Below are 72,089 nucleotides of genomic sequence, written 5' to 3' on the forward strand. Positions count from 1 at the left end.
ACTAATTTATTGTACATTGATACGCCGAGTTTAATAAAAATCGTAACAGCTGTTATCGAAAAAATGGAAAAAAAAATATTAAAAATCGATTCCATAAAGTGGCACTTCGATCTATCGATTTTTCAAAAAAGCTGTCACATCCCAGGTATACTCGTCTTAAATATTTCGGTTGGTACCGTAGACCATGAAGATTAGACCACAGGATGTGGCTATGTGGTCTTCTTACAGATATTTATTACTTGCTGGGTGCACAGAAATCTTACAGTGGCTCGACTAACAAATGTACATACAAACCCCAGTTTTTGAAGCATTCAAAACCAAATAAATCTTATTGAATAATTATTTAATCAATAACAGACTCGATATTATTCTAAATTAAATCAATAATAAAAATTGTACTAGCAAAAACAACTTAAGTTAAAACTCAAAAGTTTGGTTATTGAAAATTAATTAAGAAATATCCTGAGATAATTAAATAAAAAAAAGTGAAAGTAGTAAAACTGCTGCAGTATTACCTAATATTACATATTTAATGACCCATTAACGGTTATGTAATATGTTTTAATTTATACGATAAAGATACTCACTTATCAAAATCTTTTGTCTGGGAGAAAAAAATGGCTCATAACAATGGGGATGACTAAACATTCGCTGTGACGTCAGTTACGGAAATCCGTAAATAGAGAAATGATAACTGCTTTCTACACCTTGAATTACGTAGTGTATTATTATATATTTGTATACATAAGGTCATTGAAATAGTATTGTACAGTAAGGCGAATACTGGGTCACCGTAAAACAAGATACACCGAGAAAATCTGGTAATTTAAAAACAGAAACAGAAGTTAAAATATACAAATATACAACTTGTTATCCCTTCTTCTGTTCTTAGGAAGAAAAACCTCCAAAAGTTTATGAAAATAAAATATTTCGGAAGATTTTAAGGAGACAGTCAAGTCTGTGGTCATGAGAAAATAAGAAAAAGGTCTCCATTATTTATTCATTTTCAACGTATCGACCCACTATGTTGGTCTTCAACAGGGCTGATACGATGAGTGGATCTGTAGCTAACTAAACTAGGGGTGAATTGGTCAGTTCGTTGTTTATATCTCCACTCATCGTGACAGCCCAGATGAGGAACTACATTATAAATTAAAATTTTCATAAATCAATAATACATATAATATTATATCAAGATGTATATAAGTTAACCAAACTTGAGTAAAGTGGATATTAGGAGCAAGTACATGGAGGTTTATCTTAAATTTATTTTGTTGGTAGGGCAGCCATTTATAGTAATTTAAACTAAATTTATATTACCAACCTCAAATTATCAGAGATGGTACCTTCCCAAAAAAAATAAATATGAGAAAAATCCACATTTATTTATTTGTCCCGAATAATAAACTTTATCTGAATTTCCCTTATAAGAATATAAAAAAAATTTATTAACATTATTTTTTTTGGTTCTAATGATTATACTAAACCGCATTACCTAAGAATAAGATGAGAATGATTCCCTGCAAAGAGACAGATAGTTCTTTATAATGAATCAATGTCATCATTAGTGGAGGGGGAAGAGGGAGGATGAAAATCATGATGTAGTAAAAAAAGATATACCTGGATCACTTACTAAAAATGTAATGACAACCATTTTACGATAGAGGTCGTTAGTCACTGAAAAGAACTAGGTCTCTCCCCTCCCCCTCCCCCCCCAAATCACTGAACATCCTCTCAGTAAAACAAATAAATCAGATTAATTAATTAATAGGTTCATAAGCAGATCGCTTATTTTTAGTTAACTTTCCGCCGAGTTAAAAAAAAAAAAATTAAATTCATCAAAGATTTTCAAAGATTACAGAGCAATTAGAAAAAATAATTTCGATGTTTAGGTAATTATTTTTAAAAAACCTTTTTTTAAATATTTTTATTGAATTTACAACAGTATATTTATAGACATACATCCAGGTGAATTTGACTTTAGTTTATAATGGAGTGATAAAGGCGTGTAGAGAAACTACCCATTGGTAGCACTCTAATGACATTTTTACATAAGCAGGTCTCGTGGCCATCTTCTTCTCAGGCGCCTCGGAGCATTGTTAGGAATGGAAGAGAAAGCAAGGTTAGAAACTAGTGGCTTTGGGTTATTGTCGAACATTAAAGTCTTTATGGATGATTTTATTTATGACAAAGTAAGGAGCATAGAGGATTTCACGAAGGATTTTGGATTGTAAGGATTGGGTACGAGAGGAATTCGAAGATTTAATGAAGTCCCAATGCTCAACTCCGTATGTCCAGATTGGCTTACAGTCATGTAGATTAGAATTTTGTAATAGATTGGAAGTTTAGACAGTTTATCTAGTAAGTGCTGTAATAGTCGGAATCGACGTGCAGTTTCCTGTCTTTTCAGTTTTGTATGAGGATTCCAGGTTAGTCGTTAGTCCAGTTGAACATCTGTTCGACAGTGTTTAAAAAAAAAAGTGAAATCAATTTTTGGTGTGATTTTAAAATCTATAATAAGGAAAAGCCTAATAAGCCTATAAAAAATAATTTAAATTTCAAATAAACAGTCTTGCAGTGTATATTAGAGTAGAGGAAACCAACCGCTTGGGGCCCTTGTATATTTTCTAGGCCTGCCAGATTCGAAACAATTTAACAATATATATTCAATAGCCAAAGTAGGTAAAAATCAATGTATCAAAAAATATATTATTTGTGCATCCATATACTAGAAAAATAACCTTCGATATTATGAAAAAAAAATTAGATTTTGAAATACATATTCTAGAGAACGTATGACACATATTTTTTATTCACCTTTTTTATTCATGAGTTTAGATTATAAATTAATTATTTTTTCAATTTTCACTCCAAAAATGGGTCTATACATACATATGGTATACATATACATATGGAAGTATATAATTTTAATTAAAGGCCCTTGGAGTCATGTTGCATTTTTGAAGTGACTCGCAGTTTCATTGGGGTTGGACATCTCAGTATTGAGCTGTACTGTAGATTTTAGTAGTATTAAGACATTGAAAAAGTTTTAGCTTGAAATAAGCATCTTTTTGCAAGTGACCTATTACTTTTGGTCAATACAAGAGAACTATTGAAAAAAAGAGTAATTAAATTGAACAGTCATTGATTTTATGAATAAAAAAAAGCAGCAAGGTAAATCTTAAATCCTTTTTTAATTTTTTTTCTTGTTGAAATAACCTATATGTATCATTTAATACGCGGTCAACATAGAGAATTATCAAAATGTAAACAAACAGATCATCGAACAGTCGTCCTTAGGAAAGGAGTGGGAGTTACAAATTATTCCTTAAAAAGAAAAAGAAAGGCCAATGGTATCTATTGTGAGTAGGTGGACAAAGGAAATGTAGAAGCTGCGATAGGAGGGGAAGGGGAAGACAATGCCCCCTCTTTGGACTTTTTAAAACAGATAATTCAGGCGACTGCAGCTCTTAGGGCTGATTGGTCACATCGGCTGTGTAAAAACCAGGCGCGTGTCCCGTCTACACACTTCTACCTCCTCCTCTAAAGAAAACTACCTGATCCTTCCTTTTTTTTTTTTCTTTTCTTCTTTTTCCTTTCTTCTCTCTCGCTCTTTCCCCTTCCCCTCACGTCCAGACTCCCACTTACTACGCAGGCTCCACTGCCTAGGACCACTTTATTATTCCGTACGATGAGTGGGGAGACCATTGCGTGTTGTTTTACAGTTTTGTTCTGTTTCTTAATGCAATCTATTCCACTTAAGGAACATCTGGTTTCACGGCAGTAGTGAAAAAAACATTACTGCAAACTATGTAATAAAACAGCTATCAAAGATGAAATCATGACAGTACCAACATTAAATCTAAAAAAAAACCTAATTGCCAAAACGTGAGAAAAAATGAAATGTAAACACATTTGAGTTTTTTATCACAGTTAATAGATCCACTTCTGGAAAACTAAGATTTTTTTTGACAAATTAAAATTCTACACCAAAGACTAATTCAGTTTAATTCATCCACATAAGATATTACAATATTAATTCAAATATTTTTTTCTTTTTCTACATCTGAAAAAAAAATACTATTGTCTTAATTAATTTGAAAGGGATATGTTCAGGTAAATTTCACTGATGTACCAATGGGGGATGAGAGTTTACAGAAGGACGATACACACAAGACGGAAGACGAAGGCTTCTGTTGTCAGCACCCTCATGCAAGTGCCTGTCGAGGTACCAAGATAGAAAAGCTTTTTTTTACGTTTTCTTCTTCAATCAATGATAACTTTATTATTTTAGAAATGAGATTAACATCCTTGGTCCCATCCTCTACACCGTCTCACATCACATCACAGCTCCCAACCAATCCTAATATTATCCTCACCACATATGCCGATGACACATACAGTTAATAATAACTCTTTAATTGGATCCTAAACTCTCCAATCCCATATCACAGCCCTCGAAGAATGGTATCGTAATGGTATAAATGGTATAGATTAAAATAAATCTCATCAAATCACATCTATCCTTTGTCGTAAACCTACCCCCTGCCCTACAGTATCCTTTAATGTTACTCTTATTCCTGTCGAAGAGATCCGCTACCTTCGACTACATCCGGAGAAACGACTAACCTGGAATCCTCACACAAGACTGAAGCGACAGGAAACTGCACGTCGATTCCGACTACTATATTACTTACTAGCCAAACGGTCTAAACTTCCAATTCATTACAAAAGACCGATCTACATGACAATAATAAGGCCTATCTGGACATACAGAGTTCAGCTTTGGGGCTCCATTAACCCTTCGAATTTCTCTCGTATCCAATCCAAAATCTTTCATAAAATCCTCAATGCTCCTTGATCAGTCAGTCACAGATAAAGTCATATATAAAGACCTTAATGTTCCCTATGTAACCGATCAAGCCCGAACCAGATATCATTCCTTCCATTATAAACTCCCTAACCACCTAAACCCACTAGTTTCTAACCTTGCTTCCTCTTCTAATGAAACGTCATTAGAGTTCTACCAAAGGGGTAGTTTCTCAACACGTTTGAATCACTCCGTTATAAACAAACATCAAATATACTGAACGTAAATTTCAATAAAGATATATATTGAAAGTAAGACTTATAAGAAATTACATAGATCTGAATAGCTTCTTGGCCAGTTATACTGTTATAGCTAGGTAATAGAATTACGTATATTTCGAGGTTTATAATTAAATTTTATTATTTTCGTTTTTAATAAATTTAAAAGAATAAAATCTAGTCGTTGTTAAAAGATATGTTGTTCACATGTATGAGCAAAATTAGTTGATGAAATTTGGTGACATTTAATACAGACCATGGCAACACAAATCCCAACATCCCTTCAAATTTGGGCCAAATTGGGTAACCCATTTTTTAAATATATTATGCAGAGACAAATTCGTTTACGCATGAATAATGAGGAAGAAAAAATTATACATGAAAATGACATTATTTTTAGGAAATATAAGAAAAATTTATAACGAATTCAAAAATAAACAAATCAAAAATTAAAATGATTTTTTTTTTTATACACACAAGTTTACAAGTTTTTTATACGAAAGTAGTGCGTTAAAAATAAATTGTCAGAATATTGTCGAAATAGGATATGAATTTTGAACACTGTAGGGCAATTTCAAATTGACATCGTTCTTCTAAAAAAAAATTAAAAAAAGTTTTTTCAGAGCAGATCAAAGAAGATACCCAAGGAAAATGGTAAAAGTTTTATCTCATGTAATAGATTATTATTTCACTTCTTAAATTTCAACAATCATTGCTTAGGTTAGTCAAAGTTCTATCATAATTTATCTCTTTTATTTAATTAATGAAAGAGGAATTATTACAAAAGATAGAAAAACAGATATTTTAAAGATAATATCAAAAGTAAAAGTAAAATTACTAATTAATGAATAATTAGAGATTAATTAAATTAAAAATAAAATTGTATTATATGATTATTTTTTTGGGTTTTAATGTAAGCTTAAAGTATCTCAAATTAAATTATAAATTTTCATATTATAATTTCACTTGTAGTAAGGAAATATATAGATTAAAATACTAAATGTTTTAAATGAAAATTTTGTGTTTAAAATTGCATTTAAGAAAAAAAAATTTTGACTAAAAGAGAAATAAATTTTTTCTACACCTAAGATTGAACTGTTGGTTATAAAATTCGTAAAAAAAAATTTCTCCTGTACATCTGATCGTTAAAAATAATATAATTTATTTTAGAACTCAGATTAAAATAAGGAGGATATATGATATAATATATAATCGCAAACCAAGCATCGAGTTAAATAGATGTAATAATATCGACAGGAAAATAAAAAATATAGTACATTATTTAATTTTAATGATAATACATAATTACATCAACGACTAAACAGCCCATAGAGACTAATTCGCTTTATAAATACTTATAAGATGCAGTTAATAAAAACAAATAGATAAATCTCACGATTTATTAATTTTTTGTAAATTTTACTATTTTAAATAATGAATGAAAGAAAATATTTTATGCTATTTAGACTTGTATGTTCTATTTTTGGAACGCTTACCCCCTGGACTAGTGCTATTTTCGTCCAATTCCATGTAATTGGCAACCCCCCATTACTAGGCGAAAGTAAGACAAGATATTAACTGTTTAGTATTATTCAAAAACAAAGGATGGAACATAAAAATACACCAAATACACACTATAAGAAATGGGAACGAAATAAATAATCTTAAAACGAAATCGTTGTATTCGTCCAAGGTTTATAAGACACTTTGTCCAGTTCTTACTTAGTTCTTCTAAACTATAGAACTGGTTTCGATGAAACTGTAGCGATTAGTGAAACATGCTAAGATAAATATTTTTCATAGATTTATTCGGAGTTAAGTACATTCGATCGTATGATCAAATAATTTGATTGTTCGACTTTAGCAAAATATTTACATTTTTCTAAGTAAAAACAATAATTATATAATTTGTATAAGACTCACTGTTAACTTTAATCAAATAATAAATTTTAAAACACGATGTATTTTTATATGTAGTTCACTTGCTGTTATACATAATCATGTTCTTTGTAGCCCTTGAAAAGACTACAAGACGTCCAAAACGTCGCCAATAACATGTTTTTTAATTTTAATTTTTGTAAATGTTAATCATACAAATACTATTAGTCCAGAACTGTACTTCCACATGAAGGTATTAACAACAATTGTAGCAGAAAAAAAATGACATTTTTATCAATTAACTTTTCCAATGCTATATATATTAAAATCAAAATGAGAAGCAGTCATACAAGTACATTAAATGTTTAAACGTAGAAACTGTTACCAGCGGTAAAGAAAAATGAAATGGATTAAAAAATAAATAAAGATGTATTCTACCAGTTTAACATACGCTCGTAATAGAACACAATAATAGAATATTATAAATGAGACATGATAGAAACAACGCTTTAGAATTTTCTGATAAGTCAAAAAACAAAAGAAGAAAAAGCCAAGAGCATGCAGTAATGGGGCTGAAGTTAAATCAGCCTTTACATTAGGGGTATTCATGATCATAAGTTTAACATTTAAAAGTGTGTTCAATGGAGAATTTCATGTTTTCATTTTGCATGTTAAAACTTAAAAACATTTAAGACGGTGAAGAGTCTGTTAACAGGTCTGCTAAATGGAGAATGACGCCATGCAACTGACCAGCTCAGCTCCAAACCATTTTGTCTGCTGATGTTTTGCTCGGTCAGTTGCTTGTTGGTCGTGTTTTGTCTGTTTGTTTTAGTTATGGGCCTTTTTAAAGTCTAATAAAGTAATAAAAAAAAAAAAAAAACAGGAGAGGAAACAAGAAACAAGAGAGGTGGAGAAAAGATAATATGAGAGATTTTATAATCTCAAAAAGATCATAAGGTTGCAAAACAAGTTGCCCAGAAAATCCACTATAGAACAAGAGCCAGGGAGAAAAAAAGGCAGTTATTTCACCTCCATTTTTGATTACTTTAATGAAAACTATGTAAAATACGAGTCAAAATTGATGAGTCTGCCAAGTATAGGTAGGGGAATAAAAAATAGCAGCTGTTTCAAAACGTTAAAAAATTTAATTTTTCATTCGAAGCTCTATTTCTTTGAAACTACCAACAACACTAGAAAACCTAAGAGAATATCATTTAAAGCAGAGTAAATTTGCTAAAATGTGAGCCCTAATAGAGCTATTTACGTTCAATATTTCTCGTGATATAGCTTTTTTAATAAGCAACATTTCATTAAAAAAAAAAAATAAATAAATGCACAGAAAAATCAGAAGCCAGTGAATTTATTTCGAGAAATAAATATCTCAAAAATCATTCGACGAACAGATGCTTATTAGAATTCTAATTAAAGCTAGTTTAATGTACTATAAAGTAATTTATGACATTTATCTTCGTAGGAATAGTAATTTTTCATGATATTTGACAAAATAAATTCACAAAATGTTAATTTCTAGTTGTTGTTTTGATTTAAGAAAAAATATATTTCTGGAAGCATAAGACATACGTATGTCTGCCAGCACTCAAAATAAATGTAATTTTACTTACTATATAGTAGTTTGTGTCACGTATTTTCATGGATATAAGTTTGCACAAAATATTTTGCCCAAAATACTTTAAATCAATTTATTTTGTCAAATATCATGAAAAATTACTATTCCTACGAAGATAATGTCATAAATTACCTTATAGTACATTAAACTATCTTTAATTAGAGTTCTAATAGGCATCAGTTCGTCGAATGATTTTTGAGATATTTATTTCTCAAAATAAATTCACTAACTTCTGATTTTTCTGTGTATTTTTTTTTTTTTTTTTTTATGAAATATTGCTTTTTAAAAAGCTATATCACGAGAACTATTGAACGTAAATAGCTCTATTAGAACTCATATTTGAGTAAATGTACTCTACTTTAATTTATGTCTTAGGGTTTCTAGTGTTGTAGGTAGTTTTAAAGATATAGAGTTCCAAAAGAAAAATTAATTTTTTTCACGTTTTGAAAGAGCCGCCATTTTTTATTCCCCCTTTCTATACTTGGCAGACTCATCAATTTTGACAAGTAATTACTATGTGGTATAGTATTATACGTATAATACTACAACTATTCATAGTTTTCATTAATGTTATTGAAAATTGGGGTGAAATAACTGTCTTTTTTGTTCTTTTACATAAATACCCCTAATATATAGTTAAACCCACGTATATGGAACTTGCAAAGATCCAAAATCGCACTTAGAGACATTTATTCTTTCTTTTAGAAACTTGTAATTTTAATTATTTTTAATATCGAATACAATTTCTATAAATCCAAGAAAACTAGCTTTAATTTGAGTACCAATGGACAACTGTACGTTCTATGATTCCTGAGACAGTTTTCCCAAAATAAATTCACCAACTATTGATTTTTCGTTATTTTGTCTTGAAATGGTATTTATTAAAAAAGTACATCTCGGGAACTATTCTACGTAAATGGCTCTTTTAGGGCTCATATTTTAGTAAATCAAATCTTTTTTAAATGATGGCTTGTTGGTTTTTTTTTTTTTTTTTTAGTGTTTTCGATAGTTTTAAAGATATGGAGCTTCGATGAAAAATTAATTTTTTTAAAAATGTTTTACGACAGCCACTATTTTGTATTCCTTCTAACCATGGTTGGCAAACTTATCAATTTTGACTAGTATAACTATATATGATTTTCGCTAAAGTAACCGAAAATTGGGAAGAAAGAGCTGACTTTTTTTCACCTCTTGGGCTCTTGGGCTAGAGCTATTGAGCAGGTGGACTACTGAGGAGAAAATAACAGCCTACGATACTGTCTTTGAAATACGTACAGTTCAAAAGTTTTTCTTTTTTTAATCAAATGTGACACTTTTAAAGCAAAGCGGCGATAATGTACACAATTGGGATGATAACAATTTTTAATGCAATGGTTAAAATCTTTAACAAAATTATTTTTCCTTTAAATATTATAGTATAATACATTTTCCAAATTAACGACGAGCGAATTCCAATGTTACCATAAATCAATTTGACTTACTTTTAGGCATGTTGAAATTCGAATTAATTATTTTTAATTAATTCGGTAAAATTATATACTAATAACTAAATACCATCCTCATTCTACAATATCTATAAAACGTTAAACATTGAAAATAGATAAATCATTTTAAAAATGATTAATAAATTGTCAGCTGAAGTAAATAAAAATAACACATTCTAAAATTGAATGTAATGATAAATAAACAGATGTCCCGTGTGCAGTCAAAACACTCAAACAGTAATTAAACTATTAATTGTGAGCCAAAGTTTCGTCCCACATTGCAGGGCTTCGTCACAGCTAAAAAAGACAACTAACATAATGTTACTTTGTACAAACAAAGTTGTTTGTTATAAGTTCTAAAATAGTTTGTATATTTTATAACCCGGACGAAGCTCTGAAAAGTGGGACGAAACGTTGGGCCACAATAAATAGTTTAATTATTATTTGAGTTCTTTTGACCGCACCATGACCATCTTTCTACATGGTCAATTAATGATCTTCCATTAGTGATAAATAATTTTTGTCATATATCTTTTAATTTCATAATCACGTATACTAAAACAAACTTTTAAAGGAAAATTTCACTAAAACTTGATATATAACAAAGGGCAGTTTTATTGCTTCTAAAAAGTTGTATACAATAATATAAATAAAAAATGTGTCTCAAGACAAAATAAAAAAAAAAAAATCAAAACCATTTTTCAGGATCAAAGAAGATAAATCCAGCGAAAAAAATTGAATTAAAATTAAAAATACTTATTCAAAAAACACTAAATATATTTGAAGTCGGTCCTTATTTATAAATGAATCAATAATAATAAATTTAAATTTTAAAAATCGAACAAACTATTCAGTACAGTCGTTTAAATTTTTTTTTTTAATATAATTATTTTGAACAAGAAGTTAGGTTACTTAAACTATTACAAACTTGTTAAAAACTAATTTCTGCATACATCTCGGAGAAATAATTTTGTCAGATAATCTCAAAAAACACATCACCCTCAATCTTCAAGTGTAAATTGTAAATAAAAATAATAATAATTATAAAATATATAAGTATGATTTGGGACGAGATTTAATTGAGCACGAACCAGGATTAAATAATAGACTTCAGGCAGGATGATTGTTTACTTCTAGCCACTATTCCTTTGTTCTGGAAACAGATGTTTCTCCTGATGAACTCTTCCAAAACAATAGGATTAAATAGAAACAATGTTTTGTTTTTTTCATTTTAAGACCAGAAGACAAGATGTGTTAATTATTTTGTTAATCATGGGTATCACAGAAAAGGAATATATCACTTCACAGTTGATATCGCGAAATAGTAAGTGCGGCTTTAAATTAATTAATCAATTCAAAATCTCCTTGAATACTGTGTCTCATTATAAACGAATAATTGCGACTATCAAATTTATAAAATTATCAATAGTCACTGAGATAAATAGTAAAATACATTATATTGGAGAACAGAGGTGTATGAAATTCTTAAGAGAATATGATTTAAAGTAACTAAAACTACGAATACTATGGGGGTAACAAAAATTTAAAATAATATATCTTCATACCGTTCAGCCTGCGTCAGAGTAAATTTATACAGATAGACGATACAAACAAAACTGTTGAAATAAATTTTTATATTTGAATAAATGATGTACTTAAAATTTAAAACATTTAAAATAAATAAACAATCTAAAGCCTGAGTGGCTATGTATAATTCTTTAAAATATCAGAACATTAAATTTGCATTCAAGGTATAAAAATGATTTTATTGCAACAACAAAATGATAACAGTTGACTTAACTAAGAAATAAATTTTTAAAAACTTACCTTTAGTACGATTCGATCATAGTCTGAACTAAAATGTAGATAAACGGCAATATACTAAATATTATTGCACACTATATGAGATCTCGAACAAAATAGTAGGCGACTACTCAAGATGTAAAAAATAATATAAACACGCTCGCGACTAAGTTTGTTATCATACCACAAGCGTTCCTAGCCACCTAATAGTTTACATTTGACTGTTGGGGTTGCCGAGAGCACCCTAGCGGCAGAGTTAAGTACTAAATGACACTAACCTACCGAAGGGGTTGTTTACTATTGTTGTTATTATTAATATTATTACATTTAAATCATTTCATTCATATTTTGTTTGCTAAAATGGTTTATAAATTTATTTAAAGTATCATTTTCAAACAGTTCTTGAATGGAAGGTGCAGACTAAAGAGAAATTATAAATTAATCCATTTTAATTAATTATTCATCGCGATCATTTGAAAGGGTAATTTTTCTCCTAAATAAACAATTTTTTAAACTATTTATTAATATCATTAATATATATAATATCGAATATTGATATACAATCCTGAGGCCTTACATCTATAATTCAGTCGTTTATATCATATTTAAACATTTTATTCAATCATATTCCATTATAAACAAGCCAGCTTTCATTGAAAGACAGCTCAATAGTTTTGATAAGATAGCTTCATTATTATTATAACCAATTATTGTCAGATTGGAGAAGGTTCGCCCACGATCAATGCCAACATGCGAATACAAAATTTCTTGCTACAATGTGCTTTCATTATTGCTATAATTTTATTAAATTTTGATAGCTTCAATGTAAAAAAAAGGTTATTGTTATAATAAACGAAGTAATCTTTATTAATTTTGATAATGCTGTATTCCATTTTATGTTTTAATCTAATAGATATTCTAGGTTGTATAAATTATACAACGCTATTTATACAATACAATTATAAATACTAGACAAGGTTTTAACAGTCAATTTATACATTATTTGCTTCATTATAAGTCTTAACAGGCTTTTATCAGTATGAATTACAATTATCTCGTATGTTTGAATATTTCATGAATTAAATCGAGATTTATAATTTTATTGAAATAGATAAAAGTATTTTAAGCTAAATGAATTCCCTTCAATTTCAAAATGTTGGTTATTTGAGTAGGGAAATTTACAGTGAAGAAACCACATCACTGCCTACGTGTTTTGTCTCAGTCCGGCTGGAGGTATCAAGTGATTTTGATAATCAAAGGACTTACAAAGAACAAATGGAGGAAAGGATACTGTATCTTTAAATTAAAAAAATAAGGCATTTCAACTTTTGCAATTATGAAACCTTTGTTTTTATGCAGCGTGCTCCTTCTGGTCCTGTATGGAGTCGGTGGTGATGAACATTCCCATCTAGTATGTAACTTGTTAAATATGTTATTGAATTATTTTGGACCGGTGCATTACGATATGTAATTCGTTATTATAAATTTATATTAAGCTTCCTATTATTGTGTTTTAACCGTGTTTGTTCTATCTTTAGTTTTATGTCCTTACTACTCATACTTTACTTTCACATTGTTTATTTTAGAATTATTAAGAAGTTATCTGTTATCAACCATATTTTCAAATTAGTTATATCCATCAACTTTGTTTAACATGAGGATAACATATATTAACTAATTTTTAAACTCATTATTTTAGTTTCAACTAAGATTCTTCTTATGGGACATTTGTTTGTATCAAGATAAGATCCTCATAATAAATATACAAATTTCAACAATTGTAATAGTGGATACTAAATATTTCACAACATTTTGGAATTATCTACTGTATACTGTAGTTATTTATTGTTATATACAGTAGGAATACTCTATTGTTAAGTGGTCTTTTTCTATTGTAGCAGCTTATTGTTCTGGTGTAGCAAGCTCGGTCAATTTGAAGCTTTATATTTGACAGGTTATGAACCTGTTCTAATAAGACATCAATCTTGAGTTCAAATATATCTCATGATGTTAAGTTGTAATCGAAAGTTTTAATGTTGTGAATGCTACTCTTTATTTGACGTGTTAATGATTTTACCCTTTTGAATTCTGAGCTCATCTGTTATGATTTGCTTTGTTGCAGTATGAACAAAATGAAGAAGTTGTTTTATGGATGAATACTGTTGGTCCATTCTATAACAGACAAGAAAGATATGCCTACTATTCTCTTCCTTTCTGTAAAGGTAACAAAGAAGTTATCGGACATTACCATGAGACACTGGGAGAGGCTTTACAAGGTGTTGAACTTGATTTCAGTGGGCTTGATATTGAATATAAAGGTGAGCTTATGTTTGGTTAATCGAAAATATTTTAGGTTGTATTTTGGCGTTATGAGCTATTTGGCTGAGAAAGACAGTTTTAATACTAGAAAAAAAGTTGTTTATTATTTATTAACTTCGATTTTCACACTTTGTGTCTTAACGATTGAGAAGATTAACTCCATTTTTTTAAGGCATATTTTGTTTCTCAGTTTTTAAATTTAATCTTTGACAATTGCTGTTGTTTTCTCTTTGATGAATTATTTTGACAGTCATTAGTTTGAGCTTGATAAATCGTCAGGAAAACATTAATGTATTAAGCTGTGTTTTTGTTTAATTATCTACATAGTAGCTTAATTAATATTACTAAAGAAAAGTGGAGTTCAGGAAAACATTGCTGCTGAGTGTTAAAGCTCATCACTGTAGTAAATATTTTTTATTATAATGATTATTTTGAATCTCCATTATTACTATTGATATAATGTATAATTTATATTTTAAAAAATTGTGTTCTTGTCAGTCATTTATTTTTTATGTCATTATTTTTTGTTTGATATTAATAAAGGCTCAGATTTTACTAGACCTTTGGTGGAGTGAATGGTTGTAATAAAAATGAATATCCCTATTATTTGAAATATGTGCTAACTATTGAGAATCTAGTCATAATTTACAGTAGCAACATATTGTGTTGTAATTAAGATTAAATTCTATCTGAAATTTTTGCTAAAGTTTTTTATTAAATTATTTTAATTTCCAAAGTATATTACTTTATAAAATCATTTATAATGTATTCAGATTCAGGTTTATAGAGTATTAACTGATTTTATAGTTAATTTTTATATAGAACATCTTCAAAGAATTTTACATAATCATTTTTTTTTTCTCTTTAGAGGTATAAAATTTATTGCTGAATTGATAATGTTATGTGGATTGGTCTATTAATACTGAAGTAGTTAGAATTATGTTTCTGTTATTTATTAATACCTATTATTCGTGACGTTCTTTTTCATATTTTAATTACCACGTTTTAACTTGCAGTATAAAATACTGCACTACGATTTAGCCTTCAGTACTAAATTCTATAATTGTTGAGTAATTTGTAATTTTGAGTTTGTATATGTATTTTGTAATTAGCGTTCTACTCCATGGATAACAATAAATGAAAATCCAATTTAATAAAACGAACCCAAAGGTTTAAAAATAACATATCATGAGGTGAATAAGAAAACTAGATGTCTGAACTTGCCTAGTTATAGAATGGAATTTTTTTGATGATCAGCTTATCTATTTTAGAAAAGGAGACATGTGTGAATCACCTGCAGCAGTTAGCTAGTATTTGTACATATATATTTTGGACTTAACTTACCTTATGGGAATTTCCTGTACAAAATTATATTTTGAAAAATTTTTAGTTACCTCTATACACGAATTGTTGTAGTACATATATCCTGTGCTATGTTAACAATAATAGAGCTTCTCGTGATAAAAAAATTTTTTTTGTCATTTTTTATCTATAAATATTATATTTACAAATTCTCAACTTATCTAGAATATATCGCTGCTTCAGAAGTATAATGACAATTGTAAATTTTGTGAAATTGACATTATTTTGTTGGTGGGCTCAAAAATGCTGTTACTAGATGTTTGTCAACAGATATAATTATGCTAAAAAATTTACCGTGGATGGAATTTTGTGAGTACAATTATGTCAATTTACAAGCATCTTGTATATGCATTTTTGAGCCCACTAACACAAACACTAACCTTGTCTAAGTAATTAGAGGTAAATTTAAATCCATCTCAATAGGATATCAAAGAGATTCTATTGAGAAAGGAGTAAGGGGGTTACAAACTAACCCTATCTGTACCTCGTCTCAATTGTGTTTGCAACTTAATATTTTCGAGGAAAAAAAAGGGTGCCTGTTTAAATCCATTGTGGGTATGTTAACATTTTTTCACTATGGTTAGAATATGTTAGTAACCTAGAGGATGACCCAACCCATCCTTTCTGCCATAGACAGAGCTCTTAAGGAGGTTAAACAACAAATGTTTAAAAGATCTGTACGACTAAAACCCATAAAGGTCCATAAAGTTGGAAATGGTACTTGATTAGGAATTACAAGTTCTTGAGAACCATTTTACTTACTTAACATGATCATCATTCAATCTAATCTATGGCTTTTGTTCAAGATGATAAATTCCTAAAGAGGTTTGTGTTTAAATAGGATATACGTCATATGATCATATATGATGCATCAATCCATCAATGAATCAAGGCCTTTTCCAAAAGTTTCTGTGATTTTCTAACTTGCAGCTGCCATCCAAATGTAATTTATTAATGGCCAATGATAAATTAAAGCTGCAGTTCGATTATGATAATGGAAAGTGGAAGATCTGTGTAGGGGATTTAATGTACCAAAGTGTACTCTTTATAGAATTATTAAAAACAAGAAGAAAATTTGTTCTTAGATGAATTTTACAGAAATTTTATTGATGTAAAATGAAAACTAAAAATAATGCGATCAGCAGAGTACTCTGTACTTGAAAAATGTCTGTCAACACGGATTAAGGGAAAGGGTGCAATGATTAAACAGAAAGCTCAAGAATTTGCGAGTGGGTTCAATATTGGCAACTGAAAAAGCAGTATATTATTACATAAATATTTTGAGATGTCAAATATCGATAATCTTGATATTTGATCAAATTTATACCATCAAGAAACACCTCAAAGCTAATAGTCCAATACAAACCAATATAAATGATTTTTTAAGCCATAATTTTTATAATGTTTTCAAAAATAAAAGTACATACATATACAAACATAAAACATGGATTTTATTAACATTTTTACCCATAAGGGAAAAATGACACGTTTTGATATCTCTTACCAGACTGGCTACAAAAAAGGTAACTCGTTTTAAACCTGCCATATTTGGAAATCTAGAGAATCCCTTGATCATAGTTATACAGGTTACACTGTAGTTTTATTTTTCAAAAAAAAAATTTAAGGTCAAAGTGGTTGTTCCTGGATCGATTCCTAAGAGACATTCCGGCATTTTTACTATGTGGAAGTTTTCTGATAAAGAGAGTGGAGTATTAGCCCACTGCCTCAAAATCTGCTAAATTGCTTCTCCATAGTTACACTATACTGTGAAGTAGACTGTGTGTGTGTGTTAGTGTAGATGTTCTTCCAACCTGGAGGTCCAGTGGCTGATGGTGGTACAATAACAACTGAGTGATGGTACCACCATTTCCCTACGTCAAAAAATAGAGCACACTTAAATATGCAATTGCTTTTTGAGACTTACAAAATTCTCTTCAAAAATATATTCATTGCTGAATAAAATTATTAGGAAAAATTTCTGTTTTTTTTTAAAAGGCAATAAGCACTGCGGCCAATAAGGCCTATTGTGTGCCAACGTTGTTGCAATTAGCGCCACAATAATGTAATGAGCTTATTAAACCTTAAGATGTATAGATTTAAGAAATCTGAGTAAACTTGAGGAATCGATTAGCTCACACCACTTAACACGATCCATCCCAAACTGTGTGAACCTCAAACCTGCAAATCACACTAGCATATAATGTGGTATGCTGTCTCATCCTCAGTGTTGCAGAATCTGCATAAGGGTGACTCTGTAAGCTTGAGGTTAAACATATATTTATTTAGTCTATAACCTGTATAGTAAATCCATGTAATTATTCTGAGAGAACTCCTCTCCAGCAGTTCATCCCTTTGGCCTCTATGGTGTTCATGTAAGAACAGCTTAGATTGTAGCTTGTAGCTTGTTGCTGTCTTTTGCTGAGCCAGTGATGCGTGGCTCTTAAGCCTTAAGCTGCCTTTGTGTTACTTTTAGTGTAGCTTAGGCTTATGCCATACACAGGCTTGGGAGTAATAGGAATTGTTTCAGAGCCATTCCTTACTAGTCTGTCAGCATGTTCGTTGCCAGGAATACCATATTGACCCGTCACCAGTTCAGTGCTGACAATATCGACTTATGAGTGTTTTTTGAGTGGTCCATAACAGAAATTTTTGTATAACAAAAATTTTCTTAGAGTGGCATAGATACAGTGAATATTGAAGAATTTAAAGTAATTTTTTTTTCAATAAATTAGTTAGAATTAAAAAAAAATATATATCTGTACCTCGGAGGGATACAACACTATGTCCATTTTTTTCCATATTGACTTTATTACAGAGTTAAAATCAGCTTTTCCTCATATTTCTTAGAGGAATAGAGCACTATGTCCAAAACCAGTTAGAACCGGATATAGCATGTTTTAAAACAACACCAAGTCCACTTTCATGTGAACACCTTGGTGTTTTATCCTTCTGAAGCATGTGAATTACTACTGGACATAGTGTTGTATCCCTCCGAGGTACAGAATATATATCCATTAAAGCTGTAATCTCTAGGAAGAATTAAGACACTGTTGTAAAACATGATATCTGAGATTTATTATGATTTTAAGTTTTTGGCTTCACAGAATTTTTAAGCTGATTTCATAGATTTTTTATGGGAATTTTTTGGAAATTTGTATTTTTAAAGGAATGATGTTAGTATGAAATTATGGTAAGTGACTCCAGCATTAAAGAAAACATTGTAATTAACAAACATTTTGAGATTGTCATTTTATTTTATCAGTTAACATGTTTTAAGTTTTACAACCGGGTGTCTAAATCGTTCAAGAATTAGCCACTTCAATTTTGATCACTAAGAATGTTTTTGTTAAACACTGTCTCTACAATCACAAATTTGGTTCTAAGTATTTAGTTTACTAAATTTTATCGAAATTAGCTAATGGTGGAATTCAACAAGTGCTGTTTTTAAAAATATCTTCATTTATTTATTTTTCAGCTAGCATCTCAGAAACTACATATTGTGAGATTCAACTGGATGAAGAAAAGCTTAAAGCCTTTGTATATGCCGTCAAAAATCATTATTGGTACCAGATGTACATTGATGACCTTCCAATATGGGGTAATGATTCTCAACATAATTTCAGATATTTAAACTTGACTTTGTTTATGTTTTACTATTTTTAATAACGAGTTTTAGTAATCAATATAGAAAATTTTTCACAAGATGGTCAGGGTTGCAGTCGAGAAAAACAAAATTATTTTTCAACTATTTATTTATTGCCAACGTTTCAAACCACAATGACAATGAAGGTCTTCTTAATAGCTGCTGTGATGAGTAGAGGTGTACAATATCACACAAAGTAATTTGAATTGATCACCTTTGTTTATTAGTTTACACTACACTTTTTTTTTTAAAAAAACAAAAAACTTTTTGATATTTGCTATTTGAAAAAAAAAACACGTTTTTTATAGACTGTAGCATCTATAGAAAACACCTTTAACGATTTTCATGAAACTTGCCTAGAGTCTTCTACTTCTTTCCTTAATTATTCGTGTTAAGAATAAATCCCCAAGAGAAAACAGGAATAAATTTATAAAGAAAAGACAACTTTCACACTATTTAAAAAGTGTACATTTTATTCCTAGTATAGATACTGGATATTAAGCTTTTTACCTGTTTATTTTTAAAAGTATTTTGGCAGGTCCCCGTGGACTTTTCTATTAGGTTTTTGATTAACTTGAAAACTGTACATCTTCAGGAACAGCCTAGGTGCTCATTTGCCATATAATTAAAATGCTTACTATAATTTTTACTTGACCAATAGTAACGAAAATACATCAAAGAATTTTATTATTGTATTTTGCACCCAAACCATTAAGGAAACTCATGTGGTCACATCAGATATTTTATAATCTCTTGTTTATTGATATAATAAATAATTAATTCAAATAATAAGCCATTGTGTTATAATTTGCGATGTTTCCTTTAGTCAGTATACCAGAAATAATTATTCAATTAAAAACCTGAAATCGTCTTACAGAAGTGTTTTACTTGAGAGAAAATTCAATATGTAAATTTGCATTCTATTATTAATAATTATATAAACAATAGCAAGGTAATTTTTTGATTTCACTAAAAAAACTGAAACTTTTCTTCAAACTATTTGTCCAACAAATTAAGTGGAGCAGGATGGGTTTTTAGCACTCTGAAGATGATGTCATAGCAAATTATAGTTGATTATTGGGATACATTTGAGCTGTCGTCTATTTATGTATAACTGTTATTATGAAGCTTTAAAAGTTTTATCTTTTATTATATTAAGTTGATTTTGCTCATTAACTTCTGAATTATTTAACATTTATTTATCTATTTTTTTTAATGCTTATTTTTGAGATTTATCTTATTTAATTTATTTTAATAATTTTTATTCAAAACATGAAATTTCTTAATTCCGTATGGAACCAATTTAAAAGTAGATATTACTTTAATTTATGTTTATTTTCGTTTTACATATCTAATAACTTCATTGCCCTTCTTAGTAAAATTGTGATACTTTTATGTATTCTATATCCTCTATGGTATTAAAATATGTAACATATGCAATATCTAGAGGAATAAAATAGAATTGTTCTTGGCAAGTTTTTGTGAATAAGTCCTTATAATTTCTTGATTACTTAATATTCCTTTATTAACATTTCGAGACACTTTTCCTATCTTCAGAATGGAACTATTTTCTAGTGATTGTATAGTCCTTTTATCCATTTTAAAATATTTTAGTCATAAATTAATTGTTTCATGTATACTACTTGTATATTTTTTGGATGTAATGAAAATGAGGGCAGAGTCCCAAAATGTCGATAAAGGAATAATAATAAAGAAATTATGAAAAGACTTTTTCAGAAAAACTTACCAAAAATAAAAAGAGAAATCTTCTAATTGAAAACCATTGTACAATCATTTTTTATATATTTTATTAGTAATAGCTAATTCTTATTACTCAATTGTTATTATGCTAAAATTAATTTCCTATGATCCATCATAGCTGTCCAGATTAGAGTTCACTCTAAATTCATTCCAGTGGCTGTTCATTGTAAAAGATGATTGTATGATGTAAGGAATACTATTAAATAATTGATATCATTAAAAAATTATATCGTCAATGTTCTAAAAAAAGTTTGAATTCAACAAAGTGAGTATTTTCGGATTTTCATTCTTTTATTGGAATAAATATTCATTAATATTAATTTGTTTAACTATGAGAACACAATAGGATATTTATCATATTCTCAAAAATATCACTGATTTTTCATTCAAAAAGACCAAGTAATGTTCAAAATATGGTCTTCTTTGTGTTGGACCCGGGCAATATAGTTATAATAAGAACAAATGTTTTGTCTGGGAAAGTTGGAAATTATAAATAATTCAAGTCTATTAGTTATAAAAATTTAAACTTTGAATTCAATTTTCAGGCGTCGTTGGTGACATGGAAGAAGGGATTAACAATCCAGTAACTTATTATATATGGACTCATAAAAAATTTGATATTGGTTATAATGGAAAGCATATTGTTGATGTTAACTTAACATCTGAAGTTAAAGTAAAGTTGGAAAATGGTGCTCGGATAAAGTTTACATATGAAGTCAATTGGGTACCCTCGAATGTTAAGTTTGAAGATCGTTTTGACAAGTATCTTGATCCAAATTTCTTTCAGCATCGGGTATGTTTATATGTATAATTTTATTGTCTTATAACATTTATTGACTAATCAATGATTCATAATCAAATTCTATTTGGTTACTAATATTTTTTTTCACTAATTAAAAAAGAAAGTAATGTTTATTCTTATAAAACTATAGTTATCTATAATTTTTGTTATTATCATATTTATTTCATCACTGGTAGTTTTACAAGGATTACATAATAATTAGAAATCAGGCAATTTAATTTTTTTTAAAAATGAGTTATGGTTTTTAATTCTCATGTTAAATACTGACGTTTCAGCCCACCCATGTGAATTCTGGTCATCTTCAGGAATGTATGAATGTCCTGCTCCTAATAGTGGCTATTTCTGTAATCGCTAACTATGTCTGCCTTTTTATTTTGTTCATATCTATATCTATATCGGAATTTGTGTGAATCTATTGTTAAATGGACTCGGTAGCATGGGGGCTCATTTCGTGGCCTCACAAATCTAGCAACTAAGACTTTACAAGGTGCGATATTGGGTGTCCTGATATATGCATCCCATGCCTGGTGCTGGAACCTCTCACACTGACAAAAGAACAGGCAGATGACGTTTCACTAGTTATCTCTGTTGCAAGTCACTAGAGCGTTAGATCTGTCCATGAGGCAGTACAAGTCTTGTCCAAGAAGTACCTCTTGATGTACTCCTATATGATTATAATATGAAATTTGATATGAACAGCGAAAGCTTGACGGGTCTACCAGCTTATATCCATATGAGGATCAATGAGAACTATAGAAATACGAAAAACATAATCCAAAAGGATACAGTAGATGAATGGAACCGGTATTGGTTCATAATCCCAAAAAGATCTATCCTACAGTAATACTTCCTCACCATCAGGTGACACTTATAAGCAAAATAGGTTCTCCCGGCTTTCTGGATCTCTCAGGGCATAGGGGTTCTATGCCAATCTTCAAGAACATGGCTAAGATATTGATCCCCTTTCTCCCACTTATGTCTCCTTATATATAGTTTCATAAAAAAATTGATATTGGTTATAAAGGAAATCATATCATTGATGTTAACTTAACATCTGAAGTTAAAGTTGGGAAATGGTGCTTGGATAAAGTTTACTTACAAAATCAACTGGCTGCCGTTTAATGTTAAATTTGATAATCTTTTCGACACTCATTGTTTGCGTGATATGCCAAAACACATGTAACCAATATGCAAGATAGGGTGTAATGAATTAATATCTATATCTCTTGTATCTCTGATTTAAGGTTTAGCCCTCAAGATAATGTTCCATATGTTTGGCTTGAAACTTCAACTTATTCAAGAAAAAAATAAGGAACAGATTTCGTGACCATATAATATCCTTATTGTACCTCATACAGTCAATTATCTTAATATATCCATACAGTCTACTTATCATTTCTTTAATTTTTACATTTTTTTCTGAAATATTTTTTTAATATTATTTTTATTTATTTCAGATTCATTGGTTCAGTATTTTTAACAGTTTCATGATGGTAATTTTCTTAGTGGGGTTGGTATCGATGATTTTAATGAGAACACTCAGGAAAGATTATGCTAGATACAGCAAAGAAGATGATTTTGATGATATGGTATGCTAATGAATTGTTAATCTATTAATTATTTCAATATTTTTAATTATACGTTTGAAAATGTTTATCATAAATTTATTGCTTTTGTTTATTTAAATAATTTGTGAGATATCAAGTAATTTGAAAAAAATTGGGATTAATTGCAAAATATTTTTTTATGCTCATCAATGGGAAATCACCTTTTTTTATTATTTTCTACTTTCACTTACCAATATATGAATGAGATATATAGTGAGTATAAATTAGTATTGTAATCATGTGCATACATTTTTTATTTTTTACCTTTTCCTAAAAAACAACTCTTAATGATTTTGATTAAATTTGTTATGTCATTGTACAATCTAATGGTCTTTAATATCAGGTAGATATTCTGACAGGACAATACAGAATTTTCAAATCTCGCTCTAAAGAACTTAGAAGAATTTGAATATTAAATAATGGTGAAAATCAATGTTGCCATGATTATTATGACAATAGTTAGACTACTTTGACTTATCTTTGTATGAAATATACTGGAAAGGAAATTATTGCCATCCTGGACAACAAAGAAATTGCTGTTTTATAAACTTACAAGTATTAACTTAATCTTAAAGTAGGATGGTGAGTGAAAGTTGAATGATGGCCCAGATTTTTTTTAGTAATTATATTAGTTTAGATCTAATTTCACAGTAGATAAATGATAGTGATACAAGGTTCTCTGAAAAGAATTAGGCAAATGTTTTGAACAATGATACATTGTCGTACAGCACTAAAAGGGTTCATGGAGGCAACTTTAAAATTGTGTAATTTATGGGCATTTTTAAACCAAATATCTAAAGTTCAGATATTAAATATCTACAAGACCTTTTGAGGATGCTATCATTACCTGAACTAAAATATTTTTTCAATTCTCAGATTCAATTTATCTTCAAACTGGTTTTTTGTTCTAGGAGAAAGACCTTGGTGACGAGTACGGCTGGAAGCAGGTTCATGGTGATGTTTTCAGACCTCCCACTTATTCTATGATCTTTTCTGCAATGGTCGGTTCTGGTTATCAGGTGACAGTGGTCACTTTTGCTGTTATTATTTTTGCCATTCTTGGAGAGCTTTATACTGAGTAAGTTTATCAAATATTTAAATTTCTCAAATAAGATATGTGTTCTGTCGAAATATATATTGACAGTTTCTAAATTTATTCTATCCCTTGTGCTAGACGTGGTTCTTTGTTGAGCACTGCAATCTTCGTATACGCTGCGACCTCACCAGTTAATGGGTATACTGGTGGTGGCTTATATGCCAGGCTTGGTGGAAAACAATGGATTAAGCAAATGGTTCTTTCTGCTTTTCTTCTTCCAGCTCTCGTTTGTGGAAAAGCTTTCTTTATCAATTTCATTGCCATATATTATCACGCTTCTAGAGCTATTCCTTTTGGCACCATGGTAAGTATTAGTTCATTTTTTCATTTAGTTAAACCTTGAAAACTCAGTTATATTGATAAAATAAAATTTTCTTCTCGAATTAATAAACAGAAATTAATGCATGGATAACTCAATATACACAATACTCGATAAGTTCTACTCATATTTTGGGTAGAAATTGTAATTTTAAATAAAAAGAACTAACTGCTTACCTCTACAACTTTTATTGTTGAGAAAATTACAAAACCTATATATTATCATAAACATTACCTTCTGTGATGTGACTCGAGTTTTCTTATGTATATCATTTCTTGTATAACACTAGTTTCAACATGGATTTACTAATCCCAATTATTTTTAACTCGAATTGATTTAATTTTCTTGATTGTTGTCAAGAGGAATTTTCTCATAAGTTTGTATTTTTAATTTTTTTTTGTTAAACAGGTTGCTGTGACGTGTATTTGTCTATTTGTGATTCTACCTTTGACCCTGGTTGGCACAGTGCTGGGCAGAAATCTTGCTGGACAGAGCGATTACCCGTGTAGAGTCAATGCTGTACCGAGACCAATTCCGGAGAAGAAATGGTTCATGGAACCAACAATCATTGTTTTCCTTGGAGGAATTCTTCCTTTTGGTTCTATATTCATTGAAATGTATGATAAAATGTTATTTTCTTATGTATTAAGTGGGAATCTCAAATAAATAACTGGTCCTAAGTAAAAAAGTATTTCTTACATAAACACAGTTTTGATTGTTTAATCGATTCATGAAGATTTTATATAGTTTTATCAGATATAGTGTCAATTATAATATAAGAAATATTAGTTTAAGAATTAAATTGACAAGATATGTAAATCAGGTGGCAATAGTTCAGGATTATATGTAGGGTTATATGATACAATGTCAGATTATATCCATCTCCTAAAATTAGTTTTGTATTGTATGTACAATTTTAAACTAAACATTTTTGAAACCCTTTAATTGCCATTAAAGTTGTTGTTGGGAGGTGCTATTTGACTTGGTGCATACTGATGTTGAATTTCACTTTTTAAGTTATCCTTAAATGGTCATTCAGGATGACAGTCCGACTGATGTGACTGACTAACTTGAATCACGCATACCCCTCAGTTAGTATTACTGACACTTGCATATTATTAAAATATATAACAGTAAGGATCTTTCGCCATGTCTCTTTCGATTCATAATAAACAGCAATCTTGTTTGGCCAATATTTTGAAATTTACCTATGAAACAAATGATATGAATAATGCACTCACAGCACCTGCTACATTTTATCTATATCCACTCCACTCCAAATCTTCATTTCTTGATAATCCATCAATCATATTCTTAAATGATCAATCCAATATCTACCTATGGTTGTACTGTCATTTGTAGGGGTCCCTTTAAGATTAGGTTGTCTATGTTTTGAAATCTTATCATCATCAATCCTATAAGAAATGGGCCCATGCTTTTATGCTTAGACAATTTAATAAGTATTGAAGTGTTATAATAATTCCTCATAAAACAATAAAATATTGACTCATTTTCGGTGTTAAATCTCAAGTTTGACACATAAAATATAAAGTTTTTGCATCTTTAAGACCAAATATGTTATTATTAATTCGAAGAGCTTTCCCATAAACACATAATTAATATGATATAATAATAGAAAGTTTAAATTGAGCAAAATCAAAAAATCTACTTCAGATAAATTTCAAAGAATATTTATTTAAAATTATATTTATATAATTGAAGCTATAGGAATCATTAATGTTTTACTGTAATTTATTATATATTTTTCAGGTATTTTATATTTACATCTTTCTGGGCTTATAAAATCTATTACGTCTACGGGTTCATGCTTCTTGTTTTTCTGATTTTAATTATTGTTACCATCTGTGTGACTATTGTATGCACGTATTTCTTGCTTAATGCAGAAGATTATCGATGGTAAGACTAATATAATAGTAAGTTTTGTGAGGTTTATTTTTTTCTTTTTTTTTCCTCCTAACAATAACAATTTAATAATTGTTTCAGGCAGTGGACAAGTTTTCTAGCAGCTGGTTCAACCTCAGTTTACGTCTATCTTTATTCATTTTATTATTTCTTCTTTAAAACTAAGTGAGTACATAATTAGATAAACTTTGAGTTATTTAGAACTGCATAATTTTATTTTCATTGAAGAATAATTGAAATAAAAACATAAAATTTCATCACTGGTACAAGTTTGTTAAAATATTTTAACTTACTTCATTTTCTTTTTAAGTATATTTAACATTTTACTTAAATTATTATTGTATAGTTCTGTGTTTGAATTAACATAGTAATTTTAAATTGTTTCTTTTAGGATGTACGGTCTATTTCAAACAGCCTTCTATTTTGGATATATGGCCCTGTTTTCATTAGCATTAGGCTTAATGTGCGGAACAGTCGGCTACCTAGGCACCTCAGTGTTCGTTAGGAAAATATATTCGACTGTGAAAATCGATTAATTCATATATGTAAGTATGTTTCTTATTTAGAAATGTTTTATGTGAAGTGTTTTTAATCTGTATTAGTGAAGTTCAACAAGATTTTAAACATAAATAAATCAATCTCATGATGTTATTAATTTTACCTTATGCTAGGTACAAAAGAGCTTAATAAAAGATTTAGTATTACAAAAACTTACTACTATTCACTAACCATGCCATGCTAAATATAGTGTTATAATGATAATGCCTGGCTTTATCACGATAATTCGAATAACAAACATCACTCTTATTGAATGTCATTTTCATAATATTTGGGCTTTACATTAAAAGTGACACATTTGACAAGAAAAAAAAAAAAGTTTTAATTCTACGTATTCCTAAGATATCTATATATCTTAGTTACTTTCTCTGTCAGGGACCAAAGCTAGTAGGGGTGTCACAAAGTTATCCCAGTCTGTGCTAGAATCTCTGGAGTACATCTATGACAAAATAAACAAAAAAATTCTTTTTTGTCAACTGTGCCTCTATTAAAGCAAACAAATGATATTTTTAGTTAATAGTTTTTCATTGTTCCCTAATTTTTAATGTTAAATTACTTCCCTAGTAGATCATTGTTTTTTTTTTTGTTTTTTTTAAATAACTTGCATTTTTCTCACCTCTTTTTATATTAAGAATTTATTATTATTTATTAGTTACTAATTAATAAAAATTTATCTTCAAATGGTTTATAATAATTATTTTGCCCATCATTCTCTGCTTTTTTATTTCTTGTTGATGATTCTTGATTTCTGTCATCTCGTGTGTCCATTGTCTAGTTTTAATATTCTGAATGCCAATATAATATTTTTAAAAAATTTAATTTTTTTTTTTTTTTTTCTGCTAGATGATGTATGTCACTGTTTTGGGCATTTACATTATAAGGCTGTGCACAAATAGACACCAGAACGTGAGTGCAGATAGGCAGTCATCAACAGACGTGTTAAACCACTGCCCTCTCCTCTGAAAAAAAAATAAAATAAAAAAATACATTTAGTCGGAAAAGTCAAACATATGTGAATACTTTAATTTGTGGACTATTGTATGATGATAAATATAAAAGAAATTAATCATGTATTAGATAAATATTCATTCCCATTTTCTTTTTTTTTTTTTTTTTGGGATTATTTTTTTTAATTTGTATTTTTTGAAAGTATGATTTAAATTTATAAGTATATATTTGATACATATGTATACAGACTGTAATTCTTCGGGATAGCATGGTTGACAAAAGCAATCTGCTTTCCTTGTTGTTATTGTAAATATTTGTGTTTATCATTTTATGTTATTTAAAAAAAAAAAAAAAGAAGAAGCTCGCCCTTTGTTTTGGATAATATTAAATAATTTTTATTTTGTATAAAATATAATAAATATTTATATATATATATATTATGTAGATATTAAGAGATCCTTGTGTTTTATCACAATGGTCATTTGATCCTTTTAAGTTCTGTATAGATGTTATTTATGTACGAAACGTTAAATTATTATTAATTTGTAAATTTTGAAACTAATTTCATTGTTTTAATAATGTAATATATAGTTTTCTGATAGACACCTTTCTAAATTAGTAAAAATAAAAATATAAAATATCCAACTCATGTTTCTAGTTATTTTAATTCATTACATTATTGCAAAAAAAAAAAAGAAGGTATATATGATTTGTTGATGCTTGTGTTCTCATACTGTTGAGCCAGTTGGCAGAGATCAAATTTTTATGCAGTAAATACTCAAATGTTCTGGTTGAAAAAAAACCTACCTGCTAACTGATTTTTTTTTTGTTCTAAGATTATAAATAGTTTAGAAAGAAAAAGGGAAATGAAAATAAAATTTTATGGGTATTTGCAAATTATTTATTAATTATATCCAGAAAATAAGTCAACTTTTTTTTTTTTTATATAATGAGAAATAAGAGCTTACTTTGGCTTTTGATAATCAAAATTAACTAAAATTGCGTGTGCAAGAACATTAAAAGAAGTAACAAAAGCCTTCTTACTATTTTTAAAAAAGTTTCACTCTAAAATTAATTACCAAAATACATTCAATCAATTAAGTGAAGTTAATCTTTAAAAGAGATTAGTAATTTTAAATAGATTTTTCATCATGAACTGAAGCTGAGCTTTTATATTTTTCCTGTTACTTTTACTATTTTATCACATCAATACTTTTTCTATTTTATCACATCAATATTCAAAATAAATAGATCCCATTTCATTTCATCTGAATGCACTAATTAGAGTTGTCCAAGCTATTTTTTTTCTGTTTTTAATGACTTTTTACTAAACTTAAGTGTACATTATAGTTTGTTAGCTCTTAAATAATGTACAGAAAGGAAATAACTTTTATTTCATATCAAGCAGCAGAATATTTTATTTTTCTTAGTTGTATATTTTTAGCTTAAGTTGTATGATCAAAATCATTTACTTTTGTCAATCTTTGAACCCTCTTTTATAAGAATATGTGTTTAAATATATGTATATAATTATTGTAAAAGATTTATACAGTCTTCACCCTTTCTATAAATTAGGGTTTTTTTTTTTTTTTAATTACAAACTAATAATAACAATAGTAAACAATAATAATTTCTAAGGCATTAAGTTGTATGGATTTAAGATCATATACAAAAAAAAATTTTAAATATCCCAAAAGTTATTTTAAACAATCTAAACTTTCCATGGCTATTAATAATTGCTCAATTTATCGATTATTTAGAATATATATTAACTTATTTGTTAACGTATAAAAGTTGGCTAATTACTGCATAAATTACAAAAAATAACACTAGTCCAGTTTAATGACCAAAACAATACGGTCAAGATTTATATTCAATAATAGAACTTTTATGATTGAGCAAGAAAAAAAGATTATGTTACATAATCTAAAGAATAAGTAGAATCTAAACATTGAATTAAGAAAATCTGTTCAGTAAAAAATTAAAGTGGTGGAATACAAATACAGTTAGACTTTAAAAATATATTTATTGTACATACTTACAAAGAATAACAGTGGGAATAAGAAAGTATTATAAATATTTTTTTTCTTTTAAAGGCTAACTTCTGAATTTAAACACTAAACTTAATTTAATACCAAGCATCTTTTTAAATAATGGAGGTGGTCAGGGTTACGGTCAAAAGAGAAACAAAAATAGTTAACAACTATTAATTTTCTGATGTTTCGCTCCACTTTGTAGAGCTTCTGAATTTGAAATTGAAAAATTACTTGAAACCCTTCACTCCTGCCCTTCATGGTAACCTTACTTATCTGACTTTTCAAACAGAAAGTTATAGCGAGGAGTAGGTTAGTCAATGTACGACATGTCACTATCTCACTAGAGGAGATCATAATACAAAGAAATGATAAGTTTTCCCGACGAGACCTGCCCCATTAAGCTACAAACGTCGGAAAAGAAATAGTTGTTAACTATTTTTGTTTCTTTTATGACCATCTCCATAATTTGAAATTATACGGTCAACTATTTACATATATAATATAAACATCTTTTTTATTGTGTAATTTATAAAACAATCAAGACTCAGCTTACCTTATTTTCATTCTTACCACTGACATATAGAATAAATACTTTAATCTATGTTAGTGAGCTTCATCAAGTCAACTTATCAGGACAGAAAGCAATACTTATCCTTTTTTTTCTGTATTAGTTGAATCCTAGAGAAGACACATTTAACAGGATTTAGCCTTAAAACTTCACCCAAAAAGGTTAATGAGAAGTGATCTTATTCATCAACATCTTTCTAAACTGGCCATGTTCATTGTGAAAAGATACAAAATTTCAATTTTGATCTGACAATATTTTCAGTTATATGATCACTATCAAGAGCAAAAAATATCAATATAATTAGAAAATGTCAAATCAAAGTTTAGCCAATCACAATTTTACTCCATACTATTACTTTTCCTTTACGGGTTTGAAGTAATTCAATCTGTAAAGAAAAAGTAATAAATTAGATCTAATAGCAATACAAACATTTTTCTTTAAAATTATTGACTCATAAAAATGAATATTTCTAATTGATAATTACATTATGAACTTGTATTTTTAAATATTTAATTAAATAATAATAAGATATTTAAATTAAAACTCCTGTTTAATATTTCTTAATAATTTGTAATGAATGGTGGGAAATCCAGAAAAAACTTTCTAAAAAAATATCCAATTTTCTTTCACATGTAATTCTTATTTTTTTTTTATTATTGAGTGAATTTGTTCATTATTTGTAAATTCATTCCTCAAGTTGGCAAAAACAGAAAATTGTTTCTATTAGTTTCTTATCAATCACATTCCTTATTGTACTCCATCTTCCGAATGTAAGCTAGTCCTTGTAATGCTACCATAAAACTCACAATTAATTGAATTTGCATGTTACTCCTAAACAAGCCGCTAAATTGGAAATACCTGCAAATGGTATGATAATAATGGTTTTTAAGCTTCTGTGATGTTCATCTCAATTCCTGTAAATAAGCAATAACATCTCTCTTTTACTGAGTATAATTTTATACTTTCAGAATATTGCTTCTCCAACACTTGAGTCAATAAATGGATATGTTTCAATGACTTTTTTTTTGCCAACGTAACCAAGAAAACTTATTTTTTAACTTTAAAGCATTTGGATATTTTTAACATACTAAAAAAGTTTTGACTATTTATGGAGATAAACTATGGACAACACAGCTACAATAACAGCATAGTTTATGTTAGTTACATTTTTTTATAGCACCAAACATCCCATTCTAAGGGTATTTTAGGATGTTTTAAAATATTAAAAGCCATTATTATTTTAGTGATAAATTTTATTGTTTTATTCAAGGACATCACAATTTCTCATAACTTAGTAACTGCTTAATTTATTTTATATTCTATATTCACCAAAAAAATAAGGATTCGAGGTGATAATTAGGTTTACATAAAAGATATTTTCATTAACATTTTTCAACATATAAAGTATTTACAATGGTCTATAACTACTGATTACACTTATTAACATTCATCAATTTATAAAACATAAAGGTAAAAAAACATTTTAATTACCAAATGAGGCTGTAAAAAATTTCTTAAGAGATCTTAGAAATCAGTATAAGCCTAGTGTCATAAGCAGCAACACGACCTACTATAATCAAGAAGAAAACGGATGATAGAATATATGAAGCCTTATAAAGGTTAATGTATAATGAAAAATATAGTCTAATTTAAATACACTTCCTTCACTAATGTTTATTAGACTATATAATAATAAGATAAAAATACAAAAATTATTTTTTCTTAAAAAAATTTCTTTCATTTTTTATTACTTTGGTAAAAAATAATTGTATTAATAAATACTAAATGTCTTAATCTAATATAGAATGTAACTTGAAAGACATTAAGTTATTAGTCTCTTTAGTGAGTTGGGGAGGGCAGTGGGTATTAAATGAACACTTGTGAAGTGTTTAACATGTCATTAAAAGGTTGCACAATTTCTCGAGTACAAAAATAAAATATCAGTCCAAATGTAATGGATATAGGGAGAGCTGGTAATGCTTTCTTGAAAATGGCTAACAAAAGCAATGTTAAAGAAAGACCAATAAGTATGGCCACAAAGCAGGCTATCGTTGTATTCCAATCACCATAGGACGATGCCTTACCAACGAGTACACTATAAAATATAAAATCACCAAGACCGAGCTTTACCCCTCTTTCTTCATCATCTTCCATTCGAACATGAGATGGTTCAGTACTAACAGAAGGTGCACCTGCGGATCTATTCTGATGTGCTTGTATCATCATTCGACGAGATTCCACTCTAGAATCAATTCCTTCAGACCATTCTGATGTAAATCCAGCTTGTGTACCTGGAGAAGCTGGTTCAACTGTACCTTGATTTTCTTCCCTTTCTTCTTCGCCAGCAGTAGGAGTACCCATAAGACTGTATATAACTGTAGAAGAATAAATTAAAGCTGGAAAAATTTGTTCGTTCCTTTCTTGAGCAGTTTCAACAAGAATTCTCAAAGGACCTTTGGGTGTAAGTACAGCAAATGTATCCCAAATTGAAATAACACCTAATACGACCCAGGTGGTCCATTCAGGAAGGTATTTGATGAATATTAAAGCCATCAGTGCAGCAATGAAAATTAAATAGGCTTGCTGCAAATGTAAAGGACCTTTCCAGTGAATCACAATCAAACCCATAGTTCCGAAGTTCCACATAACTATACCCAATGTTATATAATCAAATGGAATATTATAGGCTCTTAACACTTCAAGGAGATAAATATATGAAAATATAGACAAAAGAATCAAAGAGGAAAGGATGAGCCATCCATGAATCGTTTTGTAATATCTATACTTGTATAGTAGAATCAGAATTACAGTCATAAGAACTATGACTCCCATCAAAATTGCTGCATTTGCTAAGGCATTCCATATTTTAACTCCAGGATCATGTGAATTTTCATGAAAGGGGGTGTAGACTAAATAAAGGTCTTTCTTTTTGTAGAATTCAACAGTGTTCATGGTAGAAACTACTACCAATAAACATAATGAAACTGGGACGAACAATTTAATGACATGAGCAGCACCATATTTCAGCTCTTCTTCCTCATCTGCTTCCTGACTACGTGGGTTAGGTTCTCTTCTCCTATTTCTTGAAGTATCTCCAGCTTCTCCAGGCCTATCCGACCTGCGCTTATCCCTCTGTTCCTGAGCATTTCCAGTATAATCAGTTCTTCTAGAATAACTTGCTTCATTGACTAGAGTATCCATCAAACAGGTACCTTCGTTGACTGAATCTGAATCACTATTAGACATTCATGTAAACAAAAGGAAACGGTCGATACAAAACTAACTGTACAACAGATATAACCTTAACTCATAACAGTGTTGCCCAAGTCTGAAAATAGGAAAATAAATAGTATTATCAATTAAAATGATACTTAGAAATACACAATAAATAATAAAAAATTATATTCGATAATATAAATTGCATGATATACACCTTTGTAATAAATCGAAAATCAAAGAATTATGAAGTGTCCCTATTGCATGTAATTAATAATGACCGGTAGTCGACCAGGAATGAAGTTCAAATATCAGAGTTAAATTATCTTTTTTAAGAATTTTGTTAAACGAGCATAACAATATCAATGAAAGAAATCTTTTATATTATAACTCACAAAACGAATTCATTAGAGTTCACTTCAAAATTTGGTAAGACTATTTAGAAATCCAAAAGAGTTAATAATTACTGCGTTTTATTTCTTAGTTAAATTATTTTTTTTTTTAGATTAGAAGATTATTAATTAACTATATGTAATCACAAAGAAAGATGGTCCATGTGACGAAAAAAGTAGCTCAAATAATACAAAAAATATTTATAATCCACCAACATTTCACCCTACTTTGCTGGGCTTCATTAGGGCTAAAAACAAGATGCAAAACTAAAAAAATATTGTAAGCAGAGTAGAAATGTAAGATGACAAAATATAATGTAAATTACGGTACTATAAAATAATGTGTTTTTTACATAATCTTATAGTCCTATAATAGTTTACCTTATATTTCATGTCATGTTATACTCCTAGTCTGTTTACAATACATTTTAGTTTATAGCAGTGATGAAACCCTGTAAAATAGCATAAAATGTTGGTGCATAATAAATGATTTTTGCATAATCAATATTTTTTCAATGTCTGATTAATCTACCATCTTGAACAGCCCTAATGAAGCCCTACGAAGTGGGGCGAAACTTCAGACAATAAATAGTTGAAAACTATTTTGTTCTTTTTTTACCGCAATCCTGACCATCTTCTTCATTTTATAAATATTTTTTGTATTATTTGAGCTACTTTTTTCACCGCCTGAGATGCATTTTTATTTATTCAAATGATAATTTTCAGTTAGTATAGACCTGAAATTTTGGCTTAGTAATGAATTCGTTTCTGATAATAATTTTACTATTACAAATAATTTATTTGTGGTGTCATTAAATCTATATTTTTTGTTTTTCAAAGTATTGACAGCTATGAAAACTGAAGTCAGTTTGCCTACTACTCAAATATTGAAGCATACATTAGTGGTCCTTTTATGTATAAGGTCAAATAGTTTTGACTATGTTGTCTATTTGAATGGATATGTTTTTTTTATTTCTTTCTGATATAGTTATATCACAAATGACAATAAAAAAAATTGATCGATAAATTTAGTTTGTTGTAAGATAAATTTGACCTAAATATAACATAAATAATATTTTAGGCCTCTGTGATTAGTAATTTAAATAAATATTATCGAAGACTAGTATGATAAGAGTAGCCAATATGATGGCTAAGAAGTGATACCTGGTTACTCCGATAAAAGCAGATTTCATATTTTGATGTTATGAATTTCATGAAACTACACACTTTAAATTGGTGAGTTCTCAGTTTTTATGGGCGAGACAAATATGTCCTGACATGAAGTATCTGATGAATAATCAAATTTTTTTGGTGATAGTTTATATAATAACTAAAATAGAAAAGTCTTGAAACTGAAAAAAAAAAAAATGTGTATTTTGTTCTGTAAAAAAATTTGTATCTTTGAGTCCTGTAAAAACCACAAATCTTGTACAAATTTTTTTTATTGTTTTAAAAAACAGATTTTTGTCCATATCGTGAAGTAGTTTTTATTTTATTTTATGCATATCTGGCTCTAAACATTTTTAACTTAAGAAAAATTGATATTGAAGTTAATATTATATTCATTTGCAAGTATTTTTTTTTTTAAATAGCAATAAGAAAGACTGTAGGTCAGTCTTTTGTAATGAATTGGAAGTTCAGACTGTCGGTCTAGTAAGTGCTGTAATTGTCGGAATCGACTTGCAGTTTCCTGTCTTTTCAGTCTTGTGTTAGGATTCCAGGTTAGTTGTTTGTCCAAATGTAGTCCAAGGTAGAGGATCTGTTCAACAGGGGTAAGATCAACATTATTAAAGGAGACTGTAGGGCAGTCTGTAGGTTTACGATGAAGGGTAAACGTGATTTGATGGGATTTGTTGGGATTTATTTTAATCCTCTAATTACGGCACCATTCTTAGAGGGCTGTGATATGGAATTGGAGAGTTTGGGATCCAATTAAAGGGTTCTATTAACAGTGAGCACACATGTATTATCAGCATATGTGGTGAGGATAGTGTTAGGATTGGTTGGTATACCAGCAGTATAGACGGATGGGACCGAAGATGCTACCTTGATGAACACCAGTCGAATAATTTACAAGTTTAATTCAACTTTCATACAATAGTTTTATTTATTATAATTTGATACTATCTATCATAGAAATGGAAAAATGTTTATTATTTATTTTAAAAATAAAGCTTAATACTCAGTAAGAGTATTGGACAAATATGTTAGGATACATTTTGCATTGTAAATAAATTTATAACTTGATTATCCCAATATTTAGATTTACCTCTAATCTGTTCATAAAGGAGGTAAAGGAGGACCACCAGAGTGGAATAAACTTTCCAACCATGATTTTGGGAAAACCCTTCAGAAGATTTTACAAATTTTTGACTGGTTTTGGCCAGTTTTAGAATGAACTATTTCATTTCTTCAGGAAATGTACTCTATAACAGAATTAAAGAACCTCTTACCTTTACAATACTTTGATATTTCAAACTCACTTTTCAAAAAAATATGGGATAACATTATAGGATGGTAATATCCTAAATTATGGTGTCAATGCAATTAATTGATTAATGGATGCAGTTAATGGTGTCAATTTAATTAATTGATCCCCACTGAATCATTTATTGTTATATCCTTAGTGATAAACAGGGCAAGGATTTTCACGTAAATACATTTTTTTTACTGACAGAGATATCATATACCAACTCAATTCTTATTTTTTACCTCTATTAAAAATGTAGTTCTTAGAGTTCTTAATGAAGCATTTGGCAAAATGGAAGATGCCTCAAGAGAAATAGAAAACAGAATTCAGACAGAACTGCTAGATGTCTTAAAGGCAAATCCAGACTCTAAAGCCTCACTGTTGATCACTAATGTCACCAGTAAAAATATAAATTCTCTATAACCTTTTTCAAAGTCGGTACTTAAGCCAGATATGACAATTTTAAGGATAAAAATTTAAAATGTATGATTTTCCAATTGTTTTCCCTAATAATGAGCAGATCGATTCTTGTATAAGTTAAATAATCTTATTGCTTTTATAAATTTCTATCTAAGAACATATTTGGCAATTTTGATTACATGAAAATCCCAGCTGTAGCGGTAAACAATTCTTTCATTAAAGATGAAAGGATTGTCTTTTATTTGTGTTATGATCTCCTCTTGTGAGATTGTGACATGTCGTACATCGACAAACCTACTCGCTATATTTGTATATCTTCTCATATATATAATCCATGGTCAACTAACTACTCATCATTAGAAATATTTTGTTATTATATTTTTTCTATCATATTATTTATATATTTTTTAATCACTTTTTATCCAGAATTGTGAAAGGAACAATTCGTTTTTATTTTTATAAAAAAAACAAACAAATAAAATGAGAGTTATTTATTGAATTACTTTTTTTTTTAGATCAGCTACATTTCATGTAACTTTATTTGACTAAGAATATTGATGATGTATTGTTAATTTTGTTTTCTCAGTCTTACTTATAATAAGGTACTCAGTTAACTGAGTGATTAAGTCCATTTTTGTCGAAAATGTTATGTTATTTTTTAGAAGTAAATTTTAGGTCCAATTTGAATGTTATAAGCAGGATGGGTTATTTAGTCCATTAAAAATGATTGAAAAAATTTCACAGAAGAAATAAATTCATTTTTAATTTGACGGGTTCATTAAATCCAATTGTTTTCTTAGGAGCAGACCTGATGCAGGAAAATAATTATCCTTTAATCCTCCCATGGGTACATTATAATAATGGTCATTCCCTATTATGTTATCATTGCATTTTCTCATCAATAACTTGTATCTGTAATTTTTTTCATGTCAGATTCAAGAAGAAAATTAATGGACAGCTCAGAAAGGGATTCAGATGATTGTTTTAGTTCCCTGCAAATGAAAAGTAAGTTAATAAATCTATTATATTCCAGCCAATGTCAAATAACAATGGAGAACAAGGATGTGCTTGATCTGTTAAAATATATACCTCTATTCAATAATGACTACTATGTTACTTTAAAAATAATAAATAAGAATGAATCATTGGAAAATTTCTGGTGTATTGTCTGTATTGGAATAAACAATTCTTAATAATTCGCCAAATTTCCTATATCATGTTTGTTAGGTACATTAATTAAGATAGGATCCCAGAATTGTCACAGCAGGTGTGTATTTATATTTTTTAGAATAGCATTTCTTGAAGTTGATCTCTCGAAGAGTTTAGAAAATGGACTAAGCCTCTCTGTCAACTGAATGTCTCAATTTTGGTTTACTTGAACCAGCACTTTATTTATCTTCTGCAAACCATTAGAAAGGGCAAAAACAACAAGATTATTAAATTATAGACAAGGAAATAAATAAATAATGAACATGGTCATTTTTATGATTAAATTAAAAAGTAATATAATTACTAAAATAAAAAAATACATCATCTTCATGTTGTTTCCGAGCTATTAACTTGTAAAAAAAAAAAAAAAGGAATGAGTTTATTTTCTCTTTTCATTGAACAGCACATTTTTTAATAAGTAATATGGTATTTATTGGTAATAATTTGAATATTACATTTCCATTAAATTATATAGGTTACAATAATTCAATGATTTTTAACAGTATTCAGGAATATAACAGAACTTTTCCACTTTCTTATTTTTTCTCATTGACTAGGAAAAGCTTAGTAATGTTGAACTGTTTTTTTTTAAAATATTGATCTGAGGATTTATGGGTCATAAAAGATAATCTTGATATTTTCATTGCCTGTTTTTAATCCCTGAACGCTTATATAACACTGATTACTGCTTAATTTATTAGTTTTTGGTAAATATTTGTTAAATTATGGTTTTTAACACCCTGTTTGTTTACAACCTATTATAAAATTTCAGTTGGTTGTGGTCCTGTTAGTGTGCCTATTAAATAAAACTTTGTTTTTATGTGCCAACTGTTGTAGTCTGGTTACCTGTAATAATTATTAGAATAATTAATATTTCACTTCTATATTAACATCTTTCCTTATTTCCAATTTGTTAGCATATTCTAATTGACCCAGAAATACCCAGAAGAGAGGTGCATAGCACAAGTTGTGCTATCAAAATGTTTAGTTAGCACATTGTAACAGTATTATGAATATTTGGGGAACCCTATTTTTTTGGGACTTCAAACCAAAGAACAATGAAAACACCACTAATTATACAAATAATGAGGATGTACTCTCCTGAAGTGACTTAAGGAAATATTTAATTTTATAATTAGTAAATGAACTACAGAATATTAATTTTATATAGCTTGTTCTATCAAAGAGGCAATAAGAAAATTCAATGTGTAAGGACTTCAACTAACGCCTGGGCCCCAGGTTCTAAGCTGGCAAAACTTTGTTCAAAACCATCTCTTTCATATGTAATGTGGGTTTGTGATCCTTCAATGGGTTTCTTCGATCCTGGACAGATCATCTCCTTGCCTAATGTTTGGTCAAAAAAGAGTAACTCTTTATAAAATGATAAACCCAAGACCCTTCTGGCAAAGTCGTATTACAGGTTTACTGAGAAAATAAACATGTTGATTATTATATAGAGACCAAGGCTGGTATGTTATTTTCTAAAAATGAATGGTTACGCATATTAGGTCGACAGTTATGGATTAATCCCTGGGTAAATATTTGTATACATATACATATTTACATACATATATACAATAGCCTTGTGAATGCAAGGATATGATTTAAGAAGTTATTTTGAAGGTGCCTTATTTTTGAGACTTGTCTCCAACTAATTTTTAATTTATTCATTAAGTCAACTTTATTTGTCTGAAAGTGTTTCGAAATGATTTACAGATCAGAAAAACTAAAATTTTTTTTTCATAACTGAATTTTCACCATGCGAATTACAAAATTATTTATATATATTAAAAGATATAGAAAAAAATTGTTAACTAGTTTGAATAAAATGTTTTTATTTTCTTCCAATTTTTATGTTTAAGAGATTTTTTTTGAAAACCCAACCCTTGGTTTTTATAAAATAAAAACAATAATATGTGCATGTAAACCAAATTTCAGCAAAATTTGAAAATACCTATCGCTGATTCGTTAAATTTTTAAAAATTTATTGTTTATTTAAACAAGATGTTAAAAATATAAGTTCAGATCGTTGTCTGATTGTGATAAGTTATATTATCAGCAACATGGCGCCAATTATTTTGATAACCCTTAAACACTTGCCAGTTTCGTAATTTACAAAAAAAAAAAAATCATAAAAAATAACTAATATTTTCATCCGTCTGCGTTAGTACCGATGCTATAATTAGGAAAATAGTTTTTTATCAAAAGAGTTTTTGAGACTAATAGCGCAGGTATCAGATCTCCCCCCCTATCTCTCTCTCTCTCTCTCTCTCTCTCTCTCTCTCTCTCTATATATATATATATATATATATATATATATATACTAAATTATATAATTTTTTCTTGGGTATCCACCAAGAACGAATAATTATATTAATTGCATTTTCATAACTGACGTTTTCTATGCGGGCTCTTACTATAAGTCTCATACATTATTATTTTTGTCAATAATATGAATATATAGATTAAGGTATTATGAAAACGAAGCTTACTACATTATGACAAGAGATTATTGTTTCACTTAAATTCAACATATTTTTTGAAAATTCATCTTACTGAATTATAATTTTAAAAAAAACTGATAAAATTAACTAAAAAAGTTTTTATAGCGTAATTTGCATGACATAAAACAAAAGGTTTTTTTTTTAAATTCTTAGAAAATTGGTAAACTCGCAAATGAAATCAGGTTCTGCACTCTTGGACTATGGTGTGATAATTATTTAGGGCCAAAGACTAGTTTACATGAACTTGAATTTTTGGTTTACCTTTTTTTTTTTTTTTTTTTTTTTTCGAGATTTGTAAAGTGAAAGTTCAATTGAGAACGAGTTCGTTTATTTTTAATGCACGTAGCAGTTTTTCGTGGTTATCCTAAAATTTGAAAAAAGTATTATGTGACTTTTTGTAGACGTGGATGGCAGATCGAGTTGAGTCAAACTTAGCATAGTATTAAAAGTGGTGTTGGTTCGAATCAAGCTGGGCCTGTTGACTTTTATTTCGTAACAGACCATCGGAATAAGTCTCGAATTTTCCTAATTTTTGATTAGGCTGGTAACCTGTAGAATAACTCGTCATTCCTGTCCTAAGTTAGAGAACATAAGGACATTAACCCAAATAAAAAAGAAGTGTGATTTTTGCAGTCAGAGCACTCCTGTGACACTATCATATTTTTTATTTTATTCCTGTTTATTATGGTATCGAATGCAACAGCTTGTATCCTCGTTTGTAGGTCCCAAGTAATTGAAACCCCACAAAAATATGACTCTCTCCTAAAATTCACAACCACATAAAATTGTGCCTCTTCCTCCTGAAAAAAATTGTTTGATGGCACAAATTGCACCCCTTTCTGGATAGCTTTGTTACTATCCTGGATTTTATGGAGTATTTAAAAAAGTCATAATCTCTGCCGACTCCAATCCCGCTGTATTTCGTTCATGTCACTTTTTCCCGAAGATTCCAGTAAAAAACTGTCCTGTCATCTGATATGAAAACCAGGGAGTAGTAATCTCGTGGCGGATTTTATGTCTCGTTTGAACAATCGCAAGGTCAGACGAAAAAACATTTAAATTCTTGGGTATAGTTGTCCCAGATAAGAGTTCTTACGTGCCAATTACGTAATATTGCAACAACGCATTTGTCAAATGAAATATTTTTAATATTCTAATTCGTCATCAGAATAATCAAGCTCGCTTAACTCGCAAGATATTTAAGCTAACTCTTAATGACGACCCAGTCACTCATCCCAGTTCTGGATCATAGCCAAGAAATAAAAGTCAAATTGGACGCCAAGATCGATCAAAGTGCAAATTTGAATCAACAAGCCTGGTGAGCCCCATCACCAACAGACTGACATAAAATACAGACTTCCCCATTTCAAATTATTAAAGTTCCTCAGTCTCCTCTTAAAATGGATTACTGGAATGCAGAAAAAGAGGAAACCCTCAAACCGTTTTCATTATGACAACCTCAACCACCAAAGGGGCTTAGAAGAAAAAAATAAACTCTCTTCCTTAGCATTACCATTTATACTTAATGTTTCACAAGCATTATCAGTGACAATTTAAATTTCCTTCCTATCTTTAAAAGAACATGAAATCAAAAACCACTGAAAAGAATATCCATCATTACATATTATTTAATATGCGTTGCTTTTCAACTGCTGAAATGGGTACAGATATCCAGATGCAAAATAAAAATGTTATAAGAAGCACATTCTCTTGAAGGTACTTATATATAATTGTATGCATAACATATAAGTTTTTAAGTTCCATTTTAATTCATTGTTAAAGTTACTTATTATAAGTGACACAAATCTGCTCCTCTCAGCCGAAAATTAATTTTATTTAAACTACTGTTCTTTTTAATTCAAATTGTTATGCTTTGTTGGTAGCATTGCACTTATAAATCAACCAACGAAGCGGTATCATAGTATCCCTTTATGATTCTCATGTTATTGCTATTTAATTGTATTTTTTTCTGTTTGTAGAGGGATCGGGAAAAAAAACACAAGGTATTAATTATTAGATTTAGTGTTGTACAAGAAAACTATTGGTTGATAAAGATATATACCTTTTATGAAGACGAATTTATTGTACTTTGAGGCGTGGCCAAAACCAGCCAACTCCATTTTGCAGTTTTTAGTTTTGTTTTCTTAACAGTAATTATTCTAGATTATCATGAGTTTAAAAGATTTCTTTCTAAAGCTTTTGAATCACGTGTGATTTAACTGATTTTGGAAGAAATCCTTATACCACATGCTAATCTAGAACAAGGAATAATATAATAATAAATTATAAGGAATAAAAATAAATATTAAAATTGGGAAATGAATCTGCTTAGTTTTAGATTGCATTGCCCCAGATAACAACTTGTCATATGAATTAGATAAATGAATTGATTTACATAAAATAAGAGACTAATAAAATTGAACATAAAACCCATATGAAATGAAAGATTATCAACCTTTTAAATTTGATTCAGCCTAGAAAAGTATCGTCACCAATATTCACTTGATAACTAATGATTGAACTTAATTTTAACATTTTTTCTAAGATTAAACCACAATAAGTATTTTTAATTGATAATTAAACTTAAAAACCCATTAACATTATTTTAACAAATTATAAATTAAAAATGATTTTATATAATAAATTTAGATTATAAATAGTATTGGATCTTTTATACCAGAAGCTCATGTATATTGATGTATTGAGTAGATGCTTTGATGAAATATAGATATTCTCAAGCCTGAAATTTATATATATGTTATTTACGAATAACTTATTTGCTTAAGAAAACTTTTATAATTAATTAATGTTGCTTCCTGTTTGAAATTGAAATTTACATAATTGCTATTATTGGTGTAAAATATTTTTGATATAATCTTATATTAAATAGGTACGAAGAACACAATACAGCTTTGAATATTTCTATATGAAACAGAAATATTATCCTGCACCGTAATAATTGTTTAAAGTTACCTTAAATGTTTGATAAGATTGTTTCTTTTGTAACTGCTGGAAATATAAAACAATCGTTCTTATATTAGATGTGACTAAATTAGCACAAGTAAATCTCTATTTCTATTGTAAAACAATCATAATTGTCTAAGGTTAATCTTTAAATTTATTATTCATTCAAAGAATATTTATAAAAATAACTAATGACTTATAATATGATAATATGATATATTAATTGAAATATCTGAAGTAATGTATTATTTCAATATAGAAAAATAAAATAATCAATTTAACTTATTATTATATAAATTTATTTTAACCTCCAATTTTAATTCTATATATACTTATCTTGAATTTTCAGAGTATTGATTAGTGAAAAGGAAAGGGAGTGGATAAGGAATGTAAATATGAATATACAAGATACAATAATATATATAATAATATAATAATATATAAGAAAATAATTGATGTATATACTAGTATATATTATAATATGCTGGGCTGTATGATACTGTTGAGGTATCTTTTCAAGAAACCTCGGTCAAAAGAGGAAGGAAAGGAAAAATCTAATGAAGGTACAATATTCTTTTAACAGACATTGTATCCCTGAAAAAATCATCTGTATATATTAAAAACTACATATTTTTTTCTTTTTCAAGTTATTTATCTTGAATATTTTGTTCCCTAATACATTAGCATGGGATTCTCTATAGCACTGGAAAAAAAATCAAAATAATGGCTCAAACAAATCTCTAATCAGTCTCAGGAAATAATTTATGAAACTTTCTCGCTTCAATACACCCTCCAATTGAGCTTCTATACTTTGTGCCCGTAAGTGCAATTTTAGAATATATAGTACATATTATTTAATTTTGCAAAATCTTTGCTTGTTGCAACTATAACTTTTGTCTTTTAGATTGTATCATCTAAAAAATCAAGCTATTTTTATTTACTTTTTATATACATCAAAGGAACTTAAAACAATGAATTTATTCATAAATACCACATATGCAGATAAGCACGTTTACATATAAACATTTATGTATATAGATATTTACAAACACGCATATATAAAAAATCGATTACTCATGTTTCAATGTTGACATTATTGAGTTTCCATTATATTATAAGAAACTATTATTCTTTTCTAATCATGATCTTTTATTCTTAAATTAAGATGTCATGATTAGAGAGCTTCAGTGGATTTGAAAGAGGATATAGAAGTATGGCGAATATTAGAAGGGAGGGAGTTCCAGAGAGTGGTGGAGTGGAATAAAATGAAGCGCTCAAATATTTTAGTTCTGTAGGAAGGATACAGAGGTCAGAAAGCGGTATCTTGTCCCCTGCGAATGGACTGAGGGTTTGAATTGGAGGAAACTGTAGATTTTGGATGGATGCTGGGAATCGATGATTTTTATAGGTAGAATATCAGAAAATATTGTCTACAGTTAAAGGGGAAGTGCAACTTTAATTCACTGTAGAGCTGGAAAACATGAGAGCACCTCGAGATACTAAAGCCAATTATTAAAAAGGGATTCATGATTCACTTTAATTTGTTTTTCTGTAAAATCAAGAGACCTCTGTATATTATCCAGGTATAGTCAAAGTGGTGGAAATTCAATGAACATTCTAGGAGCTTATGTATAGATTGTAGTAGGAGATGTTGGGAGGAATGGAAACATTTGAATGTACTAATTGACCATCAGAAAATTTGGGTGATATGAGGTTCACAGGATAAGGTTTAGTTTATGAAAATACCTAGTTTTTTACAGAAGAGCTGAAAGTGATGGTATGATTATTTAGGATTAAGGTAGGATAGGTGGTATTGGATCAAAGGAGGGAATAGGAACCTATGATTATGATAGGTGGTATTGGATCAAAGGAGGGAATAAGAACCTATGATTATGATAGGTGGTATTGGATCAAAGGAGGGAATAGGAACCTATGATTATGATAGGTGGTATTGGATCAAATGAGGGAATAAGAACCTATGATTATGGCCTAAGTTTTAGACAAATGAGCTGAAGGTGATGAGGTGATTAACTTAGGATAGGTGGTGTAGCAGCTGTTTTAAGATTTAACCCTACCTTGACCATCTGCCTTCCACAGGCTGGTAAGAATTAGACTAAATTGAATGAGTATAAATGTATAAAATATAAATATGAATATAAAATAAATGTGAATTAAAAGAAAAATCATAATAAACACCACTGAAAATTAATTTAAACATATACTTTTAAGAAACTGAGATTATGAAAAGAAATAAATACTTATGAATAAAAAAAAGTTATTGAACTTAAAATTAATGTATGATAAAAATAAATAGAAAAGAAGAATAAATTGAAATGTAAATAAATTTTGGTGTGTATTTTAGAAAGAAATAATGGAATGATTGTTGTGTCACTTTCTATAAGGCAATAAAGTAATTACGTGGAGAACAGCTGAGATGTGTGTGTCTTCAGGCCCAGGGCAAAAATTAAGCAGTTTCATACGTTACTTGTAATGAGCCTCAGAGACATTGTGCCTAAGAAAGTTCTGCTTATTATAATGGAGTTATAACTTGCCAGCGTAATGAAAAGTTTTAGACTGTAAGTACAGCCATAATTAGTCCAGGTAGCTCTCTAAAGTTGGTATAACAATATATGCCCAAAACGTTTGGGCTAAGATGGAGGAATTAAGTTTTTTCTCTCAGTGTAAAACTTGTTCTGTTGGCTCTCTATTTAATGTTAAATTAAAATTTAATTAATCAAAATAAAAAAAAAGAGTTGATATATTTTTAACAAAATATTTTATTAGATTTGTAGAATTTTATTTTATTAGGTATCCTTAAAAATAAAAGTGGTTTTAATTGCATAAAAGACGTATTTATAAAAGTTTTTTGTTGATATAAGTAATGATATATATTTCACTCTAACATGAATAATAAATGATAACATAAATTAATTAATAGTTATTTATAAATAAGAATATGAATGACAAATTTTGTTTTAATAAATAAAATGTAGCTTTCAAGAAAAATGGTTTATAATATAAAAATAAACTGATATTTTTGTCTTCTTAAAAACATACTTGGATAATTAAATGCTAGTTAACTGTGATATTACTAGATTATAAATTATCTTCTTATGCCTTGATGGGGATACAATTATCACTGCTCAAATCATAAGTTTATATGGAAATAGATTATTAAAATCCTTACTCATTAAAAAACCTTATGGACTATAGTGAGGTTTAAATCTGGGATCATAAGATTATTTGTGCTAAAACGATTGGGTAACTTGATAAGAAACAATAAAAGTCTGAACTCTTAACGATTATGGTTCACTGCCTTATCTGAATGTTCACGTCAGAGGAAGGAATGTAAATATTTAACTTACATTATGCAACATTATCGTCTTAATGTAGTAAGCGATTTTTACAGGTATTATCAAGGACAACTTCAGTTATTAAATAATATGTCTTAACAAGCATGTTTTTTTATAGTAGGGTATAGGGGTATAGTGATAAGTCTATACTACAAAATGATTTTTTTTTTTATGATATACAAATCTGTGTTGGAACATTATTCTTTTATTATAAATCTTTATTGATAAAAATCTTTTTGAATCCAAAGTATATTAAATATTATAGGAAGATTGTTGATTGACCGTGTCTAATTAATAAAAGGAAGATGGTCTGGGTGTGGTCAAAATAACTCAAATTGTAAACAAACTATTTATTATGAGCCAACATTAATTTTATTGCATTTATTATATATATTTATATTATTCCCTTATAATATATTTTATCATTTAATGACTACCTGAATAAATATTTAAACGTTAAATTGTCCTATCCTGTTGATACCTTGCATCCGCCTAAAGCTATTCTTTCCCTTTCATTATGAAAGCTGGGCATACTATTTTGTTCATTATTTTCCCTTTTACTTGACCTTTATTCTATTCTTATTTCTATCTTTTACTGTTTTCTGTACTTTTTGATTTCTCTTTTGTATAATTTTTTATTTGTTATTATTTCAGTTTTCATCATTTGTTTAATATTTTTTTTTTGTTTCTTTATACTATTCACTGTAAATCTTATTTTAATTTTCTTTAATTTACTTTCTTCATTTAAATGTTAACATATTTTTTAGCCACACCTTAGTTTACTTTTATTTTAATGATTGTTATTTTTTATCTTATTCTCTTATTCTGTTACATAATTTTAGCTGTTTATATCTTTATATAGAAACCCTGCAAAGTAGGGGAAAACATTGCCTTATAATAAATAGTTTGTTTATCATTTGAGTTATTTTTCTACACCTGGACCATATACCTTTTATTTATTTAATATTGTAGTATTATTTATGAGATTATATATTTATAAATAATTGACCGTATAGTTTCAAATTATCAGTATTCATGATTCTATGATAATGATTATTATTGAATAATTTTTCTTCTTGAACTAAAGTCCTTCTAACCTTAGCCAACGCTCAAAATTTAGTTATTTCATGTACTATACCATGACTACATTTTCCTTATATGCTAGTCCTCATGATTTTCTAACCTTTTGAACCATTATTCTATGACTAAATCTCTGTTTAGCTTCACTTACTCATGTAAACCTTAAAAAAATTTTAAATTGAAGCAAATCTAAGATAATGTTTAAGAATGACTACTAAATTCACAATACAATACAAAGTTAATATGGTTCTCATTTGTGAGATGAGGAATCTATCGCTAATGTGTTCATAATCAACCTCGATTAGTCTTCAATACACGTTATGCAATTCGAGTAGGATTTGTGTTATTTTCCTGTATTTCGTGTCCTAGACATCGGTAGAATATTTTTGTTTGGAATTTTTCAGACTGAGTTTGAATATTTTACGTTGATATGATCTGTTTAAAAACAAAAATGCATTCATCAATAAACAAATATTTTTTTATTTTTATAAACGTTTATTTTTATTCGTTCAAGTTAGACATGAGTATTTATCTGTTATTATTGTCCTTAAAGGGGGCACGCTGTTGTAAAATTAAAAAAAATAAATTATTATTCAGTACTATTATATAAAATTGTATACAATGATGTTTACCATTTATTTTGAAGAAATTATGCCCCAAGGTATAAATTTTATTTCAAAAATGAAATTATGGGTTGAATAACTTTATAATACTCTCAAGGTCTTGTAATACAGCAAACTTCTGTCAATCTGGCCCAATAAAACTTGGATAATGCGTAGTTATCTAATTAGTGGATTAAAGGATGTTGCGAGAGATAAAATGAATACCTTTTTTTATCAATAAATTTGTTTTATGTCTCAACTACGTTTTTATAAATTATTAGAAGTATGTTTTTGTTGATTTGGTTTCTTCTAGACAAATAATCTTATATAAAACAGGAAAAGAAAACATTTAACCTGTGTCTCATAGAATAGTTTATTGCTAATATAGAGAGTCTAATAAGCTTACTATTAGTAAGTTTCATTTTTTCTTGTGTTATTGCTTCCATCAAGTGATTGGTGAAACTGCTCATGTTATTATATAAATAGCAGCTTGAATAATAGTTAAAAAATAACAATTTTTTAATAAACCGTTTAACTCTATTTTAAATTACCATTGAAGCTGTTTTCAGCAACTCTAAATTTTTAAGGAAGTTAAATCTTACTCATTTCTTAAGTAAATCCAAGAGATGTACTTTATTTGCTGGATTTAAGAGGGTTCTCTACGATGATTGAGAACAACTATTGCATAAATTTGAACTTATCCTTTTGATAACTCATTCGAACTAAGCAATGCTTTAATGTAAACATTAGTGGGAATTACAAATATAATAAGTATAGATTTGCCTAAGTACAGAAATATGGCTAGGAGCAGGCATCAAAGAAGAGGAATTAATACCCTATGTTAAAAGTTCATTTCTTTAATAATATATTTAGATGGTTTTTATTATCAAATATTTTGATCTACCTTATATTAGGAAAAGACAATTATGACATTTCATCATCACCATATTTATGAAAAAAATAATTAAAACAATAGCAAAAATAGATGAATAGGCATTATACATTAAAAGTAAAATAAAATAAAACATCATGATACTTAAGTATGGTATTATCTTTTATATTAAATGGACCAAGTTTGTTATCACTCTTATGAGTAAACCAGGATATTTCTTTAAGAGGATCTTTGAAGATTTAAAAAAAAATAAAAATCCTTTACGACAATGATTTTTTTATGCGATTGTAAATTTATTCAGCTTTTTTTTTTTTTTTTAAGATTATTAGCTGACGTGATGTAACATTTGTAGGAAGAAGGTCTGAGAGGCTATCAAGAAAGGAACAAAAATTGGCAAACAATTATTATTGTAACCAACATTTTTCAGGACTTCATCAGGGTTTTATCGAGAAAGAAGAGTGAATCTAGACTCAGCCCAGACGAAGCTCTGCAAAGTGGCGCAAAACGTCTATTACTAATAAATAATTATTTGGTTATTTTGGTTCCTTTCATGACCGCCATGCAGATCATCTTCCTACAATATTCAGATTTTACTCTGTTAATTTTTATTAATTAATTTATCTCACTATGTTTCCTATGTCAAATAATTATAATTAAAAAAATTAATATATAGTTTATGTATTAATTTATTATTATTTGTTTTACTGGAATAATTTATTAGAAGATTATTAGTTGACTAACTAATTAATTTTGGAAGATGGTCAAGGTGTTGGTCAAAAAAGGTGGCTCAAAATAGGTTTTGTATTATCATGAGTTACATTTTTGACTACCGCTTGCATCATTTTCTTTTCATTATTTGACATAAAATTATCAAGTGAATTCAGTTTATGGATTTCTGTCTAAAAATAATTGACCTTTTTCATTTTCAGTAATACTTTTTTGACAAAAAAAAAAATAAACTCATAAAACCCTCTTATGTCAGAAATTAGTTCGGGCTGTTTTTTAAATTTTTTTATTTGAATCAAATAAATAAAAGTTGTTGAGTAATGATTGTCAAATTTTCACTTGAGTACCTCCTCAGTGATATCATTAATCTTGCCTTAACCGATAGCAATTTTTTTTTTAATTTAAGAAAACGTGTTGGTGAAAATATTCAGAACATTGAACTCCATTGCCAAGGGCAATACTGTGACAAATTTATCTCACTTATTCTTTTTTTTTAATAGTGAAAAGGCAATCCTAGTTAATCTTAATTAGGATGATCTTGATCTACTTTAAAATTTTTAACGTTCAGCCCAGTAGTATGATTGAAAAATAACCTAAAGTATTTTTATTTTTCAAAATACCCATCATATATTTTTAAGTTTATAGTCAATAACTCCTAAAGTATTACTTGTAACTATGAAAATTAGTAACATTTAAGGGATTAAATTTAGAAAATTTTGGTATTTAAGCAGCATATGAATGGAGATATATAGCATCTTAGATTTTGTAAGGAAAGCTGTATTTACACCGCTGTGGTGTCCAATGGCAGTGTGGTGAAGTACATTTTAGTTTGTACCTAGAAAGCCTTTTACAATGAATAGATTTCAATATTTTTTGTTTTCATTTAGTCTGTATCTAGAAGTAAAAAGTTTACCCATTAAGCTTTCCACTTTTTTTTCTTTTTAGAAGTTATTGGCAATAAACCTGAATGTATACAGGAGTAATTCTGAAAAAGTTGGCCATATAAAGTCTACACTCCAGGAAGTTATACAATCATGTTTTTCAAACATTTTGCATTAGAATCCATTCACAGAAATAAGTTCACTCTTACTTCAATGTACAGCAAAACTACTACTAGACAATTTAGAATACTGAAGGAATTTTTAAGAGTAAATTAGTATTAAATTAGTTCAGTGTAATAATTATTTAATTAATTAGATTCATAAAACCTCTTTCTTGACCAGCTTGGAATGAGCCATCACTGGTTGAATGTGAAGGTGTATTGCTCCTTCTGATCTCGTTTCCAGAGTTAACTTCTGACTCCTTAGAAATGCAGCTGTTCACCTTATGGAGGCGTACTGTCTAATCTCAAAATAACCAAATCTTAGTCCCTTCCCTGCTAGATACTTTGTCTTGGCCTCATTAATTATTAATCCAAGTTCATATAACTACATCTTCTAGGAGTACTTCGAACTTGCCGCTATATAAAAATCATTGGCATATCCCAAGAGCTGGAAAATGCTATTGAACAGGGTTGCATGAAGCTGGATTCCGGACATTCATACTGCTTTCTTCTCTGCGAAGTTAAAAAGGAAGGAGGGACATACTTCACCCAAACTTTCCCTTTCCCTTTCAAGACTAGTTAAAATTAAAACCCTGACATATCGGTATAAATATGAGTTTTTTAGGCTGCAAGACAAATTTGTTGACGCCGACTTCATTTATACTGACGGCGTCAAGAACTCCTTACGTGTCAGATCAATTATCAAAAAGATCAATTATTCATTAAAGTTCGCCAACAGAAACGGTATTTCTGTGTTCTTCGCTTGGGTTCCTGGGCACTGTCACATTCGGCTTTAAAATCAACAAATGATGGGTGCCAATCCAATGTTCTTTACACTACTTCAGCACCAACCTCAGGGTGAATAGCGTATCTTCCTTCTCCTCCAATGATGTTGGTGACATACCATGGCAAAGGATTCCTTGTCTACTCCTTGGGTGTTCTCTCTTTCTCCCGTATTTTCAGGATGAGATTATGGAGCACTTCACTCAGTTGTTAGTAATTCAGCTTGAATTCCATTTTGTTATTTAAGCTTTTCTAAAATCCTTAATGCTCCTTACTTTGTCACAAATCAAGTCATCCATCAGGACCTCAACGTTCCATGTTGCCGATTTTGCCAGAACCAGATACCGTTCCTTCCATAATAAACTTCTCAACCACCCAAATCCACTTGTTTCTAACCTGGCTTCTAACAAATAGTATAACAATTTAACAATCTAACAATTCTGACCTAATAATCTTCCTAGGCGTCTGAAAAGAAGATGGCCTCGAGATCTTCTCCTCTAGAAATGTTATTGGAGTTCTATCAGTGGGTAGATTCTCCACATGTTTGTATCATGTCACTATGTCACCTACAGCAAATTTACTTATTGTATATATGTGTTTACAGTTGTAATAACAAAAAGAAATCATTAAAAAAAAAGAAGCTTTTCTTAGGGTGTCTCAACATCTTCAGAGATTACAGTTAAGTATTAATTAAAATAAAAATAAAAAGTTGAATATATATGTAAAATGTCCTTAAGTTAATAATTAAATTAAAGATTCCCATATTGTTGAATAATGATATTAACAACATTACTTCCCTTAAAGCAAATAACATACATAATGCATTTTTGTTAAATAATTACCAACGTCATAATAACAATATATATAATTATTAATAGATAATATATATAATAAAAAATATAGTAGAAAATAAATTGAAACAATAACGATCAGCATAATAACAGAAAACCATATATTTAAACTGATTGAAAATTATTTGTATTTTGAATTATCGATGTTAGGATAGATATTTCGAAATAATACCTATAAAATTAAAAATAATGAGGCCCTATGAATATCAAAATATCAATTTTTTCGTTTATATATCACACTTTTATTTTGCTTTGTTCGAAAACTGTCAATGCGATATTTATCGATTTTTTTTTATCTCGATATTTATATCCTTAAAATAGAGTGCTCTGTTTACTACACCAACTCAATTTTTAATGACTTATCGCCTTGCAAGACACAAGTTGACTTGTTTCTGGAACTGAATAGTCTTTGATGTTGGCATTTAAATTCGTTGTTGTAGATCGTCGGTTGACAATTTGACTTCATTTTGCATTGTTTTGAATTAAGAACGCCAATAACTCAACTATGATATATCGAATTGAATTGCCTTTGCATATGAAGATTCGTTCAATGAAAGCATTTGATTATTATGTGGACTACTTGTCATCCTACTAAAGTTAGTCTTAGGTATTGTACTCAGTATGGGGGATTAAATCTATATTATACAAAAATAAATATAGAATCAATAACATCAAATTGTAATGATCTTATAATATAAAAATATTTTTAAAAAATAGATTGGACAATGAAAATAGTAAATATACAACTACAGTGCAGACAGCCTGCACAACATAATTAACCCCAATTAGATCTTAATTTTTCAAGATAAACAAATTATGTCGTGTCTACTTCAAAATATGTTTACATTTAATTCAATATCGGACTGATAACAATTCTAAATGTCAACAAAAAATAGCAATATAATTATTGGCCATAATTTCACAATTTATTTTTTATTCAATTTGACGGAAAATTGATTCTAAATCAGTGCCTGGTTGATAAGCGGATCAGCCCATTCTTATTCAAGGTTATCGTTTAACAACATGTGATACCTTATCGAAATATCCGATTTGAACCTCCTCTAACCCTAATGGAAACTTATATTTTCGTTAAATATTATAATATAAAGATAACGGGAATTTGATGTAAATCTTGATTATGTTGAGAAATGTGGCTTTGGGAAAGATGATCTGTTGCGTTCATATTAGTACAAGAGCCGGGAAGAAAAAAAGACAGTTATCTCACCCCAATTTTTGATTACTTTAATGGAAACTATGTATAATTACTAGTCAAAATTGATGAGTCTGCCAGGTATAGGTAGGGGGATTAAAAAATGGCGGCTGTTTCAAAACCTTAAAAAAACATTGATTTTTCATTCAAAGCTCTATATCTTAAAAACTACCAACAATACTAGAAAATCTAAGAGAACATTATTTAAAGAACAGTAAATTTGCTGAAATATTAGCCCTAAAAGAGCTATTTACGTCCTATAGTTCTCGAGATATAACTTTTTAAAAAGAAAAATTTCTTAAAAATCTACTAAGAGATTAGTAGTTAATTTATTTTGAGAAATCTATATCTCAGGAATGCGAGAGGAGATATATCTTAGATTGTACTCCTGCAATCTAAGATGCACATATGTCTGCCAGCACTCAAAATAAAGGAAATTTAACTTACTATAAAGTAGTTTATGACACTTATTTTCGTAGGAGTAGTAGTTTTTATGATTCACATATGAATATAAATTCGGCAAATGAAAATTTGTCCGAACAACTATAAATCAATTTATTTTAGGAAATATCATGTAAACTATTACTCTTACAAAGATAAACATCATTACCTACTTTATAGCTCATTAAACTAGCTTTAATTTGAGTGATAATAGACATCTGTACGTCAAATGATTTTTGAGATATAAATTTTTCAAAATAAATTCACTAACTACTGATCTTTTAGTATTTTTATGAAATGTTGCTTTTTAAAAAGCTATATCTCGAAAACTATTTAACGTAAATAACTCTATTAGGGCTCATATTTTAGCAAATTTACTCTTCTTTAAATGACGTTCTTTTAGGGTTTCTTGTATTGTTCCTACTTTTTAAGATATAGAGCTCCGAATGAAAAATTAGTTTTTTTTTTATCACTTTGAAATAGCCGCCATTTTTTATTCCCCCTACCTATACTTGGCAGACTCATCAATTTTGACTAGTAATTATACATAGTTTTCATTAAAGTAAGCAAAAATTGGGGTGAAATAACTGCATTTTTTCTCCTCTTGGGCTCTTGTACTATATGGGCTCTTGTACTATGGAAACTTTTGTTGGATTTAGTCTTTGTGACAGGAACAATATAAGCTCATGACTCAGGGACACTTTGTACCTCCACTTGGAACCTTTATATCTAGAGAGATTCATCCATGCTGCCCAAATACATCGGGGTGCCACATTACACAGCATACTAATGAATCCATGACGGACATATATAAATTACATATATTTACATAATATAATAAAAAAAAAGAAAACATTTTTTTTTTTTCCCAGTTTCCTTTTACAATCAATTCCAGTCTATACACTGAATACAAATATTTCAATTCATTCCTTTTTTCTTTCCCTTTCCTGTCCTTCTATTTTAGAATTTTTATTTCATATGATCGACAAATTCACTCTCCCGAATTCACCCTCTCAGATCCTCTCCAGTGACCCGTTAAAAAAATTCACTATTAGACGGCAATGTGATATCAAACCAGTAATAAAAGTCACAGCAGTAGATCAGTTTGAAGAAAAACAAACAAATACATAAATTTTACCAAAACATAACATAGATTTAAAGGGAAATATAATAAAAAGTTGTTTAACAGAAATATTTGGATGGATAAATAAGTTTTAAAAAAATAGTGTATAAATAAGTTAATGCACACTAATCGACAGGTCAACACAATAAAATTAATTAATAAAAGGGAAATATAGTAAAAATATAAAAGGTCGAATCATTGTCCAGAATAAACGTATTAATTACTGAACCGATTTACGTGCTTTTTTTTCAAAATGTTTCGTTTCATCAAGAATTAATGATAATGAAATATCAGAATTCTCGAGTAGAACAACATTTATGAAAAAAATTAAGCGTTTTTGGTTTTTAGCTCAGAAAGTATGCGTTTTTTTCAAGGTTATCGTTCACCAATCGATTCCTCTCTTTCCGAGGAATAAGAAAAAAATATAACTGATTCTACTTAACAAAGTATTATATTTCCGAAAAATTATAAAAACCTAAAGTGATTCGGGGAGTTGGTCAGCAATTTTTTTTTTATAATAGAGCATTTCATATTCAGTTTTAATATCGTCTCAAAGTACTAAATACCATTTTTCAAAGAAATTAAAAATTTTTCACTTCGATTTAGTTGGAGGATTTCTTTTTTCACCCGATGTCAAATGTTCATAAAATCGTTCTGGAGTTATCTCTGCATTTTATCCGATTTCTATGTTAATAGAACCGTTGGAAAGCTGAATGTCTAAATATTTTCAATATAGTAATAATATAATATTATTAATTTAATAATATTGTGATTTAAAAAATTCCTACTTCATGTGGTATTTACATGAGAATATGATGGATAGTAAAATTCCTTGAATAATAAGAAAAAATCACCTATATCAGAATAGTACTAACGATAATTAAGGGAAGTTAGTTATTAAATACGTTACCATAGTTACCGTCTTATCACATCATCTATATAAAAGGGAAAGGTTAAATATTTGTTCACAATAACTTTTGAATTACTGGAAGTACTTACGTCTTTTCCAAAATTTTCCCTTTCGCCTTGGGAAGGCTTAAAGATAATAAGATCCCTGAATTCTCGGCATCGCAAATATTGTTTCAATTTATGTTATCAAATATAATAATAAAGTATTTGTTTAATTTATCTAAATACAATTATATAAATTAAACTTTTAATGTGTCAATTAAATCTATATACATCCTCAAATACAGCAATAACGAAGGATTGCCGGGTGAGCTAGTATATATATTTATATTTGAATAAACAGAAGCTGTAATTTAGGGTTTTTGGAATTAAAATAACAAATACGAACTATGTTCCTGCCAAGTACACAACCGTTTAACTAAAGACAACGACAACGTGTACATATGAATGCGATCGGGAGAGGTCGGGCGGTATGGTCTTTTTCCGATCCGAACTCCTGGCTCTATTATTCATTTTTTTCTCCTTTAATTATTTATCAAAATCTTTAATATTTTATATTTATCCATTGCTTATTATTGCTTATCATTAAAATAGTCGTTTATTTCAAACAAGCAAAATTATTAATTTTGAGAAAAGATTTTATAAAAAATCGTCATTTATCCCCTGTTAGACTATTTCAATTAGAATAAAACTTCTCTGATTTTTTTTAAAAAAAAAAACAGCACTTAATTGTGCGTTGATTGAGAAGTGTAAAATCTATTCCCTAAAGTGGCTCTTCCGGCTGTTATAGTGTGATGTGAAAATTCATTTTTTATTGTACATGTTGCTCTGTGGCAAACTGTGAATATATCGATTGTTGAGATTATCGGTTGCCATCAAACTTTTGTGTGTATCTGTTCTCACTACAGTTAGAACGTTTTATTTTATTTGTGTCTACCACCCCCGTGTTTAACAGGTTATGCGACCAGGCAGTTCGCGAAATTAAAATTTGTAGTGAGACAGTAAAAATAGTGCGGTAGTGTTTAAACAAAACTTTACTTCGTAAAGTAAAAACATTTAAGTGGAAGCAGTAATATAAAATGGATGGCTCAACAGCTTTAGTGAAATACATCAGATTGAGCCACTGAAAGGACCTGAGAACTTCCAAATGTGGAAATTCAAGGTAAACATCTCATTAATAGCCATCGAGTTGTTTAAGATTATATCCAAAGATTTTTTGAGTCTCTCAGAAACCAGCAAACCAAAGAATATAATGCCTATATGCAAAATGATGTTAAAGCCCAAAAGTTAATTGTAACCACAGTAAATCAGAGAGCATTGACTTATATTTTGACTTGTACTACTGCAAGTCAAATGTATTCTAAAATATGTTAGATATATGAAAGGGATGTTTCTCAGCAAAAGTTTAACCTTTTGCAAGAATTTTTAGGTTTTAAATTTATGACAGGGAAAGACATGGCCACATGAGCTCCATCGAAAATTTAGCATTCAAATTAAAATCGTTAGGCAATGATATGATCATTTCCAAAGTAATAACTACACTTCCAGAGCAGTATAAATATTTTATAAGTCCTGTTACAGTCGGCTCCGATATGAAAACACCTTCCAATTTAACTACAAGATTGATGGCTGAGGAGAGACGCTCTTCAATTTCTACTGAGGAATCAGACAATCAAGTAGCGTTTAAAACCAATGTAAGAAGAAATTGGAGAGCTGCTCCAGACAAGAAGAAATGTTTTTCTTGCTCTTAAGAAGGAAATCTGAGTAAAGACTGCTCAACCAAGAAAAAAACCCGCAGTATAAAAAAAACAAACCACCGAGAGAAGGACTGTTTCTTTCGTAAGTTTGTTTTCTTCGGTCTTAGATTCAGGTCCCAGGAGACATATGACCAATAATGTAAGTGTATTGTCGCAGGCACAACCTATTGATTCTGAGGTAGGTTTTTCTAAAAATTGTGCATCCATGACAGCCAAAATGGTTGGTTGTGTAAAAAGTAACAAGTGTCAATTGGAGGATGTGATTTACATACCAGATCTCATTGAGAAATTAGTTGTCTTTGGATAGAATAACACAGAACGTTGGTTCTGTGACTTTTGCTGAAAAAAAAGTAAAAATTGTAAAGAATGATACTGTGATTGTTGGAAAAAGATCTTCTGAGGGATTTTATGTTGTGGACTTGAAGATTGAATCAAATTTGGGCTACTAGTGTATCAGGAACCAAAAAAGAAATAAAAGTAAAAAATTAAAGGGCTATAGAAGAGGATAATGAAGATTTACCTAAAGATGAAAGAGAACTGGAAGAACAAGCTGATACAGGAGACCGAAACAATTTGAGATTTGAAACGGAAGAAAATCTACTGATAAAGAGGTATTCCTAGCAGACTTGAAGGATCATTAAGATGCACAGATGATTCTAGAGAAAAATAAAAGACTGAAAATGTGCAAGGAATGGCTAAAAAACATCAAGACATCAAGAAGAAACAAAAAGAGTAACCTGGTGAGGTTGGAGAAAGGTTACTCAAATTAAAAGCTTTAAATGGTAATAAAGAAATTTTTGTCAAAGATGAAGAAATATTAGAAGAAAAAAGTAAGAAATATACTGGTACTAAGAAGAAGAAACCCAGAAAGAAAATGGGATTTAGTTTGAACCTGATGAATAACAGTTGGAGATGTTTGAATTTAGGACTCTATGAAGTATTTGTGATACATTAAATCAAAAACTTAAAAGTTTTTTAATTGTTTTTTCTCTGCATAAAACTAATATTGTAATTTAAAAATTATTTTGTTAATGTCTGTAAAATGAAAATTCTGCTAATCCTGTTTTTGTAAGAAAAATTATGTAAACCTAAATTTGAAACGTTTTATGTTATTCAACTGTAACTAATAAAATAGTAAGAACAGTAAATATATTTTATTTGTGTCCACCATTCTCCGCGTACAACACCGGCAGGCTGATTTTAACGAAAAGTGTGACATCATACGTATATCAGTGATGTCTTTAATATTTATGAATTTTCGTTTTTTGAGCTTGGTTGGTCACATATACACAGACCATTTTGCGAGACTTAGTTTATGGAATCAGGTGACCTCAAAACCTCCCTCAATTTTTTAATTTTTGTATATATTTATTTATTGCTATTTACAACTGTACATTATAATACATTTAGTAAATCTGATCTTAGTAAATTGGAGTGTTACAGGCGTGTAGAGAAACTACCCATTGGTAGCACTCTAATGAGTCTCGTGGCCATCTTCTTTTCAGGCGCCTCGGAGGATTGTCAGGAATGGAAGAGGATGCAAGATTAGAAACTAAGGGGTTTGAGTGGTTAGAGAGTTTATAATGGAAGGAGTGATATCTAGTTCGGGCTAGATCGGTTACATAGGGAACATTAAGGTCTTTATGTATGATTTTATTTGTGACAAAGTAAGGAGTATTGAGGATTTTAAGAAGGATTTTGGATTGTAAGGATTGAATACGAGAGGAATTCGAAGGATTAGTGGAGCCCCAAAGCTCAACTCCATATGTCCAGATTGGCCTTATTACAGTCATGTAGATCAGTCTTTTGTAATGTGTTGGAAGTTTAGACCGTTTGTCTAGTAAGTGCTGTAATAGTCGAAATCGACGTGTAGTTTCCTGTCTTTCCCTCATTTTTTACGTCGAAAACTAGAATTCGAAATTTTGCACAATCACAATATTTTCCCTTACTATATATTCGATATATCGGTAAGTGATATTAAAAATCAGTGAAAACATAAAAATCCCTTATCTAATCATTATCAAGCTATCTAGCCGAGAGTCCTGTCCTAAGCGTGGTTTTTGATATCTGTCTCAAAATGTCGGATTGTAAAATAAGTTCGTTGCGTTTTTTACTGGTGATTTCAGTAAAAACTTTAGATTCTTGTAAATATTTTTAATCAATTATATACGACCCATTTTGTTCTATTACATGTGGTCATCTTCCAGGTAATTTTTAATTCCGTCGTCCCAGAACTCCCAGAGTTCTCGAGCGAATTAATGTGTTTCCCGTTAGCTTTTGAAGGGCCTGAAATAAGTGAAAATTTGTTGGGGCAAGGTCTGGTGAATAGGGTGGGTGGCCGGATCTGCAAAGACATGTGAGGACGGGCGTTATCGTGAAGGAAAATTGTGCCTTTGCAATTAGCCAATAATCAACCGCTGCCTTTAATTGTTCCTACTGGACACAGTATACTACAGAATTAATGGTCTGGTTGGGCGGGAGGAGCACAAAATAAAGGACACCTTTCCAATGCTACCAAATGTACAGTATAACCTTTTTTGGATGTAATCTTGCTTTTGGAGTTGTTAATGGCGGGTCACTTCGTTTTCCACAGGACTTTTTCCTCACAATATTATTGTACAGGATCCACTTTTCATCCTCAGTTATCAAACTCTTTAAAAATGGATCATTATCATTGCGTTTCAGGAAGGAATTGCTAATGGATATGCGATCCAATAAATTCTATTCCGTCAAATTGTGAGGAACCCATATATCACTTCGAGAAACATATCCCGCAGTCCCCAAATGATTTTATACACTTGCACGAGATATGTTAAGCGTTTCTGCGATATCCCGTGTCGTAGAGTGAGGGTTGTCTATGACCAATACTTGAATGTGGTCATCAACAGTTGAAGGACGACCCGTGCACTTTGCGTCTTCCAAGTCAAAATTTCCGGTTCGGAACCGAGCAAACCACTTACGGACGGTGTTTCTCCTAAGGCATCATAAGATTTTCCTCTTCGGAAATAAAAAATCATTAAATAACGAAAATGAATTTTTTTTCTCTTCCATTTTGAGCAAGCAAAATTCCATTTAAAGATAAGGAATCTCGGTTGAAAGCATAAAAGCACCTTAACTAATCCTTTTTTACAAAAGGACCAAGTAAACAAGATGTTATAATCACAGAGATGATTAAATTGAAATATTGAAAAACGCTACGAAATTAACTTATTTTACAACCCAATAGTATTTATTTAATTAATATAATTTAATTCTTTTTTTGATGCCGATACGTCGGCCTTTGCTGCACTGACGAAAAGTACCAGCGTCGATATATCGGTCCGAACCTTGGTAGAACTCTACTATTTGAATTGCGAGATAATTCTATCTCACAATAAATTTATAATACGTTATAAATGGTCTAATTTCATTATAGGATAATTGTAAAAAAATATTTTTTCAACAAAAACGTAAAAAAAAAGTTTCAGAAGCGATAATCCGTTCAGCGCTTACCGCGTTATTATTTTTTATGCAATATTATTAATTTGTTACAAACTATAGTGGAAGTACAAAGTATATATTTTGTAATAAATGGTCTATATAAAGTTACGACGAAAATAGGAATTTTCATATGTGCAAATACGTTTTGTAGGAGAGAATTCGATTTTTATTTTCCTTATGATCATTTATATCTTTATTATTTATATAATTATCAATGAATATAGACAAATTAAGGTCGTCATATTATTTTCTATTATGACCTTAATAAACTGAATTATACACTTTTGAATTATGAAAAAAATATTTTTTTAATTATTTTTTATATATGATTGTTTGAGAGTGGTTTAGTTTATTATCAATTTCCACAATTTTGATCCTTTTTTTCTCTCAACTTTTATTCTTTAAAATTTCTCCAACGTTTCGGCCCTCAGGCCATTCTCAAAGACACAACCTACAAAACGTTTTTTGTTTTTATATAACAATTACATTATTTCCTTCAACTACACACTGATTTCTTTGGCCCTACCTTCAATATTGATGTCATTGCTTTTAAAAAACAACAACAAAAATTGCAGGCTAATTGCCCTTGTCCCATCTTTAAAATAAATTAATCATTAAAATAATATCATTTTCACTTCATAAAATTTTGTTTTTAAATAGATATCTTACTTATATAACTTTTTTTTTTTTTTAAATTGATATTCTAGATTTAAAACTTTTTTACAAAACACTTTCCTGGATTTTTTTTTTTTAAAGCAATGACATCAATACTGAAGGTATGGCCAAAGAAATCAGTGTGTTGTTGAAGGAAATAATGTAATTGTTATTTAAAAACAAAAAATCTTTTTGTATGTTGTATCCTTGAGAATGGCCTAAGGGCCGAAACGTTGGAGAATTTAAAAAAAAAAAAAGGATCAAAATTGTGTAAATTGATAATTAAATATTTTTTGTTTAGTATTTATCAGCCGTTTCCCAAACTCTAGTAAAATTATAAAATTCGGCTGGTTATCTTCCCATAAAAGGGCTTAACTTTAATTAAAGCTTTAATCATAAATTTTATATTTATATAACTAAAAAATGGTCACGTGGCAGTGGCCCTATGATACCCGCAATACAGAAACCTACAGTAGGGTTTTATTATACAGCTAATCTGACATGGCTGACTGTTAATCGTTTGTGGATGTGGATATATCAAGTCATATAATTTTTTTTTTTTTAAACAGCCAAGAAATAAAATACGACAGTCTAACCTGCAATAAATTATTGATTTATCACATTTTACTTAAGTTATTTAAAATAATATCAATCATTATGTAATTGGAAAGTGCGGCATTTATTTAATTTATTTGTCTCCAATCGTATCATCAATCTTTCTGTATGTGACAGTGACAGCTTTTTTTTTCATAAACACACAATATTTAAAAAAATATATGTTATTAATATCTCGCATTTATGAATTTGGTCATATCTAAAATTTATACTGAGAGAAAAATTTAAAAAAATATATTTCAAGTACAATATTTACAATTACACTTGCGTTTGTATATATATTAGTGTTTTTTTTTTTCAATTGTTATCTTCTTTAATGTTATTCTTATCGTTTACAAAGCCGAAAACTACTTAAAAATCCTTTCATGTAGTTTCGTCACAATACATGTGGCGTATAACGGTTGTTTTGAATCAACATTCCGATCCGAAATTGCTCGATCAACCTTGGAGTGTCTATAGAAAATGCACTCTTTTTTTCCCCAGTTATTCCGGTTAGAAATTTCTTCTTCAGATTTCCTGTGTAACAGAAGCACTATAAATAGCAAAGATGATGGTTATACGAGTATGCTCTTAGACCACTAATTTTCGTGTTGGAAGTGGGTGATCTTATTGCTTCAATTATCTAATAAGGTGATTCCCAAAGTGTGCGCCGTGGTGGCGTCATAAGAGCGCCGCGAAATATTCAATTAAAAAATAAAAACGACAACTATAGAAAATAAAAATTAATGAAGAGTTTATCAGTGATTGTTTTACCTTGTTGCACCAGTTTGTAACCTCCAATGAAATTAATTTTTCTTGCGATATTAAATCAATTATTTTTCTTACCTATCAGAGCTTATAAAAAAGTTCGAAAAATACTTTAAAGCAGATAGATAATGATAAATTTAAATGGATTCAAGACCCATTTAGAGCCAAGGCTCCATCAGAATTTACTTCTTTAGAAGAAGAATCTCTTATTGACTTGTCATGCGATAATATTATAAAGTTAAAATTTGGTAGCATGGAACTTTCTGATTTTTGGATATCAGTAAAGATGAACATCAACTGCTTAGTGGTAAAGCTTTACGAATATTATTTCCATTTGCAATATCCTATTTGGGCGAAATTCTGTTTTCGGCGGTCGTAGTAATAAAAAAAGTAAATATCTCTCCAAAATTAACGTTGAACAAGAAATGAGAGTCGCCATATACAATTTTATTCCGAGATTTGAGGAATCGACGTTTACTACACAAGCCCATCCATCCCATTAATAATGTAAATCATCAATAAACGGTCAATAAATTGTTGTGAATTTAAAATTCGTGTTTAATTCATTTTTCATCTAACTTAACCACATGGTGGTTGTCCAGTCTAAATATGGATATTACCGAATAAGTTGAAATTAGATATTTTGTATTATCTCAAGGAAAATAGTAAGTATCTGTTTTGACTTTTTCGCTGTAAAATGGGTAATCGCTTTTAGAAAGGAAAGGTTTTTTAATTTTTCAAGAAAGTAAAAAAAATTAGAAAAAAATGATCTGAAGTATTAAGGGCTCCGCGGAAAAAAATCCGATTATTTAGGAAGCCGCAAACCGAAAAGGATTGGGAACCTCTGATCTAATCATTGGACTATTAGGATAAGAGCCCAAGAGGAGAAAAAAGTCAGTTATTTCACCCCAATTTTTGATTACTTTAATGAAAACTATGTATAATTACTAGTCAAAATTGATGAGTCTGCCAAGTACAGGTAGGGTCAGTAAATAGACGCTGTTTCAAAACTTTAAAAAAAAATGATTTTTCATTCGGAACTCTATATCTTGAAAACTATCAACAACACTAAAAAACCTAAGAATACATTTAAAGTAGAGTAAATTTTCTATGATATGAGCTATTTACGTCCAAAAGTTCCCGAGATATATCTTTTTAAATGCAACATTTCATAAAAAATGGCCTGAAAAATCAGTAGTTAGTGAATCTATTTTGAGAAATCTATATCTCACAAACCATTCGACGCACAAATGTCTATAAGCACTCAAAGTAAAGTTTAATGTAGTATAAAGTAATTTATGACGTTTACCTTCGTAGGATTAGTAATTTTTATGATATTTGCACAAATAAATTCACAAAATATTAATTTCTAGTTGTTTGGATAAAATTGTTGATTTTTGGAAAAATATTATTAGGCGTACATATGTCTGCCAGTACTCAAAATAAAGGTAATTTATCTTACTAAACAGTAATTTATGACGCGTATAAGGGAATACCCCCTTATACCATTATAACATTGATATTATATTCATAGAAATAGTCCAAGAGGACTTAAATAATTGATATTTTAAACATTTTCCTTTACAGTACCTCTAATGTTGCTTAATTGAAGGAAATAACCATTTTTTTGGATCTCCTCTTGTGAGAATGTGACATTTACATCGACCAACCTGCTCGCTATAATTGTCTATTTGAATCGTCAGATAAGTAAGACAACCATGGAGGGCGGGAGTGTAGGGTTTCACGCCGTTTTCTAATTTCAGGAACTTTTTAGAAATTCCTGGATTAAACTATCTTAAAGTCCCCTTTGTTTGGAAAAAAAAGATGTTGTTTTGAAAAAATGTATCTCAGAACTATTGGACAAAAAAAATGCCTATTAGGTCCTAAATCAAAGCTAGTCGAATGTTCTATATTGCTGTTGATTACATTTGGCTTCGTAGGAGTAGCATTTTTCATGATATTCACCAAAATTAATCCACGAAATATTGATTTTTCATTGCCGGAAAAATCTTTTGGTTTCTGAAAAACTATATCTCAGGAACTATGATGTAAATGTCTATTAGAACCCAAATGAAAGCTTGTTGAATGTTCTATAGTATAGTTTATTACGTTTATCTTCGTAGGAGTAGTATTTTTCATGATCTTCGCTAAAATTAATCTACAAAATATTGATTTTTCGTTGTCCAAAAAATCTTTTGGTTTCTGAAAAACTATATCTCAAGAACTATTGGACATACAGATACCTATTATCTTCTAAATTAAACCTAGCACAATGTACTATATAGTAGTTTTATGTTTAGGAACAGCAATGTACATGATATTCGCCAAAATTAATCCAAAAAAATTTGGAAAATTAAAAAAAAAATTTATTTTTTAATAATTGTTTCTTGAGAACTATTTAATATAAAAAAACTCTGTTAGAGCTCAGATTTTAGAAAAATATTCTGCTTTCAATAATGTCCTATGGCGTTTTTTAGTGTTGTAGGTATTTTCGAAGATATTTAGCTCCGAATGAAAAATGGGCGAATGTTTTTGGTTTTTCTTCAGGGAATGTTCACCACATTTACTTCTGAATGACATTTACTGTCCTCTTGGGGTCTTGGACTAAGAGGCAATAACTCGAGACGGTTTGTTCACACCCTGTAAATAAATCGTGCACGCGTGGAAGCGTTTTATTGACTTCGCAAATTAAAATATGTTTCATTTAAACTATTAATTAGTTATTAGAAACAATAAATTGAAAAAAAAATAGGAATAAGGACTTTCTCAATTCAGGGAATGTATAATTTCATTTTTGATATAAATATTCTAGTTTCTGTTCCCAGCGTATGCCAGGGGTGCCGCTAGCGAATTCATATTTCTGAAAATATTTTTAAAAAAATAAATAAAAATTAAAATACAAATAATAAATATTCAGTGTATTCCAGCTGTTTTCCCCCTTATTTGTCAGCATATTCAACCGTTCTAAGGGTAATTATTTTTAGCTCGACAAGGGTGCCGCGAAATATTTTTATCACCACAATTTTGGAAACCATTGATATAAGGTATTCAGTATTGATCCTTCCTTTTTCAGATTCAGCACCGCCATTTAACCATTTTCTCACCCTTCAAAACAATAAGAAATTTGTTAGAAAATTCGCGACTCTTTGTTTTAATTAACATATGGCCATTTATCTATATTCTATAAATATATCTCAATATAGGTACGTATTGTAATTTCAAACCATGACATTGTAAATTATAGCAGATAGTATGAGATTGATCGATATGATTAACATGACCCTGATGTTCGATAAAGTCGTAGTGCGTATTATAGTTTGAGACCGATTCCCGATTATAAAGTTTATTTTTAATCATCTATTTTTAAAAAATGCGAATGTAATGAGACTGCCTACGCTAATCTACCACTCTATCATAGGATAATGAACCAATGCCACCGCAAAAAAGTATTTACGCCCAGATTTCTCAGTTTTAATTTTTTATAACTTTTTCTCAGAAAATATTCAGCGAAAAAAACTCATTCATTGCTCCTTATCTGATTAAATATTTTGCAAGTATTACGTGTGTTTGTTTTAGAAATTTCATCACAGGGAGTGAAGAATGGCGCTTCAGTTAATATCGTCGAGCCGTTTATCAGACGTTTGTCCGATTATTCTTTCTCGCAAAACAAACTTGTTATAACCAGTTTAAGAAAAATAAAATATCGATCAATACACCCATTTATATACCTATCACATGAAGTGCTACACCGCATTATGTAAAAACCCCACTCTCTTTTATTAAATCACACCTAGAAAAAAAAGACAAAATTAAGCTGGATCTAATCAACAAGATAATAGAACGAAAAGCGAAAAATATAAAATGGCCTAAGTATTGAAGGAACGCAAGCTGACCATATCTTACTCACAACAAGATATCGAAACAACCTAAAAATAATTCAATAAGCTCAGAAGACGCGACTAGGAAAAGGAGCAGGCTGTATTTAAGGAACACCTCCTTCCATTCTCAAAAATAAGATAAAAATTGTTCTGGAGGAGAGTTTCGAAAGGAAAATTCTAGTCGATAAAAAATCATATTTGTTGTTTTATTGATATTGAAAAAGCCTTTGACTCATTGAAACGGATAATTATTTTAAGATTCCTTTCGATATAATACCCCTAAAAAAATTATCAATCTTATTAAGAGTTCATATCTGGATACTCATTTTGATTTATCCATAATGGTGTGCAGTTGAACCCAATTAAAGTCGAAACGGATGTAAAAAAAATAATATGTATGCTTTCTCCAACTCTCATCATTATTTATTGTATGATATGTTTTGTGGCCTTATGGCTTTGGTAGGACAGGATGTCTTTAATTATTGGCTGATACATTCTCTTGCATTCCCAAGGTAATAGCATGTCTTTTAGGAAGGGTGTGTTTAATTTCTCTTTTTCGGCCTCAGTTGGGAAACTATCGCTCCTATATAACTATCATAGTGATATACTGTTTCTAGGACAAGCCCTTTGCCTGTTGCTTGCCATTGTTCTTACTCTTAAAACCGCCTTTCAGGTTTCATTCATACCCCTCTCCTAAAACAACTTCCTATCCCCACCTTCCTATTCCTCATAAATACACTTCATAATAGACATTGTATTTCTGTAACTATTGTGATTCTCAACACCATGTAGGATGTGAGAGAAAGGTTTCCTCAAACCTCCTCAAAATGAGGAGAGATCCTCTTCTCGACTACGGCGACGATATGTGTCTTTTCTTCCACAGAGATTCAGTGACATGAAGGACAAGTTATGTGCTCTAATTCGAATTATTGTGGCCTGAATTTGACTTCGGATCAGTGTCGTTAATATGAAAGAAATGTGTGCAAACGAACCCACATATTCTGACGCGAAACATCATAGAGCATGCGAAGTCATTGATCTGCTGAGGAAATATCGTCACTAAAACAGGTGTCCTATCCAAGTCCGAATAAGGAAGAAGAAATGGAAGTGGAGAGGACACAGTATGAGAAAACCTGATGATGCCATCGAAAAGTACGCTCTGAAACTGAAGAGAAGAAGGAGATTCGGTGCTGTTCCGTGGAAAGGGGACTTAAATGAGAACACAAAACATGGCCAAATAGCAAAGTGGATTTTAGCTAGAAGAGTGGTTTCGAATTCGTACAAAATTCGTTTTCTTTCTGGCTGTTCTTTGGCAGGGCAAGTGACTTTTAATATTTTTAAATGAATCATTTAACCTATTTTGATTGATTGATCTTAGTATCTGAAAATGGTGAAAGCAATCGTTTCCCAAATCTCACCTGTTTTCCCAAAATTGAGAAATCTTTTTTCCACTACTTTGGTTTACAGCGCAGTATCTCCGAAACATCCACAAAAATAAATTAGTTGAACACTATTTTGTTAATTTTTGCCCTGAAGGTAGGATAAGAGCAAAATAAATATATATGTCCAGAAGAAAGAAATAGCAAAAACGGACCCGGGTTTTAACCCATGTTAATGATATTCTATAAGAAAAGTATAGAGAATGAAAATCAAACATTTATTTATGACTGATAGTTCCTCATTAATGTCAGGGTTTCTGACAGAGTATGACCTCCTAGTAACGGATATTACCCCTTCTTGCACGGTGAAGGGACCTAAACCTCTGAGGCATACAAGAAATTATAGAGAAAAAAATACATTGAAGACTGATTAAAGTAAAAATTTATCATTAAACGAATTTTATTTCTGTTTTTTTTTTTCCTTTCAGTTTGTTTTTATTTAACTAAAATGAATATTAAAATATAGTTTTTATGTTGTAAGTAGTAAGAAAAATGTTTTGTATAAGGGTGTATCCCAAAGCAATATAGTATTTATGATATATTTTATGCTTATGAAATAAAATAATACGATACCAAGTATGTTTACCTATGTTAACGCACAAATGTTCTACCTAATTTATACCGTCTCGTCTTGTGAACCAGTCCAAAAGTATAATACTCTCAAACTCCAATTATTTTCACCATAACATTTGTTTAAAATATTTTCCATATGTATTATGTGGATTTATATAATATATATTTAATATTATATCAATATTTAAAAAAAAATTAGATTTATACACAAGGGCCCACCGAACCGCTGATTTCGATATATCGTTCATTATCCGAGCCTCATCCTTATGAAACTCCATCCCTTCCAACATACGTCGCCCCAATACCCTTCCTACCTTTAAATCCCGCTTGTTCAATCATTCCCTATCCATTCAGGCCCCATAAAATTGTAAATTAATATAATTGTAAATATGTATGTAAACTATTATATCATTCTTAATTATTTTTATATCGTTTTTTTCCCCTCTTTTTTATTTATTCATATTTTTTTTTATTGTTCAACTGATAAAAGTGAGAAAGTAACTAATAATTATTTTTTATATTGGCTATTTATATTTCTTTGTATTTTTGGTGTAAATATCTCTGAGGCTCCTCAGCCCTGCTCTGTCGATTTCTCTGTATTATTCTAAAGGAACTCGTCCCAGAAAAAATAAATTATTATTAACATTTAATACATTTAAATTGATCTTATTATTTTAAAATAATAACAACAGTACTTATTAAAACTAAAGAATTTTTTTCTTCGTAATTTTTTATAACTTTCCTCAAATATATATTTTTAGTGGCAGATAAGATTATTTTAAAAAATATTCGATTGATCTTAGCAACTGAAAATATTAAAAAATATAGTTTTACAAATCTTACTTATTTTTTTTTCTACACTGCATGGATTATTTATTTGATGACAATTTGTCCATATATACCTCCATCACTTGAACTTTTCTCTCTTTTTTTATCCTGAATACTATTTATTGTTAGTCTTATTTAGATTGTTCTTAGTCTCATAAATTTTTTTTTTTAAATACTTTTATTTATTGATAGATATTACAATCTACCACACAGTTGTGGGCAATAGGTAATAGTGATGAATGATCTCATATATACTAAAATAAAATTAAAAAAAAAAAGAAAAAAATGTTTTAAAATATATAAAAGCAGAAGAATAAACAAAATGAACATAATCACACTGTGTGTATGGAAAAAAAGATAAATAAATAAATAAAATATTATAATCTGTAGTCACATTTACACTCTAATATACAATATTTACACTATAGACCTGAGGATCCCTGAGCCCACTCTATCCCCCACGTGTGAGGGGTAGAGCAGAGCTCAAAATCATAAAATAATAAACAATAATTTTCAAAATCCTATCTACTTTCTCAAACTGGAAGAATGCTTTTATTTATAATACTCCCACCATATATATATTGTTTAAAAGGAAAACAATTTTCAAAATACTCACTTCTCAATTTTTATTTACGCTATCCTCTTTCTCTTAAAAATCAAAACAAACAGATATATGAACTATATATTTTTATTCGATTGATCTTAGTATTGGAAAATAATTATTTTTAAAATCTTACCTGTTCTATCATAATCGAAAAATTATTTTCTTGTTTTTCATTTTTCAATTAATATCTGGATCTCTTGTGTGTTTTCCTATTTCTCGTATGAACTTCGATTTTTGGCATTACCTTGTACATTGTCCAGGGTGAGTATAATTATTTCCTGGACTACATTGATAGTGATCTGATGTTTTTATGTATTCATAAATATAAATATATTTTATTTTAAATGAAAATTGAGTGTTTAAATTCATTGGAAATGCCTTATATACTAGCGAGTGACGTATAAAATTTTGAAACTGCCTTCAATATATAGAAGTCCTTTATTTATATCGGTTCATAATGAAAGATACTTATCTATTGCGCACCTGATACGCAGATTGTGTCTCA

General features: G+C 29.2%; 2 protein-coding genes across 2 annotated transcripts; one reads left to right on the forward strand and one right to left on the reverse strand.

Moving 5' to 3' along the window:
- The first annotated feature begins 13,082 nt into the window (after positions 1-13,082).
- On the forward strand, positions 13,083-28,341 carry TM9SF3 (transmembrane 9 superfamily protein member 3). The gene is made up of 12 exons (XM_014427225.3): positions 13,083-13,291; positions 14,003-14,198; positions 19,037-19,159; positions 21,511-21,758; positions 23,225-23,356; positions 24,286-24,452; positions 24,549-24,774; positions 25,198-25,406; positions 26,560-26,706; positions 26,794-26,877; positions 27,104-27,257; positions 28,114-28,341. Exons 1-11 carry the CDS (start codon positions 13,217-13,219, stop codon positions 27,246-27,248), a joined length of 1,752 nt encoding a protein of 583 aa, XP_014282711.1. The 5' UTR covers positions 13,083-13,216; the 3' UTR covers positions 27,249-27,257; positions 28,114-28,341.
- A 3,713-nt stretch (positions 28,342-32,054) lies between these two features.
- Psn (presenilin) lies at positions 32,055-34,133 on the reverse strand. The gene has a single exon (XM_014427226.2). It carries the CDS (start codon positions 34,066-34,068, stop codon positions 32,689-32,691), a length of 1,380 nt encoding a protein of 459 aa, XP_014282712.1. The 5' UTR covers positions 34,069-34,133; the 3' UTR covers positions 32,055-32,688.
- Between the last annotated feature and the right edge of the window lie 37,956 nt (positions 34,134-72,089).

Source organism: Halyomorpha halys, unplaced genomic scaffold (genome assembly GCF_000696795.3).
Source record: "Halyomorpha halys isolate HHAL.00 unplaced genomic scaffold, Hhal_1.1 Scaffold627.1, whole genome shotgun sequence".
Classification (NCBI taxonomy): domain Eukaryota; kingdom Metazoa; phylum Arthropoda; class Insecta; order Hemiptera; family Pentatomidae; genus Halyomorpha; species Halyomorpha halys.

Excerpts from the sequence above, each read along its gene's own strand:
- Psn (XM_014427226.2), bottom strand. The coding sequence starts at position 34,068 with ATGTCTAATAGTGATTCAGATTCAGTCAACGAAGGTACCTGTTTGATG.
- TM9SF3 (XM_014427225.3), top strand. The coding sequence starts at position 13,217 with ATGAAACCTTTGTTTTTATGCAGCGTGCTCCTTCTGGTCCTGTATGGA. Across the intron at positions 23,357-24,285 it reads AAGATGATTTTGATGATATG|GAGAAAGACCTTGGTGACGA; the intron begins GTATGCTAATGA and ends TTTTTGTTCTAG. Across the intron at positions 26,878-27,103 it reads TATTTCTTCTTTAAAACTAA|GATGTACGGTCTATTTCAAA; the intron begins GTGAGTACATAA and ends TGTTTCTTTTAG.